A 68,321-nucleotide genomic window follows, 5' to 3' on the forward strand; every position below is an offset into this window, starting at 1 on the left:
AACCAATGAAAACAAGTCCTCTATATATAAATATATATATATATATATAGTTAATTTAGTCCTATATATATATATATATTGCGTTAATTTAGAAGTCGTAGATAATAAAACAAGAAGCTGCAGATGGATCATTATCATTAGGGACCACAATTAGATCATCATTCAAATTTAATTTGCCCATAGGAAAAGTGAGACAGATTGCTGCTGACAGAAAATACGACGCAAAGAAGAGGCAGTCAAATGTTTAATTCCTATACTCTCTGCAGTTCAAGATTCCAAGTTCCTGAATTAGATAATTATCTCCATGCATGTTGTCTTGTAGTAAACTCACATTACGTAATTTGAAGATGATGACTAGTGTCCCTAGAAACAGTCTGTTAACCTATAACATGTCTTTTTTCTTTATTATATGAATAAAGTGAGACTTGACTCTTAATATTGTGTACAAATATGTTTCGCCAAATTAATATATGCTAAAACAGAACAAGAAAATAAATGGCTTGCACAAATTGACGAGGCTATCACTAAAGAGTGAAGAGGCCCAAGCTTCTATCATCTGGTAGCCCAGCCGTTTCGATATTTGACAGACCCTTTTGGTGAGCTTTCGAGAAAATGCCCGTCGTTTGTCGAAAAATGACTATCTGGCTTTATTGCTCTGAAAAAAATGAACGATCTGGTTTGAACCGTTTGATTGAAAATCTGATAATGACATGTCGTTTACCATCTGTAATGGATTTTGGTTTAATAGTTCATAGACTTCTTTAGAAAAATAGTATGAATTTCTTCAATATAGATGACTTGTTGTCGTTCTGTTTACGAGGTAAGGTCGCGACTTACCACTTGAAAATTTGGTTCCACTTTTTCCGGTAATAAAAGGAAATTTCGCATTTTATTGTCGTTTCCTTCAGAAAAAGACATGTAGTTTTATATGTCGTCTTTTTCTAGTCGACTTTAGAGCGAAAATTGCAATCGTTCTTTTATCTTGAATTACAAACTACACGCCGTTTTATCATTGTAACGACAGGTCACTTTAAAAGAGAAACAAACACGTCCTTTTCTGGATATCGTTTCCAAGGTGACGCGTTAATTGTGTTATATAAGGAATAACTGTCCGGGCCGGCTCCAAGATCAATACCTAAGGGTGTACTTGGTTTTTTCACACCTCCGGATAACCGAATCGACGGTTCAGTTTTGGCAAAGCAACCACCCAAGACCGACCGACCATTAAGAGTTAACCGTACCATAACCGGCCATGCACAGCGGTTTCGGTTTAGCCATCGGTTTCGACAAATAAAGTTTAAAACTAATTTTTTTTTTTGAATTTTGTTAACTCAAATTCAAAAGGGCAAGAGCCCAATAACAAAAGCCCATACATAAAGGCCCATTTGAGGCTCAGATTTGAAGAGTTAAACACTACTCGCCTTTTATAGAGAACAAGTAGGCTAAAACTCTACTTTTTTTTTTTTCTCCAATGTGGGACTCCAAAAATTTGGAGTTGTGCAGTTTTAACACACCAACTACGTAATAAATATTAATGGGAATCATAAATGGCAAAGCAAATGCGTGTGGTGCAATGGTTAGCCTACAAATGGATAATTTTTAATTCTGACATTTAAAATTTAAATTTTTATAAGAAAAATATATTATAACATAATAATAACTTTAAATTTAAACGCATGAAACAAACATAAAGGTTTGGAGTTCGACTCCTTACTGTTGCAAAACATTATATATTTTTTTAAATATACAAGAGGTTGGTTCAGTTCGATTGGAACTAAACTGGCAGCATCCAAAACTGAAACCGAACCGACCCAAAATGGTTCAGTTCAATTGAGTTCATTTTTTATGTCAGTTATCTTCAGTTTGGTTAAATGTGTGCGGTTTTAGTCAGTTTTTTAGGTCGAGTCAGTTTATCAATTTTTCTGAACACCCCTGCCAATACAGTCCCTAGAAAACGACCCACTTCCCATTCTTATCCATCCATACCATATGCCAGAAAAGAAATTGGATCATAGAGAAATGAACGACATGTCGTTTTTTAAGAGCAACCAGCGTTTAATAGGATGTCGTTTTGGAATAATTGGATAAAAAGCGACATGCCGTTTTTACACCATTCCTAATTCCCAATCCCCTTATCCATCCAAAAATAAAAGAAAAGAAAAAAATAAAGAAAAAGGATAAAGTCGAAAAGGGCCCACACAAGACTAAAGTGATTGATTATCCTGGCGATCACACACCACACCCAGTCGAAAGTGATCCTTACATCCATGGCAGCCTCATCATCTCCGCTGAGCAATTTCCTTTCCTTCATCTTACCCACAAAGCCCCCTCCCCAGCACAAAGCTCCACCACCCCAGCTCTCCCTCTCCGCCCCCCACAAAGACAACAAACTCACCACCACCACCACCCAATATGGCCAACACGGGTCGGTGGCCCAGGTGGAGCCGGAAAAATCCTCACTGTCATCGGTGATTTGCCCGTCGCTGGCGTACGCGAACACGCTCTTCTTCAAGTCGGCGTACAACGTGCAGGTGGTGGTGGACGACAACGAGCCGGAGGAGAGGCTGCTCAACAGGTTCCGGAGAGAGGTCATGAGGGCCGGCGTCATTCAGGAGTGCAAGCGCCGGAGGTTCCATGAGAACAAACAGGACGAAAAGAAGCGCAAGACCCGCGAGGCCGCCAAGCGCAATCGCAGAAGGTGTCTATAATAAATGTTTTCCATTATTTTTTTATTTTTATTTTTTGTGGAAATTAAGGTTGTTTATGTTTTTGTTATTGTTGTGCTCTTGATTTTAAATAGGCGTCCCCCTCCACCGAGATTTTCGGCGCAGAACAGGCAGGAAACGCCTCCTTCGAGCAAAAAGCAGGATGAAGATGAAGATAACTGGGATTTACCCGAAGGAGACATTCCTTACTGACCTTCTTCACTCTGGATTTTAAGAGACTTTTGGGTCTTCTTTTTAAGTTGCATTAAGTTGAGTGAATTCTCTTTTTTTGGTTAATCATAATTTCTCCCGTGTTTGTATTTAGTACTAAAAGTAGTAATTTTTCATTCCTGGAAATCCATTTTGAGAGCACCCTTTTCATGTTTATCTATCAGATTCATGGGAAGATAGTTTTGTGCCTAAAATATATAGGGCCTTTCCTGTTAAATGATGAGGAAAACTTCGAAATCCTCCCTTGTTTTTTGAGTTGAATTTGATGTTTAATATGGTATTTTCAGAATTTGCATAGGTAACACTTTTCCAATTTTTTTAAAGAGTCCACCCTTGATAACAAATTCCGTCAAAATTGGACACAGGTTGCCTTCAAACTGATAATCTGAAGGAATATTTGTGTCATTTGAAGAACTCAGGAGATTAAAATCTGAATTTCTCCTATATATATTATTATTCCTTTCCACTAGTGAACTAAACGATCACAGCTATCTCTACCTCATATTCATTGTCTGATAAGGACATTAAGAGTAGATATAAAGTATGAAGAAACTCTTATGCTATGCATTTGGTTGGTGCCCTCTTTCCTAAACTGATATTGAATGATTGTGCTCTGAAGTTTATCCAATCCTCAAGAACAAGCTTGAGATCATGGACCTTATCCTCCACATTGTCACAGCAATTTGCTTGCAAGGTATAAACCTGTCGTATTTCCCTACTATCTCCCTGGCAAAACCCACCAAAATAGGTTGCATTCAGGTACTGTATGCGCACACCAAGCATTTCGATCACATCCTGCTGCTCTTTCAATGCCTCGCATAGAGATTTAACATGGGAATTGGGGTAAAGAGTGCCCCAAACTTTCCGGTACTTAAATAGCTCGATCGACACAGCATTTGATTTCACGTAAAAAAGCCCCCTCCCTGGTTTGTTGCTTCGATTCTGTGAATCCTCAGAGTGTAAATTGCACGGGATTGTGATTTCGTATGAAGGGTGAATGTGTACAATTGGAGTCCTCAACCACATAACATCCGCCTCCTGCAACCGAACATTTCTCGTCAACATACTTAGACCAACATGGTAATTTATCCCAACCAACCATGAACTGGAGGAACTTACCGTGAAGATGAAACTGTAACCTAGATCAAGCACTTGCAGCAGCAAATTGTTTGTGTTCCTCTGAATCACGAGGTTGTCTAAAGCCAGAGGTCCCTTTCTTGATCCGAATGGTCTGAGTTGGAAGCAATGGGGATGCAAACAATTGCAATTTTGAAATGCTTGGCTTCCCAAGGTGACAATGACCAGGTGATTTAAGAGCCTTTTGGTCCCTTGGCCAATCTGAAAGCTTTTTAGGAAGAGGCCGAGGACAGAGCCGGGTCTTGTCCATGCTTCGTCAAAAATCGTAGTCAGTATGACCGTCCCGTCTTCCATGGACGCTCTCCTCAACACTTGGACCAACTCGTTGCTTTTAGAATTCTGATAACAAAGAGAAAACCGTTGCACCAGTTAATTTTTTTTCCCTAAGAAATAAAGTAAAAGTTAATAGTTACTTGCTTCGCCTTGACGTAATTCTACACCAAATTCTAAAATCAAAGTATAGAGTTCAAACTCTTACATCCCGAGTTAATATATATATATATATATATATATATATATAACAAGGTAGAATTAGCTATCAATTCTTTTGTTTAGAGAGCATCACAAAACCATTTTGCCATTTTGAATATAAGATTAAAGCAGATCAAAAGAAAAGGATTAAAAATGAAATATAGAAACCGAGTATTGAGAAGCAACGGTCCCATCATTTCCTCCTGTTGGCTTCGAAGATTTCATTAGAAGGATACAACAAGCAATCGAGAAAATTGACAGCGCCATTAAAAGAATATGTGGAGACTTTAACGAACTCGAAGCCTTCATGTTCATTTTTGCTCCAAGATATTGAGCATCTTCGTGCGAATATTGATAGAGCAAGTCAACTTAAAGAGAAACCTCCTTACAGAAGATAGTGAAATGGTAAAATAGTAATAGAAGAGATTCACGACTACCATTTCTTGCTGCAAAAATGGTACGTTTTTAAAAGCATGATCTTTTTCATGGAATTCCGCAAGGAAATTGAAGTTTAGAGGCACGCTAAATAATCAATATGGAACATACCAAAAATAAAAGGGATTTAAATGATGGATTTTGCTTCTTTTTTTTTTTTTTTCTGAGATACTGTTATTATGGTCTTCTTAAACACTATTATTATTTCCTTCTATTTAAATCAATAATAATTAATGATATAAGATGAGTGGTACTGACTACTGTGGTAGGTACGAGGTAGGACATGAAATCAAAATCCAGACGTCGTTCCTTGATAAACCGAAAAAGAAAATTGCATAATATTTGTGGCTGCTGGGATTCGAGCCCAGGTCTCCACGGCCACAACGTGGAATTCTCACCACTAAACTACAGCCACAAGTTGCTGTACAGAAGGAATCATTTTATTATTTATAGAAATTTTACCACCATATTTAACTAGAAATAAAATGTTGTGCTGCTTCCGATTTAAACAAACACTTTCAAAGGATCCTCCGACGGTTGCTCGGTGAAAATTTGAACAGTGAAGGGGTTGACAAAGGTATGATATAATCGAATATGACGACGAGTAATAATGACACTTGCTCAATGACTCTTGTGAGAGTGGCTATTAACAATCACTGAGTTGAAATTTGTTATCGTGCTTGTTGTGTGGAAAAATATGGGTGACATGTGGAACAGTGATAGCGTGACACGTGGCCCTATTTTTCTTCAAAATGCGACAACTCTCGACGCTTGAAGCTCGCTTCCCCTCTACGCTGCAAGAAGGCCTGACTTAGGGCATCGACCCGGCATACCATCGACCAGTCGTGTCGTCGATCTTATGGCAACAAAATTCTCGTCTGGAAAGGGTCGACTGCTAGGAAGGACATGCGGTCTACACAGCGCAGACGACGAGGGGAATACTCTTCAGAAATGAGTCTGACATCACAAGTTGCGTCTAGGGATGGGAGATGTCTGCAGTACAGGCATTAATTGTAAATCCATAAACCGCCCTACAGTGGACAGTGAAGGATTATAGGAATTTACAGAGCTGTAATGAAAGACTAATTGGCTGAGTGAACAGTTCAAAAGGTGATTAGTGGGCTACGGTCTGGGTCTAGAAAGGTAGGCCACTCGAGTACTTCTACCTACAAAGGAGAACCGCCCACGAAGGAACCTTGAGCTATAAAAGGGGCAAAGCTCCATACACGAGAGGAGGAGATTGGCTTCTTTAATATTCAATCAGAGAAAGAATAACGATACATGTAAATTGCAAGAGTCCAAAAAGAAATACAATACACAAGTGGATGTAGCTCTTCATTAACAGAGTGAACCACTATAAATTTCGCGTGTCCTCTCATTCAAGCATTATTCTCATACTTCCAAAAATACAACAAACACTTCATAGCATAATTTCAAATATATAGTTAATGTCCAGCCGGTAACCCAACGAGATACCAGTGGGTAACCCGGCGTACTTCTGTTGACAAAATTTAGCCGTCAACAGTGCTCATCATTGGTCTTTATTACTATTGTAAATTAATGAAAAAAACAAATATTTTGGTTGGAAAGCTTAGGAAATAAACAATAATTTCATTGTATAAAGTATGACTGATAATCCAGGTAGCGACACGACTCGAAATCTGTACGAAGTTAGGGGGTTTAGATTTACTATAAATAAGTTTAGGTCATAATCGAGTTGACACGATTAATAAATGAGTTAGGTTAGGTTTGACCTCTAAACATGAAGTGACACGAATTGACATGACTAATTATATGTGTCATATGCAATCTAATGATATGTGATATAACATGAAAGTTTATATGACATATTAAATACAAATAATGTGAATTTTAATATCTGTAGGTAAAATTCATTTATTTTTCTTAAAGAAAAAGATAAATTGACCAATAAACATGTTAAACTTGTTATGACCATGTTAAATAAGTCATTATTATATTAGTTATTTATTCAATATATTAATTTAAACGAGTTTACAGGTTGACACAATTAACACGATTAATAAATGAGTCGTATTTGGGTTGACATTTTTGACACATTTAGTAAACATATCGTGTTTAAATTGATATTTTTTTAACATGATTAATAAACGGATTGATATGAATACAACTCACTAACACGAATTGTAACTTTTAGTATAAAGGTAGAAAAGGCTGAATAAACATAATATAGGCGCGTTTGGAACTCGTTCCAACATGATTTTATTTTTATATGAAAATAAAAATGAAAACGTTTTCAATCTCAGACATAAATCATTTTTAAAAATACGTTTGGTAATTTTATTAAGAGATTATTTTTAGTATAAAAAACTCATTAATGTCTCTCTCTCCTCGAGAGATGAGAAAATAAAAATAAAAAATAAAAAATGACTAAAATGTGTTTTTCATTTCTCTCTCATTTTACACTAAATCAAAAATCATTTTCATTTCTATTTTTTGTCTTTATTGCGCCAAACGTCATTTTAAAAATGTTTTTATTTTTTCTTTTTCAAAAAATATAAAAATAAAAACGGGATCAATTCTAAACACGACCTATATTTTTGGCTGAAAGGGTAATCATTTTATTTGAGTGAATATGATGTTTCTCAATTGTTTAGTACGTACCATTGACCAATAAGTAGGATTATATCTAGGAAAATAATTACTTTTCAGCTAAATTAAACACGTTCTTGCAATGCAAACGCGCTTTTATTTTTCTGTCACGTTGAAGGTAAACTAATACTTTTTGATATAAATATTGAACGGCATGGTGCATGCTAACCTTAAAAAATAAAACAAAATAAAAAATAAAATTTTCTTGCGCTTCAATAGTCTTTCAGTTAGAGATTTGGGCATTGAACTTTTGACACATGATGCTTAGAGCAAATATTTTTATGCCGCTTTACTCTTGCTAAATGCTGACTCACATTCATATTCAATTGAGCAGTTATAAGAAAAATGCTTAGGTTTATTCAGAAAAAAAAAATATTTAGGGGTACCACCGATATTAATAATCACCGTTAATTAAAAAATGAGCCTCATATGTTAGTCTCTTATTACGGTATTCCTATTATGTTAATGGGTAGTGCTCAACACTACTGGTGCCTAATAATATTGTTTGCGGTTTTATTTACTCCCATGAGAATTTATTTCTATCAAAAATAAAAATAAGCCTCACCTATGGAGTCCCACTATTTTTCTGTTTCGACAGCTGTCATTCTATTAATTTTTTATCATGTTATTTAAATTTGAAATCTGACAACATAAAATGAATAAAATATTAAAAATGCTTAAATAAATTATGATGTATCAAGATTTAATTAAAAAAACAGTCACAAACAAAAAAAAAAAGAAAAAAGAGATCCTGATTGGGTGCAAAAAGAGTTTTTCATATTCAATTCAATCAATCAGACCTACTGAACACTTATAGTGACATAAAAGCGTCCCACAAAAAATAGTCCACGTGGTTGGTCCTGATTGCCGGTGGGGAAAAGCATGGTGGTAGGCCCCACAGAAAGGCGAAACGCGAAAATTCGAGTGGCGGATCGGCAACTGCAGTCGTGGGCGACATCCAAAAACGTGCACATCGCAATGTCTGAGGATCGCTTCACACTCGTATCGCCACATGCCCACCTCCCTCCAATCATGCACGTCACATGTTACTTGCCAAACTGAAATGCGAAGTCCCGGAGCAATTGCTGGTGCTATTTTTGATTGAACGTTTAAGCTAAAAATTAACCCCACAAAAAAAAAAAAAAATAAAAAAAAAAAAAAAAAATCAAAAGAACAAGACAAAATTGACTACCATAAATTATCTAAAAGAATGTTTCTCCATGCTCTGGGACGAGAAATTTGGTCCAAATTCCATTACAATAAGAATATATATACAACTAACATAACTTGAAATAAATCGAGGATTTAATTTAAAGAACTAATAAAAGAAAATCTAGAGAAAAACTTCAATTTTTGGAATAACATAGAATTTCCCACTCTCTCTTTATGTATAAAAAACTCAAGAGCAGCAAAATTTTAGGAGATCTCATAAAAAAAAAAAGAAATCGTAATAATAAGAGAGAGAGAGAGACGTAACTAAATAGGTCTACTAAAAAGGTATATTTTCTATTTTCCTCCCTAAAATACATTTATGACGCCAATCAATTGGCCCATGTTGTTGCCAAATCCAAATATGTCAGAAGATACGTTCAAAAAGTCAATTAGTTTAATCATTTGGATTATAAAAAAAATGTTTAATCGTTTGCAAAATATAAGGTGTCTTTTGGACAACCTGAAAGGGCGTTTAGTTTGAGCCGTTGACCTATACAATAGACGATAGAGGTAATTACACGTGTCGCGGAGCAAAGTGGTTCCGGCATTTTGGTGCTTATCTGGAGGTGGCAGATGGGCATATGTGGGGCAGAGCTGCCAAGTTGTTGAGAGCGGACAAGATAGAGCCAGCGACGTCCAACCAATCAGATTATTTTCCTTGGCAAAAATAATTAAAAATAAAATAAAGAGAGAGATTTTCAGTCTATATGGCATAGTAATGAATAATGCTAGACGGACAGCAAAATTCATTAGATTTTATGGGCCATTATGATCCATTAGGCAATTTAAAAAATATAAAAAGGACAGAGGCAATCTAATGTGGGCGGATGCGTTAATTGATAGTTATTATCTTCCCCTTTTTGTTTTTTTTACTCAATTACTCAATTTGGTCTTATTTTGAGTAATATTTACCTTTATTTTTGCATTGAAATAGTTAAAGGATGCATAATCACGTGAAATAGGTGGTTTATCACATGAAGGAAATGAGTTATGATTTCATGGCCGAAAAAATAAAGTCGTGCCAAACTTTTTTTTTTTATTTTCTTTTTTTAAAGCTATGTTTTCATTTGGGGCCGAATTTCCGCTTCACATTTCTGATAGCAATATCTAGAAAAATCCTCAACTCATTGATATAAACTATAAAGTATAAAGTAAGGTACAATCATGGAAAACATGTCATTTTTTTAAAGCTAAAAAAACTTGATAATATTAGTGTTCACATAATCTACACAATTACTTTCCTATACGTAATATGATTAACAAAAACATATACTTAAAATATAAATATTTTTGGTATTAATATATGCTTGATGCCTTATCTTTTAAGCAAAATATAACACTGAATAATTACTTGTTTAGAATATACCTTTTTGTTCCTTCAAATTTTGATAAACATGATCCCTTGATAGCGATGGTGGATCATAAGAGGAAAAGTAACAAAAAATAAAACCCTCAAATTATTCATTGCAAACCTTCCAATTTTAATGAACCAATTTTAATGAATAATCATATGATAGTCTTTTCCTTCACAAGGACCACAATATTCTTTTTCCTTTTCCGCCCTCGCAATTTATCCACGGATTTGGTTTTTAAGTAATTTTATTGCCCTCTTGTATATCATTGCCAGCCTCATTTTTTAAGTAAAAAAAAAAAAAAAGTCACAAAAATTACAAAAAAGTAAAAAACAAACACAAGCGAGACAAGAAGCTCGTGTCTGTTAGTATAAACACATTCAGAATTCATAATTAACACTTCTCTGCATTTTGAAGCCTTATAAAAAAAAAAGAAAAAAAAAAGAAAAAAATGGAAGTTTTGTTCCCATCCAATAAAGAAGAAGGAGCTCAATTTATATTTGTTGTAATCCAGTTTTAAGAAAGAGACACCAAGAAGAAGAAGAAGAAGAAGAAGAAAAGTTTCACTTTTTTGTGTTTTTATCAGTTCAATGGAAGAAAATTCAAAGCAATATGCAGAAACAGCAATTCCACAAGTGGAGGCAGAAACTGTTGATTTGGAAGAAAGAGACCCAGAAAGCAATTCTCTCACAAGGCCACTTCTCAAGAGAAACAGGACACTCTCTTCCAGTCCACTTGCTATTGTTGGAACCAAAGTTTCCCACATAGAGAGTTTGGATTATGAGTAAATGGCAAATAAAATTCTTCTTCGTTTTGTTTTGTTTTTTTTTTTGTTTTTGTTTTTTTTTTTTGTGAATTTTCGCGCCGAGTTTGAAGTTTTTCTATGATGTTTCAGAATCAACGAGAATGATCTGTTCAAGCATGATTGGAGAAGCAGATCCAGAGCACAAGTTCTTCAATATGTATTCTTGAAATGGACACTGGCATGTCTTGTTGGACTCCTAACTGGTATAATTGCCACTCTCATCAACCTTGCTGTTGAGAATATTGCAGGATACAAGCTTCTCGCTGTGGTTGCTTATATAGAACAAGAAAGGTATTTTGATCATTCCCTTGCTTGTGTTTCTTGTCAACAGTGTTTTCTTTTTCTGTGGCGCGTTCTGTTGACACTGAAAATTGTGGGGAAATTTTGATGTGATGTAGGTACATCACGGGGTTGATCTATTTCACGGCGGTCAATTTTCTTCTGACGTCGGTCGCCGCCGTTCTCTGCGTGTTTTTCGCACCGACTGCCGCTGGGCCTGGTATACCTGAGATCAAGGCTTACCTGAATGGAGTTGATACTCCCGACATGTTTGGTGCTACAACATTGATCGTCAAGGTGTGCCACTGATCATTGCACAAACTCACCCTTAACACAATTTTGGAGAACTACGGGTGATCACATAAAAAAATATAAAAAAAAGAAGAAAAGAAAAAAAAAAGAAAAAAAGAAAGACCACGTTGCCATTTTAAATCATAAAAGAGGTCAATGAACTAGTTTTGCTGTGATCGTGTTAAATACAGCAGTTTGAAATCAATATATAAACTAGTTATAAAATGAAAGGTATACTATCTTCAAGTGAGTTAAAACATAAGGGGTGTGGTTGTAATTCGCTTTAAAATGATTTTGTTTTCAATAAAAAATAAAAATAAGATTGTTTTGAGAATTATTTTAAATTTAATTTTAAAATTGCGTTTGGTTAGTTTTTTAAAAGATTATTTTGAGTATAATAAAAAAATAAAATCTTATTTATTAATTAATATATTATAATATTATTGATAAGTACTAAAAAATAAAAATAACTTTTAACTGTTTTTTAATTCCTTCACAAAAATCATTATCACTGTTTTCATTTTCAAAACATTTGCTAAATAAATGTCGTTTCGTTTTTATTTTCATTTTTTTCTTCTCGAAATATGTGAAAACCGTTTTAAAAAATAATTCCAAACACGCACTAGAATTTACAAATTAAAATTCATACAACATCCATTTGTTAATGCAAATGTCGTGCTGCATTGTCTTTGTTGTAGATTATTGGAAGCATTGGTGCTGTCTCCGCTGGCTTAGATCTTGGAAAAGAAGGGCCCCTTGTGCACATTGGCAGCTGCATAGCTTCCTTACTAGGACAAGGGGGCCCAGATAATCATCGGATTAAATGGCGATGGCTTCGGTACTTTAACAATGACCGTGACCGCAGGGATCTCATCACTTGTGGTGCTTCTTCTGGAGTTTGTGCAGCTTTCCGTGCCCCTGTTGGCGGTGTGCTCTTTGCTCTCGAGGAGGTGGCTACATGGTGGAGAAGCGCCCTCCTATGGAGAACTTTCTTCAGCACAGCGGTTGTGGTGGTGGTGCTCAGGGCCTTCATTGAAATATGCAATAATGGACAGTGTGGGCTCTTTGGAAGAGGAGGGCTGATCATGTTTGATGTAAGCAATGTCTCTGTTAGGTACCGTGCAATGGATATTATCCCTGTTGTTTTGATTGGTATCATTGGTGGACTTCTTGGAAGTCTTTACAACCACGTTCTCCACAAGGTCCTCAGGCTGTACAATCTTATCAATCAGTAAGCGTTTTAGCTAAAACTTCAATCTTTCATTTCGATATTTCATGCATTGTAGGAACAGTGAAACAAGAACTATTTTATTTAGGACAAAGATAACTTAAGTAGAAAGAAACCCAATCCTAAATATTAACAGGTAAGAGCTCTGCATACCGGCTGGGCTCCACCGTTGGGGGCCAAGAACTAGACTAGCTCAACATGTTTCAGATAATCCATGATTGTTATCTTATTTCTCAAACTGACATAAAAAGTTTTTCATTTGATACCTTAGATATGAAGTAGATTATAAAAACCCCAAGTCTCAAAAGCTGTAACAAAATTGAAGGATTCAACAAAGAGTAACTTTCTTCCGTTTCTTTTTTATTTTTTATTTTTTTATTTAATGGAACTATTCTGTCTTCTTGGCAGGAAGGGAAAAATCCACAAGCTCCTCCTCAGTCTCTTTGTATCAATCTTTACCTCCGTGTGCCTCTATGGTCTCCCTTTCCTTGCCTCATGTACACCCTGTGATAACTCTCTTCCAGATTCAGCTTGCCCCACCAATGGACGATCTGGCAACTATAAGCAATTCAACTGTCCCAAAGGATACTACAATGACTTAGCTACTCTACTTCTTACCACCAACGATGACGCAGTTCGGAACATCTTCTCGACCAACACTGCGGGTGAATATAACCCCGTCTCCCTCCTTATCTTCTTTGCAATCTATTGCATCTTAGGACTAATTACCTTTGGGATTGCCGTGCCATCTGGGCTGTTTCTCCCCATCATTCTCATGGGCTCAGCTTATGGCCGCCTGCTTGGTTTGGCCATGAAATCTTATACAAACATCGACCAAGGGCTTTATGCCGTTCTCGGTGCAGCCTCTCTGATGGCTGGTTCAATGAGGATGACTGTTTCACTCTGCGTTATATTTCTTGAACTCACCAACAACCTTCTCTTACTACCCATAACTATGATGGTCCTCTTAATTGCCAAAACTGTGGGAGACAGTTTCAATCCAAGCATCTATGAGATTATACTAGAGTTGAAAGGACTGCCTTTCTTGGATGCAAATCCAGAACCCTGGATGAGGAATCTCACAGTGGCTGAGCTTGCTGATGCAAAGCCGCCAGTAGTAACGCTCCATGGTGTCGAAAAGGTGTCTCGGGTTGTGGAAGTTCTTAAGAACACTACACACAATGGTTTCCCTGTTGTAGATGATGGCGTGGTGCCTCCGGTTGGATTGCCCATTGAGGCAACGGAACTACATGGACTAATCCTCAGAACTCACCTCGTCCAAGTGCTGAAGAAGAAATGGTTTCTGAGTGAGAAACGAAGAACAGAAGAATGGGAAGTGAGAGAAAAATTTACCTCGGTTGATTTGGCTGAAAGAGAAGGAACAATTGAAGAGGTGGTCGTAACAAGGGATGAAATGGACATGTACATAGATCTGCATCCACTGACAAACACAACACCTTATACGGTTGTAGAGAGTATGTCAGTGGCAAAAGCAATGGTCCTCTTCAGAGCAGTGGGACTCCGCCACATGCTCATTGTACCAAAGTATGAAGCAGCAGGGGTAAGTCTATATAACAATTTTCATTCACTTTAACTCTATGCACCTCATCAAGCAGAGTTCATGATGTTCATTCTCAGTCACAGTCGAACACATTTTACTGTTTCTGTCACTCACCTATCAAAACTAAAATAGCATAACACATCGTCATTATGAAAGCAATCATGGTCATTGCACATATACACAATACAACTAACCTGAAGGCTTGTCCATTTCTAGGTGCCTCCGATAGTTGGAATTTTGACAAGGCAGGACTTGCGGGCTCATAACATTTTGTCTGCTTTCCCTCATCTGGCAAGATCCAAGAGCAGAGAGAAGGGGCACTGAGCCTCTAATAAGGGAGGAATGATGATATCGGCTTTCTTGGTGCGGGACAGCTCATTTTTTATTCTTCAAAGTTTTATCAAGCAATGCATTCTTTCTTGAATTTATAAGAGGCAAATAAGATGCCAAAAATGATGTAAACTTCATTAAATTTTAAGAGAGCCAGATAATAAGATGCCACAGCAATGTAAACATGAATTTTCAATTATTATTTCTACACGAACTTTAGTCAGGCACAAAACTTCGTTTCTACAACAAAAGGAACCAACAAAAAGATGGCCGCCGATTATTTGGAACATAGCATTTTTTTTTTCTCATTCTTCTTGCAAGGACCTCTGCTATGAATTTGAATAGATGTTGTTGAACATTACAACTAATCTCGCTTGTCATTCTTCACAGACGCTTCTTCTTCTTCTTTCCTATTTTCTTTTTATTTATGCTTACTTTTCCGCCCCTCTTGAACACAGCCAACACCTCAATGCTGCAGTTATGATTTTAAATAACTTTGTCAGTGATGAATATACAGAGAACTTGACAAACAAAGATGTGTAATAAAAGATGGAACTTCTACTTTCATCTAAGGATCCAAACATCAGACTACTGATAGGGTCTTTGGTGTTTGGAACAAGATCTATGTAAGAATGAATTGAAGAATTGAAAGAATCTAGAAAGAATCAACGTAGGAACTTTATTAATCGACAGAATCTATACAATTATACGCAGATCTTCGAGGGTCTGCTTCCTCCCCTTGCTTAGAATGATTCCAAGTCTTGTCTACTTCCTGATTATTTCTCCCGTGTCCCTTTCCACTCCTCTTCCCTCTCCCCTTTTATACATTCCCCCTAATTCTCCACTCCTCTTCCCTCTCCTTTTATACATTCCACCTCATTTCCCCTCCCTCGGCCAGCTATCAAAGTAAGTATACTACTAATACTACGAGTTCCCACTTAAGGCTAAAAACAACTCTCCCACGATCAGGCCCTGCCCCTTCCTAAGCCCTTGCTCCTCCTAATGTACACTTGCCTGAGTAAGGGCTTATCAACTACCTTAGAGAAAAAGTCATATAAAACACTACGAAGTTTTACATGTTATGCAAGGCCAGAAGTGAAGAAAGAATTAAATGATCAATACCTCTGCGTTCCTGGGAAAAAATTATAACCGTGGGCCTTTTCCAAACACCACACCTTGTTAGACAACAACGACCTGCAATCCTGTTGGATAATCTCTCCATGGTTAGCTAGAAAATAATCAAACAATAGCCGAAAAGGAATCAAATAATTTCGACAGCTTCCAATTCAATCTTAGAAAAGAAGCACCTCTTTGAAGGTTTCCCATCCGCAGCTTATGTAAATGAGGGTTTGTGGCAGTGATTCACTGTCCTCAGAAGTTGTTTTGTTCCCTATCTGAACTGAAGCTTCCCTTGCACGTAAAATCCATGGTCTCTTTTCATCTTTGACTTTTGAGGATGGACTGATGTTGCCACAAATTTTAATTAATTAATAACTTCCCACATGTACAAGGCACAAGATCCTAGAGTTAAGTATATAAGAACTACAAAACAGTCCAACCTTTCAAAGGATGACTCAGCTTTATGCTTTATAGACGATATATTACACAATGCCTCTAGAAGAGATGGATCTAGTCCCTTTCTAGGAGGATCAACAACAACTACGTCTGAGCCCCTTACCCAAGATAGAGGTTCCTGTTCAATTATAAAAAGAGGAAAATAAAAAATAAGATGGCCGCATCATGAAACTCAGATGAAAGTTGCAAGACAATCAATTCAAACCTGCAAGGAAAAAAATCAACCTTCGAAGTGTCTGCATGATGCCAGCTGATGCTGCTATCTATAGAACTCGGTAGGCGGTCAACCGTCTTCACAAAAGATAGCTTTGACTCTTTATTGATCTCCACGCATCTAACAGACCTAGATAAACATACAACATCAAAATAACAATGTTTTCAGTTAAAGCAACATTTTCTGAGTCCATTTGAAAGGCAAGTTTCTTGCCTGCATTTTCTTGTGGCAGCCAAGGACAATCCAATAACACCAGCTCCTGCATACAAATCAGTTACAGATGATCCATATGGGACATACTTTTGCAACTTCTGGAGCAGGGCATCGAAAGCCTGCAAAAATGTAGCACCGAAACAAGGAATCATAAGAAGGGACTTCATAAGATGGGACTTCGTGTTAGCTTTAGAAAAAGCATTGTCTTTTTGATATTTGATCCTACGTACTTTATGATAACTGACAACTTTGTTTCCTGATACAATACACAGGCAAAAATGTGGAGGCAAAAGGAGTGGTATAACACCTTTATAGTTTGTATGCTAAGTAGATGTATACTTACAAAGATTTGATGTTTATTTGGAGATTGGAAATTTTTAATCAAATAATCACAGTTCCCCCCTTCTTTCAGAACAGAAAATTTCTTTACCAGTGTGTTTACTTGGCCAAAACTGGATGGAGCATTTTATTAAACAATACAATTTTTCCCCTTCTTTTAGAACAGGAAATTTCTTTTACCCGTGTGTTTGCCTGGCCAAAACTGGATGGAGCCAAGGAAATATCAATTCCTCCAACGTGCTCCCAAAAGTCTCTTTCTCCTAAAAGATGTCTCCATCTATTACCGAAAATTATCTGCATAAAATCAAGTATAGTTTCAAAATATTAGATAGAGAAAAGGGAGCAAAAACCATGTTATATGCATTTCCGCTTTGTAAAATAACCTCTAATCTTACATTGTTAGTTGATGTCTGAAAGTTGGCCCATATGGAATGAATCAAATGGACATTGTTCCTCCGTCCACCTTTTTTCCATAAAAACTGCACACCAATACAAGTTAAACAGTTGAGTTTCCTTTAAGAAAGAAAGAAAATCCACATAAAATAAATAAATAAGTAAATAAGAAATTGCACGAGCTCACATTGGCTAAGGCTAGTAATTTATCTGAATTCGGAGAATTCTCATTCCTTGAGTTCCAAACTAGAGATACCTGCACTTTGCCTGGAAACACATATCACATTCATACGTAAGTAAAAGAAAAGATGGGATTACATAAAACAAGGAGCTAATACATGAAATGGATTTATGTTAAAACCATTCATATATCTCTTGGAGGCAGGAATAGAGGTATCATATGTCGTCACAGCCATCTGCAAGTGCAATCCACCCACAAATTAATCAGCGTCAATAACAATATCCTTAACGCCTAAGATACTAGTCATGAATAGCTTTGCTCACCTGCACATAACGCAAGTCACCTGTTCCCTCGTCTTCATCATAAGGCTCAATGCTTAGTTCTTTAAAACCTGACATATAACCATAGAATCACTTAAAAAATCCAAAACAAAAACTTGTATATGTAATAATAATGTATATTCCAAGAAAGTACGAATCTTAAACCTTGTTTCAGCAGCTCCACGGCGGCATTAATGTTCGGATGGTGAGCTGACACGAACAAATTAATAATCAATAATCGAAAGATAAAAGAGCCCTTCATTTCGCTAGTTTGAATCACAATTCAAGTTATTTTCTCTCACGAAAATTTAAATTAACTTTTTTTGCTACAATATTTTCTCTCGCATGAATTCATTTTTTATCTCAAGTTCTCGACTCATTTGAGTGAAACAAACAAAAGAAAAATGAATGACAAAAAAAGAAGTTATGATTGGAACCTTTGCAATTAGGTATATCTACGGCGTTATGGGTGCCCTCCTGGTACAATCCTATCAGAGGATTCTCCGACGAACCACGAACCGCTAATTTTGCTCGGCATCTCCATCCCCACTAATAATACACATATACATAAATCAAAACCACAAATTTAATAGAAGAATCATCTTCAAAACCAACCTTTTTCACATTTTTTTTTTCTTCTCTGCGAAATTAAGAGAGCTTCGACTATAACTGAACTCGGAGATTATTGAATTGAACTCGTTTAACTACCAGTTTACAGCTATCGAAGGTGAAGTCGGAGACGCCGAGGTTCTGGAAGAACTCGGAAGCTTCGTCGAGAATGGCCGGCCGGTGAAGATCGAACTCGTGAGTGCACCCGGAGCACCTGAATTTTCACAACAAAAAAGAAGAAAATGACGAAGAAATCACTGTCATTCATAATGTTTTGAAGAAGAAAAGTTTGGAAATTTAGAGAGAGAGAGAGAGAGAGAGAGAGAGAGAGAGAGAGAGAGAGGAGGGGGGGCGCACGATTGGAAGTGGGGGCAGTGAAGGGCGCAGGTTAGCGGGGATGGTGGGGTTGAGTTAGGGTTTAGGGAGACAGAAGGAAGAGGAGGTGAAGTAAGCGAACGGGAGGAAGTGGCGGTGCGGACGGCGGCTGGGGACGCGTGGCAGCTGATAAGTGGAGGAGGCGGCCGAGCTGACGGCACGCACAGATGCATTGTTCCAGCGGTGGTGTACGGACTCTCCTCCTCTCCTCTGTGGCGGGAAGGGATAATATAATGTCTTAATTTTATATAAAAAAAATAGCAAATTAAAAAACATATGCTAAAGTGTTAATACCGGGTCGGGGGCCGATCGGACCCTGAGCTTGGCTGTTGTCGTTTTTATGAGGGTAATTTGCGTTGTGTGTGTGTGTGTCGTTTTTATGAGTCTACCAGCTTTTAACTTTGGACAGTTACAACATTTTTCTTTTCTATATATCTTGATAATTTTTTTTTGATAATTCTATATTGATAATTTTTTTGTAAATATAATTCTATATTGATAATTAAATCTTTAAAAATTTAGTTAAACTGATAATGTCGGTTTAAATTCAGAGAGGAATAATACATACGCCCCACGTGTGCTTCACACTAAATTTAGGTATATTTACATTAACATAAAGGAAAACAATAATAAAAAAAGAGAGAATATATTTTCAAAAAAGAGAAATTTGCACTATAAATAAATCCCCAAAAGTTTCAACTTATGATGCTCAAATATAAATTTAAAATCTCGTCATTTGGATCCTCAAACATGCATTTCCTTTGCAGCCGTTAGTCCCCATTTAGTTTTTCTGTTAAATGCCTTAAAATTCAATGTTATTTTAACCAGGTCCCCAAATTTTTCGACGTTTAACACTTAAGTTCCCATTTCGAAGATCTTGATTTATGGATCACCAAACTCATATTTTGACGCTTCTGTAAATTTTCAAACATAAATACAGACATGTAACTGACATGCCCTCTTTTTGAAGGTTTAAGTCATTAAAATACTAAATTATTTTGAAAAAAAAAAAATTCCTAAACATAAAGTACTGATTTTTTTTTTTTGAAGTGTAAAAATTATAATTTACATGTATAGATATAGATTATAGAGAATTCAAGAATAAAAAACTTTTTTTTTTTATATATGACAACAAACAACAATTTTAAAACACTAGATTAGCACAACAAAACCGTTGCTTTATTTCATATATATGGATCGAAATCCTAGTTTTAGTACACATGCTTGCAGATGTTCTCTGCCTTCTTAATAATTCCAAGGTGCTTTCTCTTTGACAAACATAAAAACCACAGCCACTCTGTTCTTCACTCTCTCAACAAACCCAAAATAGGCCTCTCTCCAAGACTGCTTGACAATCAAAGTTCCACAAACTCCCCAAAATCCCACAAAGAAACCAATCACCACGCTGATAATCAAGCCTAGCTTTTCCATGGCACCTCCATCACCACCATCCTTGTCTTCTTCATCTTCTCCAGGACTATCAGACTTTTGGTCACTACCATCACATTTTTTTGGTAAAGGGTCCCCACAGAGACCTGCATTTCCTTGATATATGGAGGGGTCACCAAGGGTCTGAAACTGAGTGGTGCTTGGGATTTTTCCTGACAAGTTGTTGTATGAGAGGTTCAAATGATTCAAAAATGTTAAAGAAGACATGGTCTGTGGAATAGGGCCGGAGAGGTTGTTCATGGAGAGATCAAGAGTTTCAAGCCTTTTAAGGTTTCCGATCTTGGGTGGTATCGTGCCTGTCAAACGATTCATAGACAAATTGAGTGTGCCTACTTGTATTAGGCTTGTTAACTCCGTAGGAATCTCTCCTGATAAGTTGTTGTATGAGAGATCAAAACTGTTGACAAGGTATAGAGTGGAGTAATATTCTAGCACTCTTCCTTTGGCCACTATTTCCAAGCGTCCTTGGTATTGTGCTGTATCTGCCTCTGTTAATCTAGACTTCAAGCCACTCAGATTGCCAATGCAATGGGGTATATGACCAGAGAGATTGTTGTGTGAGAGGTCCAATATATGAAGATTGGAAAGGCCACACAGTTGTGGAGGAATGCCTCCGGTGAAGAAGTTGGAACGCAACCGTAAAATCATCAAAGAGGCCGTGCTTTCTCCCATCCAAGTTAGAAGATTGCTAGAAAGCTTATTCTCTCCGAGATCGAGACTAACCATGTGGGTGCAGTTCAAGGAAGGAAGTTCACCTGAGAGATTGTTCTTCGACAATATCAAGAACTCGATGAACTGAAGAGAGCCCATTGATCTTGGAATAGTACCGGAAAGACTGTTATTTGACATGTCAACTATGTACAAGAATGGCATGTTGTCCCAGAAACAAGGAATTTCACCAGTTAATTGGTTGTTTGAGATTACCAAGGTGTTCAAGTTAGTCAGCTTACCAATTGACAAGGGAATTCTACCACTTAGAGAGTTCCTAGAGATGTCTAAATCTGTAAGCATGGGCATTACTTCACCAATGTTGGGAGGAATTGGACCAGAAAAATGATTGTCCCTCAAATAGAGTTTGGTAAGGTTTGGTGACCAGAGGGGTAGAGGACCCTCATAGCGGTTGGAACTCAAGTCGACAGTGGAAATGTCGCTAAACCTTAATGAGTTTGGCACCCTACCGCTTATTTGATTATAAGAAACATCTAGTTTGTTTAGCTCCAAATTCAGTTGCCAAAACCAGTTTGGTATGGCCTCTGAAATCCTAGCATTATTGAGTATCACCGTGGTCAAATGACTTTGATTTTTAAGCCACTGAGGAAATTTGGGACCCAGTTGGCAAGATCTAATTTCAATGTATGTGAGTCTAAATGGAGGTACCCAATTAGAACTAATGTCGAAAACCAAGGAAATATTTGGGGAGTCTTTATAGATTTTTACCTCCTCCAAGCTTGAAAGATTCACCAAACGGTCTTCAGTTATGACACCTTCCCAATTGTTCTCACTCATTTCTAACACACGCAGTGTTTTGAGCTGCCCCAGACTTTTAGGAATCCCGCCACTCATTTGATTATATGACAAGAAAAGTTCTTGAATGGATGATAAGTTTCCGATGGACTCCGGGATCGAACCTTGAAAAGAGTTCTTCCATAGCTGAAGATATTTCAGGCTTTCAAAAAATCCTAAAGAATCAGACAGATTTCCCGTGAATCGATTGTATCCCAAATCTAATGTCTCCAAGCTGTTGTTGGAGCACCTGGAAAAATTGTTGGTGAAATCGGTTATTTCACCGACGAATTGGTTTCCAGAAAGCTTCAAACTCTGCAAAGTGCATAGCTTTCCCAAGTTCCTTGGCAACTGACCTCCTATGTTGTTCTCTGACAAGTCAAGCTTCTGCAGCGAAGCCAAATTAGCAATCGCTTCGGGAAGTGCTTCTTGGAAGTTGTTGGAGCTGAGATCAAGATGAGTCAGACTTCTGAGATTGAATAGCCATTGAGGTATTTTGGTTTTGAAGCCATTGTTTGAGAGATCAAGCACCAAAAGAGATGTGAAATTGATGAAAGGAAGAGTGAAAGGAGCGTTTGAAAGATCGCAACCGGACAAGTGCAGCTCCAAAAGTTGAGGGAGCATATTAACAGTTTGAAGCCAATTTGTTGCAGCCTTTGCCAGGTTCCAACCTCCCAAATCAAGATACTTTAGAGAAGAAAGACCAGAAAGCCAGTTGAGGTCACTTTCCTCCGACGAAAAGTAGACATTTTTGAGATCAAGATAGTTCAATCTTGATAGGTTGCCAAGGCTTGGAGGAATAGTTCCTCCAAAGGATGCGCCAGAAAGATTGAGGTACCTCAGATTCTCTAGTGATCCAATGAAGTATGGAATCGGGTAACCATTGAAGTTGTTCATGCTCAAGTCTAAGTGATTCAAGTCCTTCAAAGCGAGCAAAGCCGAGTTGACCTCACCACTTAATGCATTCTCTGGTTGATGAGGATTGCCAAGTTTGATTTCCACCACTCGTCCCGTCGCGTTGTTGCACCTTATTCCTCTCCATTGGCAACAATCTTCTCCTACATCCCAAGATGAGAGCCGGCCTGAAGGGCCTGTTACGCGTTGTTTGAACTTGAGAAGCGCTTTTTTCTCGATATCTATGCAGCCAACATGATGGTGATCAAGATGGCCAAGGCAGGACACCGGCTTAATGGTTTCAATGGACAAAGTTCCACATAGAACTGTAAGAACTAATAAAAGAAATTTAATGAAAGCAGTGGTGCTTTTTCCCATTTTCTATTGCGAGAGAGCATGCAAATGGGATTTTCAGTTATTTCTTTTGGAGACCCATTCATGGCCATTTTGTAGGGGGGAAAAATTTCCCGCAACGACTTGCAGTCAATGCGTGTATATGCTTTTTACTATTGGATTTCAAAGCGTTTTGGAAGTGTTAAAGTACTTGAAATAACTTTGGACTTTGGTTGTGTGGGGTGGAAACTAGCCTAAAATTTTATGTTAAAAAAAAACACTAGATATTCCACATGTTTCCGAGGACTATGAAGCCACTAACTTCTCACTGCATTTTTTTTTGGCAATAGTAAAAAATAAAAAATAAAAATCATATACTCCGGAGTATACGTTTGGCATCTTTTGCGGATATGAATTGAAAAGTCAGCCACTCAATAGAAGTCGAGCATTTTAGAATCTAATTCACGGTATGAATGATGAACAATTTCCGTCCCAATTCACTTTTTGCGTTTTTTCTTTCTATTTTTCCACGGAGGACTTGACCGGACAATTTAAGGTATGATGAAAGCTCAAAACGCTTGACTTTTAGTAGTTGCAACGTGAACCAGAAGGGAACAAACTTTTTTACCTGCACTCGTGCTTCTAGTACGAGGATAACTTGAGGTCAATGACCCAAAGGTCCAGTTGTTTTTGCGTTAAAAATTTAAATTAAAAAGTAAATTTATGTTAAAAAAATATTACAATAAAAGAATTAAATTTAAATTTTTATTAAAAAAAACGCCGTAATTAAAACTCTTATCTTGTATATTCCAATGTGAAGGCCATTTGGAAGTCCCATAGCATTCATGCTCTGGAAATTTATGGATTTCGTACTCATTGGGACATCCCTCAACCACGCCACCCCTAGTAGGGGTTACTATGCAGTTAAAAAACAGCTTGGAGTGCCATATCGAGTAAGACAGCAGTATATCGCATCTTTTCTAGACGTATATGCTTTTCAGTTTTCTAACAGTTTAACGAAACTTGAAAACGATTCTTTCTTGGTTAAGATTTTTGTTAACTTTTATCAAGAGATGGCTGACAATTTTTATAACAAAGTTACAAAATTGCTAGTCTTGAAGTCCGGGATCTGACGTCATTGCATCTTAAACTTCATAATCTTAAATGAATTCTGTTAAATAAAAGGAAAAATCAAGCGTTTACAATTGGTTTTAAACTAATTTTATTTTTAATAAAAAGTAAAAATGAGATTATTTTGAGAATTATTTTAAAATCAATTTTAAAATTACGTTTAGTTAGTTTTTTAAAAGATTATTTTAAGTATAATAAAAAAATAAAATTATAATTATTAATTAATATATTATAATATTATTGATAAGTACTAATAAAATCGTTTTATTTTTATTTTCATTTTTTGCTTCTCAAAATACGTGAAAACCGTTTTATAAACTATTCTCACAAAGTCTCAGTAATAACCCTTTCCTTTCAAGTGTTGTCGTTGCTAAATTACCTCTGTTGCAACACTAGACCTCTTCCAAACGATCCGTCTATAGGAAATATGACTTCTAGAAATTGATTGGGAATACACATATGTTATTCATTAGGCAGATCACAACTTGATAGTTGACACAACTCATGCATGGTGAAACTATAATATTTAGTCACCATGTCAATTCTCTGAACAATGTAGGATATGAAAAAATAAAAGAAGAAAAAAAAAAAGGCCAAGCTTATTGGATAGTCTGATCAGTCGCAATATTTTTCTTTGTGCTTTTCATTGGTCATCTGTACCAAAGTAGCGATCACCAAACTCGCCCAACCCCGGAATCACACGGAACTCTTCATTTAATGCAACATCTATCTCTGAAGTAACAATCTTTAAGGATGGGAATCGCTTGCAACAACAATGGATTCCTTCAGGAGCCTGAGGGTGAAAGAACCGCAATAAGATAATAAAATCAGTCTTTTGAGAGTAAAAACAGAAGTATGCAATATGCATTTGAAACCAGAACCAAGAATACAACTCACAGAAATTAAGTTGAGGAATATAATGTGAGATTCTGGAACTCCTTTCTGTATCAGTAACTCAATTGCTTGGTTAGCAGAATTACCTGCAAGGAAAACACTGAGGTGAGTTTTCGATCATCAAATATGCAACGATAATTTAGCCAAGAATATAGGCAACAACAATGTAGAGCCACCTAATAAATTAAAAATTTACGGAACAAAACCAACCGAGGAAAACGACACATAAAGTTACAAAAAATGACAGCAATGACGACCAGAATAAACGACACATAAAGTTAAAAACGACAACAATGAAGACAAGCATAAAACATAATACGGCAAAAACCAACAAAGGAAAAACGACAATAAACAGAGACTGACCAACTATAGAAACCAGCAATTTGAAGACGACATCAAAACAGAATACGAAACCAATACAAAATGACATCCGAATAAAAATGACACATAAAGTTAAAAACGACAACAATGAAGACAAGCATAAAACATAATACGGCAAAAACCAACAAAGGAAAAACGACAATAAACAGAGACTGACCAACTATAGAAACCAGCAATTTGAAGACGACATCAAAACAGAATACGAAACCAATACAAAATGACATCCGAATAAAAATGACAATAACCCTACAAAACATGAATCAAAAAACGACACTAAAAAACTATAGAAAAGACCACATGACATCTATCTGAAAACGAAATTAAAAACAGCAACATAGAAACCGAGTAATATGCAAGAATAGTTTAGCTAAAACTATAAGTTGCAATGGAACCGCTAATAATTTAAGTTTTTAGAGAAATGGGTAACCCAACATTTCACTAGAGTAAGTAGTTGAAGAGTTGGAATCTCTTTAAACAAGTTTCCCAGAGAGCTATGTGGCAAAAATGCCAAGTAAATAACAAATCATCGTTCACTAACCCTTTTCCAGGAAAGAAAAAGTAAAATTAACAAAAATCATTCACTGGCATTTCATTTTGTTCGTTTCTTCTTTTTCTCTTAAACACTATATTTAGTTTCTTGCTTGCACTTCTTTTCCAGAAAAGTGACTTTGGCCTACGGTTATGAGCAATGATGAAATGACAAGGTGACACACATATGAGAAATTTGAAAAGTATTAACAGCTACTCAGCTTGATTAAAAGTAACTTTTCCATAAAAACTAGCATTAAGAAAAAAATAACAAAGGAAACATCAGTGCATAAGTAGCCAAAAATAAATATTATAAAAGGAAATTGAAAATGTTACCTGTAGCAAGAACAGGATCTAGAAGCAAGACATGACGTTCTGAAATGTCCTTGGGAAGTTTCTCATATATAAGCTGCTTAAGTTGGAGTAACTTTAGTTACTAAAAACGTCGGAAAATTTTCATAAAGACAAGTTAGCCCCAGCACATATTATCTTGGTAAAAAAGCAGTCAAAACTCTACCTGTTTCCCATTGTCTCCATCCCGATGAATTAGGATTTTTCCAATTTTTATTCCTTTGCAACATGCACGTAATGCATTTTCCATGCTCTCACCACTGACACAATGAGCAACGAGAGCTTTCAAAGCAATACAATTGAAGGCATTGAAATTGCAATAAAAAATAAATAAATTCTGAATTGAACTGCAGACAGCATATGAGGGTTTTCACGTTTTTACAGCATAAGACCGGAACAGGCACTAGCACTGTGCATAATTCAAACGAAAAGGTCTTATTGCCAGTTAGCAAGAACTGACAAATCAGTACCTGGCATAAAGCTCACCTTCGAACAATGGAAACCCCACATAATTTTTTGCAGAAATCAACCCCAGTATATACTGATCCTGAGATAATTAAGAGTACATATTAAAGACAGGCAGAATAATTCCCATTTTTGGATCTAAAGACTCTAGACAAGATAATTTAAGATGACACGCAAAATATCCTGGCACAAATTCATGCCTCACACAAACAAGCACATCAACATAGTAGCGCACATGCACATAGGGATCCAACCCACAAAATTTTTATTTGCATTGACAAGTTTTTCTAGCCAAAAAAAAAAAGGAAAAAGAAAAATGCATGATCACGTAAACAAAAAATGTTAGTAAGACAAGCAAATAGTGAGCATAGGAAAGAAGGATCGTTAGAAGAAAAAAATTGAAAACCTGTTGGAGTTACGATTTGCTTCTCAGTGAATGGGAAATGCCCAAGTCCATGCTCCACAACCTGAGGGTTCAACGCAAAACCTTCATTGGACTTGATTAAATAATTAACAGTTGAAATTTGGCAGAGCCAAATCAAATCAGGGAAGTACCAGGCGAATAAGTCGATCCGAATAAAATACAAAATCATGCTTTGATATATCTCGATCTCGAATCAGTGTATGCATTCCTCTAATCTGTAGCATCAGATAACCAAAGGGATCATTAACAGCTCAATGTGAATCCATAAAGTGTATCAGACGGCAGCGTGTGAGGGAAAAATTAAATGCTACAAGCTCAACGAGAAAGTGCAAGAAAACTATTTTCAAAAATGTTTGAAGACTTCTACAGTTGATGTGAAACTGAAAAGATTAGCAGCACTGTATTGCTCCAAAATCTGCAGCTAAATTCTGTAACTATTCAATGCTGATTATAAGGGGAAGAAGGTGATATTTCCATCAGATCCACAATCTAGAAATAGAAATAAAGATGCATTACTCCTTTTAATCTCTCACTACCAGATTCATAGAATTTTGTTCTCCAAGATGAAAGAAGATAAAGGTTGATTTTATGATACCAAATTGAAAGCAGAATATGTACCTGAAATGTTGATTGAATAACATAAACATTGGGATATATCTTGCAAAGGTCGTGTTGGCCAAGCTTTGTGTGAATATGTTGCACAATCAAATCAATAGCAACATGATTATCACCTCCACGGGGAATGATCACATCAGCATACTTCTTGGATGGGAGAACGAAATCATCAAAAGCAGGCTTGACAAACTTAGCATACTGCACAATAAATAGAAAGATGCTGTTAGGAGATCTATGATGATAAAGACATGCCAGTAACACTCTTTCTAACTTGAATCTACATAACCTTATTTTTTCCCTCTTATGTGGTGAACTGAGAGCCAGTTGCTGCTTTTAAGATGTTGGAAGGCTCCAGATAACCCACAAAAAACCCTAGTATTTGTAAGATATCAGGACATCTCTCTACTCAGCTATTGCATTTGTCTATACCACAATTCCGCAAGATAAGCAGCATTTGCAGTAGATCCTATTCTTAATATAGATATTCACAGCTCCTTTGAATGAAGTATCCATCCAAAACTCCTAGAAGGTTTTAGCTATATCCAAAGAAATATAAAAATCATGTAAAGGGGATTACCTGTTCAAGGACAGAGTTTACGTCCCTACCCCTCTCAACTGTGTCTCGCCTTATTCTACGAGCAAGCCTTACATCAGCATCTATATACATGATATAAAAAATACAGAAGTCAAATATTGGGCAGAACACAATGCAGGCAAGCATGAGGACAGGGATCACTTTCATATATTATACAGGTAACTTCAAATATGAATATCATAACGTCACAGTTTTCATTTCTTTCCTTACGGACTCGGTACTCCACTGCATTCAAGTATCATAATCAATTAAGTAATCAACTAAAGAGACTACTCCAGCAACTATTATGAAAAGTTGGAAAAAAATGTTAATACAACAAGAAGATCGTGGTGGCCATGCCAAGTATAGCACGGTAGCAATGAAAAAACTAAAAGAAGCGAAAGCCACAAGTAAGAACGCCGCATTATAAATTGCATGGTAAGTAACCATAGAGAAGGAACTAAAACCTGTATCAACAAAAATTTTCATGTCCATCAGATTGCGGACGCGTTGGTCATGGAAAACTAGAATCCCCTCCAATATAATAACATCAGAAGCATTAACCTGAAAAGAATTCAGTCAAAATGTGTTAAGACTATGGGAAGGAAAATTTCCACGGATCAAAAGGAAAAATAATTTTGAGTACCTGCCGAAAGCTATCCAAAGAGCGTCGATGCTCCTTAAAATCATAGATAGGAACGTGGACAGATTGTCCACACTTGAGCTTTATAATACAGTCTAGAAGTTGTTCAGTGTCGAACGCATCTATGAAATGGAAAAAATAAAAATAAAAAAAAAATATTGCACAAAACGTTCTCTACAGAAAAACCAACAAAACAGAAAAAATACACTTTCCATAGCTAATTCCTAATCCGGATAATTCAAATAAAATTATGAACAGTAACTACAATCTATAAGTTGTTCAGTAATCAGTATTGTCAAAAGCATCTATGATAAAAGACCATACAAATTAACAAAATTCCCAAAGTTTAAACAAAACCCAACAAAACAGAAAAATTGCGTTTAGCACCTAAATCCACATAATTACATAGGAATCATAAAGGTGAATATTACCAGGATGATCAAAATTATACTCGTGTACGCGTTCGGATTCTTCAGGAGTCAAACCACGGTAAAACGAATCCTGAAAAAAATAGCGCAAACTAATCTATCAGAAAATAAAAAAATGTACAAGCTAACAGTAAAGAGAAAGGAAGTAAAGTAAGCAGAAAAAGTCGAAGAAGCTGTGAAAACCACAATCACCTGATTGACGAGCACGACGCGGTGATCATGAAGCTGTTGGATTATCATGTCGCAGACCGTGGTCTTACCGGAGGCCGTACCTCCCGAAACACCTACTCAGCTCAAATTCACCAAAAACAACAACAATTACGACCAAATCAGGAAGCAGAAAACGAAATTGATGAAACGAGAAGCGAATTGAAGCCAAATTTGAGGTTGAGGAAGCAAAAGGGAGATGAACTTTGCGAAGTTACCGATGACGAAGGGCTGCCGTGGGGCGTTGGAGTCGGCGAAAGCGGAAGAGGCGGAGGCGGAGGAGCGGTGCGAGGGGGAGAAGGAGGACGACGACGGCGGCGGAGAAGAGAGGAGACCGTCGAGGCGGAGGCCGGAGAAGTGGGGCCCAGACGCCGCCTCCATCACGTAGTCAATTGCTTTCGTCTCTTCCGGCATGGCCTTTTTTTTTCCCTCCCCTTTTTATAAATGTTTTTGGGAGCAGTAGGGGAAGAACAGGCGTCGTCTGGTTCAATGAAGTTCAGCGGAGGGCAACTGAGACCGTGCGTTTTGGACGATCCACAAATGTCACGCGACTAATGTTTTTTTTCGATTCCATTTTTATATTTTACAGCCTCCTTAATTTTACTCATTTAAATTTTTAATTCTAATTTTATTACAGTTAAAAATTTATATAAAAAATTATATTTAATTTTTTTTATAATAAAAAATATTTATATAAAATTATATCTCAATTTAAATTCACCAATTGAATAAAGCCTATATTTATATGTTTTATTATATACATACATTTTAGCCTTAAGGTTGGTGTGCCAAGCAATATGCATTAATTTGATTTCTATTTGGATAATCTCCTCTTCTTGGGAAAATAATAAAAAATGAAAGAAAAAAGAGGAGAGAGATTTTTGATGTCTTTGCTCACTCAATACTCACGTGCGGCTGCACACGGTGTTCAAACGCTTCTCTTTTGCCTTAGATTGATTGGTCTTTTGGTCGGTTATATTCTTTCTTGAGAACACCTGTCTGCACCAAAGAATGATTGGGCTCTGGAGTTAGGGGACACTGATGTGGTGTTTACCATAGGCACTTTGACGTCTAAATCAGAGTTCTATCGAGTGTGAATGAGTAGGAAGAGTTAGCATACGTTTAGTTTATATATTTAGAATCATGATTCATGACTATTCTCGTTTTACGTGTTTTTTTTAGCAAAAATCACTGTAGAAAACTATGAATTATGATTTAGAATCAAAGACGAATACATGAAACAAACATCGCATGAGATGACCCCAGCTAAGCAACTGTGTACGGAGCACCTCCTTTCTAAGTGTCAGCTGCTGCGTTAGGCCGGTTTAAGGCTATTGAGTGTCAATAGTAACAGCCTCTTAGATTAGACTAATCCGGAACTTGAATATTTTGGATTTTCAGTAACGGTTTTTCAGCCTATATTCGTCAACAATCATTTCTAGACAAACGTATGAATCATAGTTCAATTTATTAAAATAAATTTGCATCAATGATAGGTTATCCTTTTGGTGGCATTTCTGCACAATTCCCATATCATGTATATAAACTCCTTTGGTGGTGCAAAATTCCTTCTTAGCAAAGAAGTAAAACAAATTCCACCATTTTAGCCTCAAAAGTGAATAAGCTCAAAAGTCTGTGTCCATTATAAAATCAACGGTTTGGCATAGCTCTATAGAAGATTAGGCCGATACAACTCTCAGCAACTTTATTAATTTTTCCCTCTTCAACAACACTAATCAAAACAATAATGAATACTCAACCTCACAGTCTCAACAAATTACACAGTAAGCAACAAGACACCCGAAAATATTGTAAGCAACAAGAGAAAAAACCCCAGTAAGTGCTTCAAAGATGCAAAAGGGAAGCCAAGAGTAAAGCCGCAAGAACAAAAATTGCACCAAAAGAATGATAAGTGCTAGAAGCCACAGAAGTGTGATTATCACTGGTTGTTGGAGAAGAAGAAGGCGAAGACGAAGATGAAGACGAGGGTGATGCTGGAGTAGAAGGCGCACTTCCGGAGACGGTTGTGATCTTTACCTTCATTCCTCCTTGACAATGGCCCGAGGTACCACAAGCAAAGTATCTAGTTCCAGGCTTATTCAATTTCACCACATCATTGCCACTGCTCTTGGAGTCAAGTGCACTGCTAATTTCACAGTTCTTGTAGGCGTTCTCGTTAGCCAATTCGGCGACACTGTGCAGTGCCGAATACTTAAAAACTGCCCAGAGACCAATAACAATAATATAGGTTATGAATATTAAAAAAGTAAAACGAATAGAATATGAATACTCGATCTAACAAATTGTCTTAAATTAGTCATTTTTATCCGACTGTTAAAATCTTAACTGAAAAGCACATGACTTCCTTCTAAACACTAGCTCACTAACAATATAAAGTTACAAACTCTACTTTTTTTCTAAATCACATAAGGTACTTATCTCGCGTTGTTTTAAAAGTCAAAGACTAAAACGAGAATTTGGTCTATATTCCGAGACTGAAAATGACATTAACCCTATCAGACAATTGGGTGATTTGATTATCAAAGTGCAGCAACAAGAGGAAATACATACCGAGGTGATCTCCAACCTTGAATGTTTTATCAGAAACCCACGAGTTGAAATCCGTGGATGCATCCCAACCTTGGCTTCCACCAACAACATGTTGTGCTGATTGAGCTTGCTTTGTCATCCAAACTACCAAAACTAATACAAAGAAGAATGTGTTCTTAGGCCCCATTTTTTCTTCCTTTTCTCTGCTTCCTTTCAGGTTATTAGATTTGAGCTTCTTTTCTTATTGCTGTAATTAGTGCAATTATTTGTAGATGTCACGTGTAAACACCCAAAGCATTTATAGTGGCTTCCTTTAAAATCATAGGATGGAAGCATAGTCATAAATGCTAACAACCCAAGTTTGATGGATTTCGTAGGATCTACATTAAGGGCCGTTTTATTTTACCGTATTGCCATAGTGGACAAAATTTTGGGTAAGCCAAGCTTGGGCATCTTTGTAATTTAGTTACGAATAAGGGGTTCAAGTTTATGAAGTGAAAAAAAAAAATTTAAAAATACGTTTCATGATTTTGGATTGTCCGAAAAGCAAAAGTTAGTTAGTTAAAGGTCGTGCAAGCTTGGAGTTCAAACAAAGATACGAAGAGTACTTCTCATGTTTCTCTTAACGACTAACCAGGAAGCTCAATTGTTTTTTAATATTTTGTTTATATAGAAATAGAAAGAAACGTCATAACTATTAAACAGCTGGGTATCTTTGCTTTCAAGAATATTATTAATTTATGATATGGTTTGGAAGTCATAGAATATACACCTTGACCTCATCTCTACTATATATTACATATTATTTCCTCTTTTTTTTTCCTAGTTTCTCTCATCTTGCCAGCGAAGCCGTCATGCTTCGAGAATGTTCTAGATTTGGTTGGCGACATCGTTCGTCATTTTGTTTTGGGGTTGGCAGGATTTGCAAACCATTCAGCTGTTTCAACTTTCTCCCTTGGTGTTGTAGAGAAATGGCCATGATCAATTTTGTTTAACCTGAAAACTAAACGCATTGGAGTCTAGTGGCGAAGAAACACACTCTCCGTTGCCACCATTTCCGTCATTGAGGTGGCGGCTGTGGTGCCAAAGCGGAGGCCGGAGAGGTTTGAGGCACAAGAACACAGGGGAGATAGAAGATAATAGGGCGTAAGGGAAACGACAACGAAAGTGGAAACGACATGAAAGAAAACGACAATAAATCTAACAAACGACAACAACCTGATAAAGATGGCAAGTACAAAGGGAAATAAATAAACCACACGTGCTAGTAGCTAAGACAAAACTAAAAAATGAATCCTTTCCCGGCAAAAAAAACTAAACTAAAAAAAATGACGAGTGTAAAAATACAATTAAATAAGAAACAATGCGACAAAAGGTAAAAACGACAATAAGAAATAAAAGGCGACCTAAAAAATTGACAGAAACTAAGAAAGGAAAAGAAAAATGTGAACGACATAAACATTAAACATTCGACGGCAATAACTAAAACTAAATTAAACGTAAGAACGACAAACTTGAAAAACGACCTTCTTTGTAGGACACCAAAGCAAGAAAAGGTAACAAAAGAAACCAACAAAAAACTAAAATCGACAACAACTAAAACAAAACGGCAATAATACATAAACGACGTAATAAGAAATACGAGAATTAAGAGGGGGAAAAATTGCAATGCCATTCTAAAACGGAAAATAAAAAAAGAAAGAAAAAAATTGCTCACATGGTTAAACGACAATGACCTTTAAACACGTTGAATGAGATAAACAACAATAACATTTAAACGACAACAACATTCAAAATCAAGAGACTACAAAAACGACATTCACAACATAAACGGCAATTAAATGAAAAACGACATCACATGGTGGAACAACAGCAAGCAACATCAGAAGACAACGACAATAACTTGAGGAAACAATATAAAGGAGAGAGATGACAGGCTAAATGACATGATATTGAAAACATCGACAATATACAATCGAGGTTACCATTAAACAACAATTTGTAAACGACATCAAAACAAAGAGATGACAAATTTAGAAATTTATAAAACGACATGAACTTGGAATGGGAAAGTCATGAATGAACAAGACAATAGAACTTTTATTTGCCTACTTAAATTGGTATTTCTTTTCTCTTTATGACAAGTCTTTTCCTCGATTGATTCATACGATAAAAGAGTAAACAAAACATGCACAATTCTCTGATCCACTTCCTATGAACTGTCCTTGCAAAAACAAATGTTCAACATTTTTCAAAATAAATTTAGATTTCTCATTAAGCACGTAGTTCTTTTGCTTAAAACTTAGTAGTAGTTTCATTATCATATAATTGATCTTATAATGAGTTTTTTTTTTTTTTTTTTTTTTTCCTTATCATAAACTGACCCTCCCTCGCTGAGGTTCAGTGTTGGTGCTTGAAAAACGACACTACAGCATTATAGACAATGTCCTTGGCGTCCACTCCCATTATGAAATCCGCGTGAGCATAATCCTTAATAAACTGAACAGTCATCTTGTCCACATCATGGTGCTTGAGACTATCAAGTAAAAGCCCTACGTCTCGAATATCGGAAAGCGCGTCCCGGCCGCCATAGCTAATGAAAAGCGGAAGGTTGTGAGGGATGTTGGAGAGGTTATAAACAGGAGGACTGGCTTCCCCGTAGTGCAACACATTGTAGTCGGGTCTCCCGTAGTTGAACTTTGCCAAAATCCCATGTCTCACAGCTGCATTATATAATCAATTTCATAAATGTATTTTGTCGTTGTCATCTACATGTTGCAATTACGGTTAGGTTGTACGCTTGCAACCACTAAATTTCTTTTATTATAAAATGTATATGGACTTGTTTGATAATATCATTTTTAGGAAGGTCTAATTTCTTTTGTTATAAAATGTACATGGCCTTGTTTGAGAAGTTATTATATTTTGAATTTTGGACCTCTGTTTCTAATTTTGCTTTATTCACAAGTAACTATTTGTGTAAAAGCAACAATATCCCAAACTAAGCTACACAGATCTTCTTTTCGTTCCAACTAACTTATTGTTAATTAGTACAACTCATTTTGCTTTCAAGTAACATTTTCATACAAAATTAAGTAAAGGTTTTTTTTTTTTTTTTTTTTTTTTTTTTTTTTTTTTTTTTTGTAGTACTGGTACATGAAACAGTTTGAGATGGGATTGGACAAAGGAACTTACTCTGAGCCAAGTGAACCATGTTCTTAGTGGATGTTGATTGGGGCTCGTTCTTCAGGAAGAGGTCAACAGTTGAAGAATTGAGACAACAATTGTGACCTTAAACCAATCAATTAAGGAAAATACTTAGTATTAGAATTTCTCTCAAGAGTGGTCAGCAAAATGTGAAGATATTGCTTAAGTAAAGAGATTAGCTATTAGTACCAGTAATTGCACTAAGTAAGTCATAGCAGTCAACTCCTGGATAAGCACAAAGGCCTTTGAGAAAGTTGGCCACAGGCTCCCTGAAATTAATCATAAACCTCACAGATTAGTAAAAATTCCAGAGCTTGAAAAGGGCTTAAATTAATCTGTACGGGGTCTTTTAGTTTTTGATCGTACCCTTTTGGATTAAACTCCGCAAGGCCGAATAATGTGGTGATCTGTAGGCAAAACCAGATAGTACTTTAGTGTTATGTTCTTAGATTGAGTTAATCATCAAAGGATTCAGCTCATGTGTCTGACGTTCATATTCGTCCTATAGTATTATGTCACGTCGATTAAAATTTCATATATCAATTAAAAGCTCAGTTAAAAATATTTTAATTGACGCGACGAATATGATTAGGGGAATAGGAAAGGAAATGGGACATAGAAAATTGGACACGTTTCAAAGGGCCACAAAAAAAAGCTGACATACCTCTCCAACAAAGGCTTTGGCAGCAACAACTCCAAGAGCAGTGTTCATGTGGCTCAAATAAGCAATTGGGCTCAACAAGGCTGCTGATTTCAGCTGGTTCACTAGCCTCCCTTCTGAGAAGGATGCCAGAGCTATCAATGTCCCCTGACAATTAAACACGTGTTAAACATTTTTGAGAAAAATAAATCTGCTAAGATCAATCTGATTATAATGCATGCTCAACACTCACCAGTGAATGGCCCACATAATCAATCTTCTGCCCTGTTTCTTTATACACGAAATCGAAAACAGCCGGTAGGTCAAAGGTCACCAGTTCATCCCATGACCAGTTCCAAAACCTCTGTCACATATAACACATTCACAACCTATTATGCTATTGCCACGAACGGTTCTAAAGCGCATTTATATAAAAAACTATTATGCTCTTGTGGCGTGTGTGTGTGTGTATGTGTGTGTATAGCATTTTTTGCTTACGTATAAACTATAATTAATGCTATTATATATGTTGCAGTTTTAGCTAATGATTGAAAAAAGCACAGGAAAGAGGAAGACAAGGAGAGATAAATAGAGTAAAAAGGAAATAGAGAAATAGGGAGTAGAAGAAGAACCGGTCTGCTAGGGTCCAATGCTTTGTGCTTGCGGCTAAACCTGGTTCCTCTGGTGTTGGCAATCCACACATCAAAGCCATTATCAGCCAAAATCATTGGTAGATTTTCTTCTGGTGAATTTAAAAGCCATGTCATTCCATCCTGCATATCCAAATATGATATTGACATTACCCCTTCAGCAGTCAAAACGACACAGGAACTCAACAAGCATGCAACTCCTAATTTTTCCCAAGTTATTATACTTGATCAAAAAAAAAAAACCCTACTTTTGAGCATAGTTACGTAATTATCATGCAGCATAATAAGTTTCAGTTAACGGTTATTAGCATCTTACTAATACTAGGAAGAATTTTGTTGATACTTTATCAGTAACAAATAATCATTCAGTTAATTATATTAAATTTATATATTAGAGAACTTTTGTGGATATATGTCGGTTAAATAATATACGTTAATGGGATTTTTTTTTTCTTAGTGTTTAGATAAGTGAATAGCGACAAGAGAGAGCAGGAGGTGCAGATCTCGAATTTGGGAACGATGGAATTATGCCAGAATCGGTGCATGATTTTGCGAAACTGTTAAAGCATTCAGGCTCATCTAAGACTCTGATCCTTCTCTTCTGTCCTTTCTAAGAGTAAAAAACTTAAAGCAGAGACCTTGGAAATTTAAACACCAACTTTTCTCATTCCGATGAGTCACTAGCGAAAAAGTTTGAACAAAACATGAACACCCGAATACCCTTAAACGTGGCAAACTTAGGAGCTTCTCATGTGCACTTGTCAACTATATGCTGTGGTATATCCATTATATTACGTTTGTGTGTTAATTAGGATTAGTCCAAGAAGTCCTTATTAGCTCTATTCCTTCTATAAATATGTATAAATAAACGTATATATATTTTTAATAGCCTGTGAATCAATACAAATACAATGATTTTAGATAAGGCTGTGTTATGGGCTTTTGAATAAACTACTAACTGTTATTTCCCAGCCAAAAAAATTAAATGCTTTGCTAGATGAACGTTACTACTAATATTAAAACAAATATTTTTTTACCCTAATTAAAAAAAAAAATATTTATTTATTTTTTGCTTCAAAATATATATATATATATATATGCATACGCAGTCATAGATACTGTTCAACTTTGGGTAGTAACGGCAGACAAATGCTGTATATATTATAAAGTTTGCCCGCAGAACCATTTCCACTAGCGTAAATCAAGCAATAACTTTTAAAGTAACTGCATTCATTGTTGGCTTTTTCGATAACTTTATCTCAAGTCAACTGCTTTAACTGAATGATTCAAACACCTATAACCAAAATGTGCTTTAACGTCGTAACTGTTAATGACCCCATTTATATAGTACTCCTTCCACTTTTCACTAGAATGGCCAAAAAGATTTAGTACTGGCATGCCAAAAATTATGAGGCTTCAAAAAGCCATGTTTAACGCCATAATATATATAGATACATATATATATATATATATGCAACAAAACGCGGTTATAAACAACCTTTTATAACAACATTATTGTCAAACATGGAGTAAGATTTAAGCCTTGACATCTGATAATCCCTTTTCCCTCAACAAATTAAACTGATCAAATGCATGGAATATGAACAATATTTGTAACGTAACAAAGCTTCAAAATAAAATGAGATTCATGTTTTAGCTTATGCATAAGTAGAACTTACCACAAGGACTCCATGTTGGATCAAGACAGGCGGCTTCTTTTGGCCGCTTCCCCGGCCAGTTCGCCCTCCTGAGATTCTTTGCGCATTCAGAATATAGCCATCTTGAGTTGTCACCTGGTCATCCAAAAATTAAATTACCATGCAAACACATTTTACTTCATCACAAATATATAAACATTTTACAAAACTCGTTTAGTACTACAAATATTTAAGAAAAACACAAAAAAGTATAACTTAATAATAATTGTGTAAGCTGAAAGGACTTACTTCAATCTCTTGGCATTTGTAGCCATAAGGAAGAACCGATGCCGCGCATATACCGGCCTCCGGTGGAGCCACGACGCCTTTTCTCGGACCAAACCAGCCACGGCCAAAGCTGTGCACGCCATGAGGTTCGACCACCAAGACCAAGGCCAAAAGTCCCCAAGCAGCCATACTGAAAAGGACTCGGAAAGCCATATAATAAAACTATGGTTTTTTATATGGTTTTCTTTTATGTGCAATGAATTGGGTTTTGAGATTTTTGAGAGAGAAGCCTTTATATGTATGTGTATATATATATAGGAGTGAAAGAAAAGACATAGAGATATATATTATCATAGTGGGAACGCAATGGCTGATCATGACCATCATCATTGTTCTCTGCTTACTTTCTAGCTGCTTTGTTTTTGTTCTCTTTCTTGGCTTAACTTTTTCTGTTTTCTGTTCTCTTTCTTTAGTTTTCTGCTTTTCCTTTTGCTTGGGCTTTTTCTTGCCTTAACTGACTACTAAGACAACAACATTTGTTGTAAGAAAGTGCGAGGCTTTTCACGTTCTCCCGCAATGGGAAGGGGGTTAGAGAACGCAGGACGTGGGTCCCACAAGGGTCATATTCTTCCTTATCATCTATCATCAATCAATCCACTTGATCTTTGAAATTTTTCATGGAATGATCTGCAAATTTCTGGAACTGCAAAATTCAAAGATTAGCTGGGCTGTGGACCGTCCTGGACTACCACTAAGATTAAGATGATTTTATTACGTGTTGTTGCGTATCTAACCAAAATAAAATGGGGTCCACATTACGATTGCCTTAATTCAGCTTGGTCCCACAGGAAACGACAACAACGTATAGAGAAAGCATTAATGCACCGTTTTGTTTTGTTTTTTGTTTTTATTATTATTTTTCTTTTTTTAGAATTAGACATTGATTCTAGTAGATTTGAAGCACAATGGTGAGAGTGCAATATTTTTAGAATTACAGAAGGAATTTGAAATCGAATTTAATACTAATAATCTATATCAAATAATTTAAATTAAGACTTATCTACTAATAACTAATAATTCAAACTTTAAAATAAAAGATAACTACTAATTAATATCTTAATATTAAGGATAAACTAAACACAAACTAATTTAAGTTTAAATAATCAATCATCTTTATGATGCCCCCGCAAGATGGAGCTCTGATTGGATAATCTAACTAATCTTGAATAGTGATAGAAGAAATTGACATGAGTGACGGAACGTAAATTGGCGACAAAAAAATAAAAAATAAAAAAAAATAGATTTTGTACTATCAATAATAATAATAAAAAAGACATACAATATTTTTAAAGGTTCACCCTTGCTATTGAAATAAGTCCATTTTCAATTGTGGCAGAACTTCATTATAAAAAATAAAAATAAAAAAAAATAAAAATAAAAGAGTTTATGAACAGAAAATTACACACCTTAATAATGACCCTAAATCAGCGGCCCCTTCCCGTTATAAATAACATATGATAATTGAATTTACAAATGTAAAATTCCCACAATGACCTTACAACAAAAGTCAGTCAATTCATTGTCTTCGTACCAGGACAAGAACTACACTCCACGTCGACGTCGTAACAAAACAAGCGAAAGAAATAGTTTCCCCGTAAGCAACCCAAATATTCAATTTGTCAATTTGATTCACATCTGGACTCGCCATTCGCCAAAAGGATGGTCTCTAAGCCCCTCCTTTTTGCCACTTTATATTGGCTGAATCCTCCTTTTTGCCACTTGCAATATCCAAATATATGTGTTGCAACACGTTTTCTCAGCCTTCAAGTAGCTAATCAAAACAAAAATTATGGGTCCAAAACGGAATTGCATTTTCCTCGGCTCAAATCACCTTTGTATATCAAAGAAATGACGTTAATGGCTACAATCTATATGTAGCATTCTGAGTGTCGTAAAAGAAAAACGTGCAAAGTTTCCTAAAACTGTAAATACCAAAATTTAGCATAAAATTTAAAAAGTATCGTTGTTGGATATAGTAACCTATAAATGTAAGTCTACAAGTATCCATTTGGAATGAGCACTCATTTCTATCTATAGTGCACACCTCAATTCTGAACTTTAACAGCAATACAAAAAAAAAATGTACATCACATATGTGTTGTATTTGTCTTTAATAGTGGATTTACTAAATGGTCCGGGTCAAATTCTCTTATAACTTAAGTTGTTTGCCACTTGTGTTTGTATTTCTTTTTTAGTGAATGAAATTTTCCACTTTGTCAAAAAAAAAAAAAAAAATCACATAAGGGAAACGGAATCATTGCATATGTACCCTCGTTTGTGCGGACCAAAAGGTCGCCTATTTTCTTTGTGGAGCTTTGGTCTTTTTGGTGAACTTGTATGCCTTTCACATTGGTAGGAATATGGTTTGCCTTAAGAAGCATATCTAGATACTAGATGAGTGGGTCTTAAAAATAAAAGGAGACAAAACTAAGTGTGTGTCATGTTGTGCATGTTCTTTCAATCATTTAATAGGGTTGATATCTCTTTGTCCGAACTTTTAAGATTTAGTCTTTTTTTAAACTCAACATGTATGGTAGGATATGAAAAAAAAAAAAAAAAAAAATCTACGAGCTCTATTTTGAATTATTAGATTTGTATATGTCAGTTTTGTCTATATTTTTTTTATTTAGTGTGATTTTATAACTTGATTTAACGTTTAAAAAAATGCATTAATACTCTATTGTAAAAAACTTATTCTTAAACATTATACCATTTCTGCCCTGAGTTTCTTTTATCATATATCAACATAAGAAGGATGGAATTCTAAGGAGAATGATACAAAACTAAAGAAGTAAGAGACAGATTATCTAATTTTCTGACAAAAATATCTTTCAGCACTCTTTTCTGCAAGCCCCGACCAAAATAAAAGAAATAAGTAGCCATGAGAGACATACATAAGGGTAATCTTAACAAATATTCTTTAAAAATACATGAATTAGTGTTTTACCTTTTACTTTTGATTTATAACTTTTTTAATTAAATAATTACACTAATAAAATAGTTTTTATTAAAAGTAAAGAGTAAAAATCTAAATTGATATACTTATTAGGGGTCAATTTTCAATTTTCTCCGTACCCTACATTGGTTGAAACTAGAAGCCCATCAACTCCTTCAAGCCCATCTCTTATTTGAGTTTGTATTGGTTTGGGCCTTATATCATGAAATTATCCAGACAAGGGGGTTTCTGAGTTTTCAAAATCGAGGTTGAAATGCATATTTATTGGAAAATCTATAGGAATGCCACTCTAATTACAGAGCATAAAGATTTATGTTTGTTTTAAATATTAGAAAATGTCTCCTTTACTATTTCCTTTATGTTTTTAGAAATTAACATAAGAGTGACATAATTTCAAGAGAATGATATAAAACTAACAAGGTAAATTAAATAGCAAATATTTTTATTTATTTTTTTCTATATTATTAGTACGAAAAGAAGCCATGTCAGGAGGGAATCAATAAACATATAGACTATATCAAGTAAAGAATCCAAAGTATGTTTGCTAAGAGAGAAAGGAAATAGAAAGGAAAAAAGACATTTAATTTAGGTGAGGAAAAATAAAGAGGAGGTCCTCTAGGGTTCCTTTAGAATTGATTTTTGTTTGTTTTTAAAAACTTTTTGCACATTTTTTGAGGCATAAAAAAGAAAAGGATTTGTAAACCGTATTTATTTAGCAAATGTTTTGAAAATAAGAATGAAAATAAAAAACAACGAGAATGATTTTTGCGAAGGAATTAGAAAATGATTGAAAGTTATTTTCTCTTTTCTGTTTTCATTTTCTAGTACTTATCAACAATGTTATTAATTAATAATTATAACCAAACACGATTTCACTTTTTTATTATATTCAAAACAATCTCTTAAAAAATCAACTAAATGCAATTTCAGAATCAGTCCCATAATGATTCTCAAAACAATCTCATTTTTAAAAACAAAATCATTTTGAAAACGTTATCAAACGGGCCCCTAGTTTCTTCATATTTGAGATATGGGCTTGTTCTTTTGAAGTTTAACTTGAGTATAATTCTTGAATTGAGTTGAATTTGAGTTATAACTTGAGTTGAACTTGTAACTTGAGTTTGTGTTTGGTTGTGTACATTTGAGTTATGGTTTGAGATACGAATCTTTTTGAGTTTGTGTTTGAGTGAGTCAAAACTTGAATTTGTATTTAAATAGTATTTTAATAAAAACTCAATGCTGATGAAAAATTTTAATAGGGTATATGGGTCGGGTTTTATTCGTCTTTTCGTTGTCAACGCATAGAAAAAAAATCATCTCAATCAGAATTAAAACGAAAAAGTTATAGCATTTTTAAGAATAGAAAAAATATTGTTCATTAATTTGAGTTCGAGTTTCTGAACTCGAGTTGAAGGGGAAACTTGAACTCGAGTTTTAGTCATAAACTCGAGTTTGAACTCGAGTTTAAATTTAAAAGAACATGAACTCGAATAAAATTGTAACTCAAGTTGTTTTTTTTGTTTTGGTTGAGTTTTTTACTTAAAAGAACAAGCCCTAAAATTGGAGTTATTTGAAGGATTTAAAATCTCCCACTAAATACATTCCTTAATTCTTTTTCTCTTCTACCAAATAACCACGGGATCCAGAATCCTTCCACTAACTATGGATCTAAATGCCAAAATTTAAAGAGTTTAGATTCTAAGTTGCGAAACAACAACAAAATATTTAGATAATTTTTGTTTAAACAATTAGATCATTCACGACCATTAACTGACATCCATTAGTTATTGGACCACAATCATAACAGATTTTTAAATTTAAAGTCTCATTTATCAAAATTAAAAGTTCAAGATCGAAGGTGCCAGCACAATGAATTCAAGGTGTACCATGCAATTAACCCATAAAGAGATGAGCATTCTTATTCAATTTAATAACAGACCTTGTCGTTTAAACCGATCCTCATGATCATATTCAATCATGATTTTGAAAGACGGTACTAATTAGTAAACTTTTTGCATGTATAGGCACGTGAGAGATCCCAACGAGTATTGTGGAATAATGGAACATACCAAGCACTCTTCAGAAGAGATTTCAAATATTGAAACTTCAACTTTAGATGAAAAAAGATGGTATTATTACACGTAAACCATCTCCTCCCATCACTTCTTGCATGCATAAGAACGCCAAAATTTTCACAAACAGTGTTTTATCCTTGGCAAAGAGATCTTAAGACTTTACATGATCCGGTAGAGGTAATATGAAGTTTGATGAGTATTGAAGAACTAGTTTATACTCTTATGAGAACCAAGATTCTGTGACCCCTGGCTTTTTCCATCTACATTGTATATGCTAGAGGGTTCAGAATCAAGGTCCTCCATTTACAGCAATGGCAGGGCTCATTTTCTTCTTCCGGTCGCTAAAGCTACGGCAAGCAACCAAGCTTGGAAGACAGCATTGTACAGACCTCATTGGTCTGTGAACATCATTTACAGCATCTCCATTATTAGGTGTCCTTTCACTGCTGCACATGGAATTAGCTCCCGAGATAAAAGGGGTATCGCGAGCGGATTTTGGAGGGACGTCTAGAGCGGCTTGCTTTACCTCAGGTCTCCCACTGGCCATGGCATTGTTGTTAGCTTCTTCTTCGTCATCGTCTCTGATGCTCTCTTTGAAAAGATCAAGCAGACTCCTTTTCTTTTCTGTTGGAAATGGCGCAGGTACGGGCCGTACGGTGCCAGGAGTCCTGGCTTCAAAAGGGGCCGCGCTGACCTTAGAAGACCCCATGGGGACGCCTTGATGGACCGGAGTGTTACCACGAGACGGGGTAAAATCTGCATGAGACATACAGAGTTAAATGGTAAAAGGGGTCCAACAAAAAATGGTTTTAGGTATAGTGGAGAAGAATATTAAGTTTTTATTTTCCTTTTCAACTTAAAAGACCAATGTTCTAGCAAAAACTTAAGAGACTAATGAGACGGTCCATAAGCCTTATTGTTGAAAAAGACCAAAGATCTTTATTGTGTCTTGAACTCAGGGTCAGGCTATACAAAAATTGGCGGGGGAAATGTAGCTCAATGGTTTTATTAGGAATTGACCTTTCTCCTTTATTTGCCACCACATATACCAAGGGTCCATTCGGAACATACATTCAAGTTAGTGAATCTGATTCATTGGTGGGAACCCTTGTGAGAGAGGAAATTTTTTAATTCAAATTCTTCGTGAGATAAAAAAACAATGTAGCAAAACCAAATCATGGGTTTAAAAATATATCCTCCAAACAACCCCCAAGTTTCCAAATTTTTCTTACCGTTACTGTTTGTTAGATCATCAAATCGGATTCTGTTTCAAACTATTGTAAGAAAGCCAATACTAGAATTTTGAGAAAATAGTGGAAAACAGTAGCAATGCTGTATTGCAAGACAAGATGGAACAAGGCATTCGAATATGTGCTTACCACCATTGACACTATAAAAATCATCTTCACAGTCTGATTCCAACCAAGGCTGGGAATCAAAGAAGGCTTCCTCTTTACTATCTGTAAAGGAACAAGGCACACGTGTTTACATTTCCATAATTTCAATTAAAAGTGTAAATTAGAGAAAAAAAAAAGGCTACTTCCGAAAATCACAAACAAGAAGAACCAGCAAGTGTCAATGTAATTTAATTCCAAATTGAGGTAGACATAGCCGGGGAAACCTAACTTTCAATAATTCCTGATGTTCATATCTACTTCTTTTCTTCCCATAAATCATAAAAATCTGCGGACCCTACAATACATGAATACACAATAATGTGGTCCATCCATCACCAAGCCTTTACCATGATCCTGAATAGTCAAAACCATCCACCACAAGATGAGCTTTGCCCCAACCATAATGCAAGCAAAACTAGTACTGGCCCCACAAAAAGATACATCTTTTCCAAGTTAAAAGCAATGGCAAGGGCGAGGACCATACTAAACAAAATAAGCCGTCCATATTCAATAATGGGTCATCTTTATCTATTTCTAAGCATGATAAAAGGCTAAGAAAATTGCATTCACCAATATTTTGGCCATATCCCTTATCAACTCCTAGGAAACTCTAGGATACCAAACTTCATAAACTGCCAAGAGGGAATAAAAAGTTATATTCCAAGACGTTTTTCTACAATGATATGCTCATAGTGTACAGGATGGGTTTTCATGGTGGTTCACCCACAATGACCTACTTTTTCAGAAAAATCACACTAGAGAAAATAATAGTAAAAGAGACTTTTCTTATTTACTATTGGGGTCCATTTTCAGAAGTGACATGTACCAACTTCCCTTCAAACTCATAAATCACATATATCACTCCAAAGAATTTCAGAAAATCTAACTTATTTCAATTCCAAAAAACAGCCAGATAGATTTATTATTTATATTTGGTACAACAAACCAAATACACAATATCTTCTCCCTCAAACCAAATATACTTTATAAAATAGAAAAAAGTTTAATAATTTGTAATTGTAAAAGGCATTAAAAATAAAGATTTCAGTAGCAGCATGTTTACCAGAAAATAATAAAAAGGCCTTACAAATTCCCCAAAAGAAAAGGGAAAAAAAACAGAATAAGTATATCGAATTTAAGAAAGTGATCATCTCATCTCATAACAATAAAGAGAGAATTTTTGGCGCATAAACGACAAGAAAACCACCCCTCCAATAACAAACTCCGGAAATCAGTCATCAGAAGTTGAAATGGAGAAGGATCTTCAATGTCTCTCTAAACTAGTAACCACTATATATCAATAAATACTATCCAAACAACTTTTATTTCTTTTCTTTTTTTTTTTTAATTTTAGTAAAGGATCTAGAGAAGAAGAAAAAGCCATTCCATTTCTACAACAAACTCAGATACATAATACAAAAAGGAAACTTTTTCTTTTTCCTTCTCTTTTCTGTCTTGCAAGATCAAAATCATGAACGGAGTTCGGAGCAGTTTCATACCATAATCTCGAAAAGTCTTGGCGGAGGGAGATGGCGACCAAGAGCTGAGAGCAACGTCCTTGATCCGACCGGCGGGTTTTTCCTTGACTGGCGAAGGTGGAATCTCGAGCTTGTCGTTTTTGGATCCAAACGACAGTCTGAGCTTCATGGGTGAATCAGAGCTTCTATTATGAAGAGAAGAAACACACGAACCCATATATACAATATAAATATATATATATATATATCTATCTAAACCAATGAGACTACTCTGATCATCACTCACAGGGCGAGAGGAAAAAGGAAAGAGCTTTTCTTTCTTTCTTTTTTTTTACAGAGAAGGCGAGAGCATTGTAGCTAATTGCTATGGAACAAGGAGGAAGGAAACAGAGTTTTCTTGGCGTTTTGCGAAAGCAGTAAGAACAAAAATATGAGAGAGAGAGAGAGAGAGAGAGAGAGAGAGAGAGAGAGAGAGAGAGAGAGAGAGGGAGGGAGAGGGGGAGAGAGAGTGGGTGATAGAGAGAGTGGTCTTCAGAGAGAGAGGTTATAACTTATAAATATCACAGACCCAATGACCAATCTGCTGGTGTATAGAATTGTGGATTTACGGAGATGGGTCCCACTCCAAAATGTTAAAAAAAAAACCCAGATATTTGTTTTTGGGGGGAAGTGGGGCCTACCGATCATTCGACTTTTTTGTCTGTGAATTTCGTGCAAAGCCTGTCTTTTTGGACTTCTCTCTCTCTCTCTCTCCCTCTTTCTTACTTTATTTTGTCGTCATCATGGGACTGTGTCGCTTTATTATTTACTTCCCGCTGGGTGAAACTGTAGACCGTTTTGGTTTTCTCCAGAAATTGATTAAATTTATTTATTACCAAATGGAAAATACCATTACGCAACTTGTTGGTTTGTTAAGGATTTTGGGGAAATTGTTTTATGGCCCTACTAGTCTAGACTCCGTCCATTTTACTGATTTGAGTTTAGAATTTGAGTTTAGCTACAGTAAAAAGCTCTCAAAAATAGTCACATCTAACTTTTTTATTACAGTAAAAAGCTCTCACACAAAATCACATCTCAACTCGAATTATAAACTCGAATCAGCGAAGTGAACGGACCCTAATTCTTCCTGACAAAGAGCACAAGTTTGCTGATGACCGGAGTTCAGTAGTTGCAACTTGCAACTACAATTCAAGGTTTTGATATGGGTCGTTCATTTTGTTGATTCGAGTTTATAATTTGAGTTGAGATGTGATTTTATGTGAGAGTTTTTTACTGTAGTAAAAAAATTAGATGTGATTATTTATGAGAATTTTTTACTGTAATAAAACTCAAATTCTAAACTCAAATCAATAAAATAAATTGGGTAATAATTAATTATAAATACGACGATAAGAATTCTTATGGTACTGAATTCAATTAGTAAAATAATTATAAAAAGACCGGGAATTTACAATGAGGAAAAAAGGAAAGGAAATGGTAAAGTCAAAGCCTAACGTGGTCATAAGTTGACCACAAATACGAGCATGAAAGTTCACAAAATAAATACAATTAAAGATTACATATTATAATCAATCATGCGCAAATTATGCGATGTCCACCGCACAATAAACAAAAATTCCAATAACCAATATCTCATGACAAGATTTTCTTCATTGCTTTGAATCCATTCCATATTCCATCACTTTGAACAAACTTTTTTTTTTTTTTTGCCCCTTTTAAGTTTTTACCTTTTTGTCACCTCACAAGGAAATCTTTTATATACATACGCCTTGTTTTGCTTCACTTAAATGACAAGGCTTTGAATCTATGCTCCTTTTTTTTCGTTTCTTTTTATTTTTCCTTTTTGTTAACAAGAAAAACTAGGAAAAGCTGATAAAAACGTGGCAGGAAAAAGAAAATAGGAAAAAAAATGAAATTCATAAAAACATAATTAAAAAGGAAAAAAAAAAAACTGCATGATGATGAATATCCGAGAAAAAACGGCATGGCCACGTTCAACATTGAACATTAAGTATAAAACAAAGGTCGCTGTCGTTTCAGCTTTGGAATTGTCTCCCACTAATCGTGATTACATTACTAAAGACAAATTTGAAAAAGCAATAACTAATAAGGTGTGGCTGTGATTATCGGTTCGGTAAATCTGAAAGTGGTGGGCATAATTAACCATATCTTCGCTGACGTATTAGTATGTAGATATTCCAAATTTAATTTCCGCAAATAAAAAAAAATGACCAATTCATTGGTCATTTAATAGGATGATAACACCACCTTGTTTTTTCAATTGGATTTTGAGTGTGAGTAATTTAGTTCCACCAAAATGCGTGAAGTATAGGGCAGTTGACTTCGAGAGCAATTTATATGATACGGGACTCCGTTTATTTTACTGATTTGAGTTTAAATTTAAATTTTATTATACTAAAAAAACTCTCAAAAATAATCACATTTAACTTTTTTATTATAGTAAAAAAGTCTCACATAAAGTCACATCTCAACTCGAATCAACGAACTAAACTGGCCCAAATTGTCTGTCTGAGTTCTTTGATATTAGAGTACATTGCAAGGTACAACCATGGTGGACGAATTTGTTAGCCCGAGCCGAAATTGACGGGTGAGAATTTTGTGAGCCACAACACACTGCCAACTCTCAAAATCAGTAGTATTTTGGCTATAGATCAGCTCAACTCAGATAAATTCATATAAGAATGATAATAGGATGAGATAATTTTAAGTCGGCTTAACTCAAATAAAAATGGCAATGGAACGAGATGGAAACTAGTATGATTCCGCCAATTCCATACAACTAACCCTTACTTTCATTTTGTCCCCTATACCCTTATCCACTTAATTTGAGGTAGATTGATCATTGATCATTGGGTCTGAATATACACAGAGTCAATTGATACTATCAATTCTGACGAGACTATAAAAAAAAGTACTCTTTGATAAATTATCTAATTAACTTTGCTCATTGAATGAACATGTTATCATGTGAAAATATAAGCACATACACATTGAAAATGTTTTTACTTTTTGTCTCTTCTCCACTTACTTTGATGACCTTTTAGTTGTTGGTTTTTCTTTTTTTCTTTTTTCAAGTGGGAGAAACAGAATCGACCTTGAAGTTACATGCAAATCGTGACCCGTGCTTCTTATGGAAAGTTATGTACATATTAGAACTCTAACCAACCCCACTTTACCGACGTTGAATTTAATTAATTTGTTTATATCTTACATCCTTTTGCTTTTGTAGGTCTTGTTTTCAGTGGAGTGAGATTATACGACTCAAAATGAATTGTATAATAATTAGTATGAAGTGCTAGGATCTATGGACAGAGCTACATGGGCCTATAAGTCAGTGCTCTCACTTACTTTTTTATCCATTTAATTTTCACATCTAATTTTATACAATTTTATAAATATAATGACTAAAAAAATCTCATATTTTAAATAATACAATTTATGTATTTAAGTTAAGAATTTTTTTAAAAAATATTATGCTATATTTTGTGACTGAAAGATTTATGAAATTAATATCAGTATTTCTAAATTTTGTAGCAGATTTCATGGTAAGTTCATGTTTTACGATCAAGTAAATTCGATCGATAAATTCTCATCGTACTTTAAGGCGGAAGAATTTTCAGTACGCATATAATTTGAGAATCTTAATTTCAAGAATTTCCAAGCACAACACGATGTTAGAGCGTATAAAAAACGCTTTGACATTTTAAAAGAAAAAAAATCATTAATTGCCGGACAGCTAGGTTAAAGTCACAAGAAAAATACTTATAGTAGAAGGATACAATGTGAGCTCGGGAGTTGACACCGTCGGAAACAATGTCATTCACGAGATATAATGCTGAAAATTTAAGTTTAGAATTTGTTTAGTCTAGAATAAATTTCAAGACTTGAAACAGTTCGAACTATTGCGCGAGTAAAAATTTAATGTGATATCAAAATAGTCAGGGATTAATATTGAACTATAAATAAACAGTAGAAAAGGAACCGTTAAAAACTAAAATTTCCTGTTAGCTAAGTATTTCCTTACAGTCGATATAATTTTATCAGTTTCAACCAAAACTTAAGAGATGAGACAAAAGTACAAGAGTGAGTTAAGTTTTTATTGGATGAGATGTGATGTAATGGTGGTAGGTGAAGATAAATTATGGCATACTTACCCATTTCTTTTCAGCCACCTAGACCGGCCATGTAAGGAGGCTTTAAGCAAATTTTGCTTGATGAAGTTGTACTAAAAGATTAAATAAAGAGATGAATCAAATCACTTATTTATTAGAAGTCTCACTTGTACTTCCCTTCTAAAAACACCAACCGGCCATTTCACTTTAGGGCCCGTTCGGTTCGCTAATTCGAGTTTTTAATTCGAGTTGAGATGTGATGTTGTGTGAGAGCTTTTTACTGTAGCAAAAAAGTTAAATGTGATTGTTTCTGAGAACTTTTTACTGTAGCAAAACTCGAATTCTAAACTCGAATCAACGAAAAGAATGAGGTTTTCTCAAGTCTCTTTCTTCCATTCTCCTCACCAAAACCGAGCCTTCCCCTTACCTCACACACACTCAAAAGTTTCCATATATCTCACCACAAATCCTAGTTTAAGTTAAAGAAGAAGAGGAGAATTTCAGAGGTATTCAAGAGAGTTCTTCAAGGGTAATTTCTTAAACTCTCCTCCATTATTTTTCTAGCTAACCTTAAGCTTAAAATTATAGATGTAATTTGTGGTTCCTTTGAGGCTATGATTGTAATAAGGGTGTGTGAGTTTTATGTTAGTTTTGTTTGTTTTGAGGTTAGTTTGATTAGTATTATGTGGTAGGAGTATGCTTGATTTAAGTTTGCTTATTTTGGGTTAGAGGTAAAATTTTCCGGTTACTTTGAACTCGAAAATGAGGATCCTAGAGCGAGATTTTTCAGTTATTCTAAATTTAAATTATAGTTCTCGATGTTTTGAACGTTTTTTTGTAACTGTGAATAAACTTAGTTTTAACTCTAAATGCAAGTTTTAAGCCATTTTAAAAAATGACGCAATGCTGTCCAAAACAACTTAAAAAAAAAAAAAAAAACTAGCAGCCAAATGAGGCCTTTAGAGGCCGAATCTCATCTTTCTCAAAAATCATGATTTTAGATCCCGACGAGATGAAGAATTCCCGTAAAGAACCGATTTTTAAAATCCGACTCTATGATATAGTAAAATGTATATTTAAGAAACGACACAGTTTTAACCAAATAAAACTAACACAGTTTTGGTTTTAACAAAAGTTTATCAAAGAACCCAAGATGTGATTTTAGTAAAATACTATGATTTTAGACCTCGCTTTAACGAAGAACAGTCATGACGAAAGATTTAAAAAAAAAAAAGGGGTTTCTACAATATAGTTTCACGGTGGTTTACAAACTAACCGTAAAATGACTTGCGGAATAGTTTCAAAAGTCGGTATTCAAAAAGAGATTTTATAATGAGATTTTAGTACTTGTAACTAGATAAATGAGTCATCGGTTTTATAAAAATCGAATGATAGTTTCTTTTAAAAAACTTAATAGTTTTCGAGCAAAACATCTCGACGGGTACTTACGAGCCCAATATGTTAGGCCCTTAGAATTTTGAAGTTAAATGCTGGTCTAATGCCCGTATTAGTTCAACAACCCCGCTTAAGTCTAAATTTCAACGGTCTAAGAGTTAGAATGCCGTTACTAAGTCTCTAGGCCAAATTGGGCCTTAGTGATAGAACAAGTCCAATAAGGTAAATTATGGAAAATAAGTTACTAGATTGGATAATTGATTTCAATCTAGACATGTGTATGTTAAGGGCAATTAAGGAAAATAAGATTTTGAGGATTTAATAAATTGATCCTTATAGTAAATTATCCTTCAGTAAAAGAAATGAATACATGCCTTAAGTAAAAGGTTAGATTTTCTTCATAAGTTGCTAAAATAGAATAACAAACGACAGATAATCTCACATTCTCAATAGGTGTTCATTTTTAGAAGTAAGCAAGTAAGAGAATAGGTTGTTTGGCGAAAAGTTGATTCCAGCTCTGTAAATCAGGTAAGTAGGAATCTCGCCTACAGTATGAATAGATTTTAAATAAAAAGTTACACATGTTATATATGCATGATTATGTTTTATGTTATAGTATGCGATGACATGCCATATTGCATACACCTTAATAAGTCAAGTGGAACTTATAAGAACAAACTCAGTTGAGTGCCGTACCAGCCTCTGAGAGAGAGGTAACTCAGGCTCTGCAAGGGAGAAGAAAAAAAAATAAAGTCCTATGAGAGGGAGTCATTTAGTTCAGTTTATAATCACGGTATCATTGGGGACCTTACAAACCCTCACGTCCCGATGATTACGCGTAAATGGTACGAGCACACGGGCCCATCAGTAAGATAAGATCATATAATAAGAAGTTAATAAGACATTATCATAATTAAGCATAATTGACTTATGCATATTTATTCACGTGAACTTACAGCTATTTTGTGAGAGATAGTTTTTACTTGCTGAGTGAAAGCTCATCATGGAATATTTATACTATAGGTAAGCAACCTACACCTAATGTTTGATGGACTGAGGGCGAGACAGTGGACGGACGATGTGGAGATCGGGGAATGGATACCGCTCGCAATTATTTCCGCAATCAGTTTTACGTTATACCTAATTTTGCTAATTATGATTCTAAAACTATATGTTAAATGGTTTTGTGGATTATGACTGTAAGCAAGCAACACTTAAGGATTAAGTATATACATATAGATATATTTATATGCTTTTAAAAAAATAACATATATGTTAAGGTATGAATATTTTAATCAAGAAAGTAATTCGAAACTTATATCTACTATAAGACTTTAAAAAAAATATTCCGTAAATTTTAATAAATTCTAACAAGTATAAATTAATTTCAGCTACAGTGATAGCCACCTAGGAGGGTCGTCACAACAAATGTACTCTTATCAAAATATATTTTCTATAAAAAGTGATATTGTTTTTTTTTTTTTTTTCATGAACCTATTCCACTATTTTAATATTTTAAGTTATTAAATTGATTTTTTTAACTTAATCTTTTAGAAAGCCACTATTCTTTTAGTTGAATAATCTTATTATCTGATATTTTTTTTATTATCCACTCTTTTCTTCCACGTTTTTAGGAAAAACTTTATTTAATTTTTAAATAATACTATTTTAACATAATAAATTTGTATTAATTAATTATGTATGAATTTTACTTCTTAATTTTGAAGATTAGCTTTGATTTTCGTATTTATAATTTATTTCTTAAAGAAAATTATTAGTAACTATAAGAAAAAAAATAAAAATAATGAGAAATAAAAAAAATTCTTATGAGTGCCCGAAATAAAATCCTAGCTCCGACTTGCTAGATCTATCATATAAAGTCATGCGGGTAACCAAGCTTTTCATGTACTTGGAACAAAAAACCACGTCTGCTTCGTTAATTTGCTTCATTGGGCAATTAATAGAGAAAGGGATAATTATTAGTGTAGATGATTTTTTGTCGTATCCTCAAATAGTTAGATTTACTTTGGTCATTGAAAAAAAAAAAAAGTTAGATTGACTTAACATCTCTTATAGTTATGAAGATTCCGCAAAATCAAACGTCATTTGTGTAGCGGATAAAAGTTTATTACTCTTGTAAAATAAATATTTTATTTTAGAAGAAATACCGAAAAAATAAAGGGTTATTAATTCTCGTTTTTCACCACCTAAAACATATCTAAGTTAAGACCAATGTTTTCACCAACTATATATACCAATAATTCCCAAAGATATGCAAAAGGAGTCTAATAACGCGTGAAACGTGTCAATAAATACTAACAACTAAAACTTATTCTAATATAAATTCAACACGCGTTATAAAATTCAGCTCATCAGATCGTTTATCTCTTTTTTCATCGGTGACTCATGATAGATATTTATGCCTTCTCATATGTTCTTCGCAATCCTTTCCCAAAAAAAAAAAAAAAAAAAAAAAATGATCAGAAAAAATGGGGGGAAAAAAAGAAAAAATGGGTGGAAAATAATCAGTCTATAATATAGGAAGGAAATTGTCTATTTCCTATATTAGGTCGGTGGAATGGAGCGACGCGTGCACCTATAATAATTGCACGTAAAACAAATTAAAAGGGCATAACGGCGAAAGCATTTGAACGTCAAAAGAACACAAGTGCGTTCGGGAACAAGACGATTGAATTTGTCCCATTAAATTCCAAGAGAATGCTTAATGCCAATATGCCAAAACTTAAGGTCCACAACAATAACAAGTGATGATTTTTCCCTCACGTTCTTTTCTCACCAAAAAAAAAAAAAATACTAGTGTCATTATTTCGGTTATTTTTTATTCATTATTTGCTATATAAATTCAAATGTCTTATTTTTTTTTATAAATAATAATATATCATGTTAATTGCGTCCACATAACTATCAATTATTGTTAATTTCATCGCGTCGTGACTTTGTATGGATAGCCCCTCATTAGTCGCTCTTCTTCCATGCATGTACTTCCTTATCTTTTTCAACCATTAGTGTGCGTTTGATTGGTAGATTCGTACCATGATTTGTATCAAAGTTCGTGATTTATTTCAGTATTTTATTTCATAAAAAATACACGTAAATCGAGAATAATTCTGAATTCATGAACTAAACGTCCACTAAGTCTCAAATTAGACCAAAATAAAACAATGAGTCACTTATATAAATGCCAATAATGAGTGCCTTGTTTTAAAAAATACTTACTTTCTTGTTTATTTAAAAAAGCTCTATTATCGTGTATATAAATACCATTATATCCTCATATAATGAGAAAAAAAAATATTGATTAAAGAACAAAATTGGTAAGAAAACGAATCTTGATATAGAGAAAATCATTCTTTGAATTTTATTATTTACAAAGTCAACACCTAGTATTAAATTATATTAGCATTTAATGAGAATATAGTCGTTTTAAACAAAGGAAGTTTCCTTTAATGAAAAATGAAAAGGAACTCTGACGAATGAAAAAAAGGAAATGATACCACTATCCTCCGCTATTGATCTAAAAGAATAATAATACAAACTCTGACGAATGAAAATCAATAATAATTGTGAAAATGAATGCCAAATTTAAATTACACATGAAGAACGAAATATACAAAGCCACACATTTGTTTCTTTAGAAATATTTATCATTATGACACATAATATGTCTATACATAAATATACAAAATCCAATATTATTTTCATTAGTTTAATGAAAAAATTATTTGAAAAGCCAAACACAAAGCTAAACGTAATTTTCATTAGACTATTGATAGAATTATTATGATAGGGAATATATGACTAAGATACAAAATATATGACTAAAATAAATAAAATACAAACCCAAGCACAATTTTCTTTAGACTAATGCTAAAATCACTAAGATATAAAATATTTGACTAATTCACATGAATATAAAAAACCATAAATTAATTTCATTAGCATAATGTTAAAACCACAAATTAATTTCATTAGCATAATGTAAAAGGAAAAAAACAAAACAAAACAAAACGGAGAAAAATAGAAAGTAAATATATAAATTTTAATAAAAAAACCAGAATTAAAAAAGTAAAAATTAACCATAAAAGTAATAATGCCTAAAATACTTAATGAGGGCAAAACGGAGAAAAAATAAGCCTTAATCAGCGTTTTTATAATATTATACAATAGTCGACGTTTGTAAAAATACAACTTCTAAAGTCGGTATTTTATATAATTACTTCTAAAACAAATTACATAGAGAGATGGGAGAAAAGAAAGGGCAAAAAAAAAAAAAAAAAAAATTCTGCTAAGCATTAGGAATAGACAATAATAATCAATTCGGTCCATCAATTAAACACCTGTTTGAGTAAAGAGTTTCATATGGGGCTGCGCTTTCCACGTTGCGCTCCTTCCTCTTAGATTCGATGTTCTTTTTTTCTTCTTTATAAATTCTACGATGAAGTACCAAAAAAAAAAAAAAAGAGGCTATTTTCAAGTCGATTAATTCAATAAGAATATGTTAAATTGTATAGATATTTATATTGTAACTGTTTTATCATAATACAATGTAACATTCAGAAATGTGTACTTTTAATTTTAACATGTAAAATTTTTGATGCCATTTGTTGTAAAATGAAGGATTGTGATTTTATGAGCCTAAATGTTGTACTTTTATAGTTACATTTATGCATTGTTCCTTTTATAACTCAAGTCATAATTTAAGTTTTATTATTATAGTATTTTTTCTTATAAAAATTTAAATTTAACTTTTTATTAATATTTTTCTCTTACATACACAAGTGAAGTTAAATACTTGAATTGTAAAACAAACCTAATTTAGGAAGAAATTGCCAATTATAATTATTACTGAAATATTGTTATTGTAGTATCTTGATTGCCTTGATTCAGCAGCTTGACAAATTTAACTATTGCGCCATTAGATCAGCAAACCTTTTTTTTGGGGCATAAATAACAGAATAGGGAATTTTGGAACCATACAAACGACTACTGTCATAGGTCGTTTGCCATTTCAATCCCACACCAGGGCACCTCTTTTTGGGTGCAAATAAAACAAGAGTAATCTTGACAAATACATTTTAAAAGTGTATACATCAGAATTTTTATTTTTTATTATTAATTCATAACTTTTTAAGTCAAATAATTATAATAATAAAAGGGTATTTATCAATAATAAAAGGTAAAAGTCTAGACTCATGTACTTTTAAGGGTAAATTTTCTATTTTTTCATAAAAACAAAGTGGACTTTGAAGTCTAAATCTTACCTACCAGTTTACTACCATTTACTCAAGAGTAATTTTGACAAATACCTTTTAAAAGTGTATGAGTCAAAAATTTTTTTTTTTTTTTCCTGATTCATATTCTTTTTAGTTAAATAATTATATTAATAAAAAAATATTTATTAAAAATAAAAGATAAAAGTCTATACTCCTAGAAATTCTCCATTTTTTCCGGATAAACACACCACCGTTAGTGGGGCCCATTGAGGAGTAACACGCAAATGGCGTTAGTGAGGCCCATTCAGGAGTAACACACAAAAAAGGGGCCTATACGGGCTTTGAGTTGAGTTGGATCATCTCCTTTCTCCCGTTAGTGAGGCCCATTTAGGAGTAACCAAATTGTAGTTAGGCTAAAAAAAAGACAAAATTAAAGAATTTATGTTTGAGAGTACGCGAGTCAAAATTTTTATTTTTTATTCTTGATAAATATTTTTTATTAATATAATTATTTAATTATAAAGGTTATGAATTAAAACTAAAAAGTAAAAACTCTAACCCATACACTTTTTTTTAAAAGTATTTGTCAAGTTATCTAAAAAAACCATTAATAGCTATTTATCACCTTTTTTTAAATCATTTAAAACACATAGATAAAAAGCCTATATTACCCCTCAAAAGAAAATATATTAAAAGAAAAATAAGTAAATTTTTGTATTTTGACCATCATTTTTAATAAATGGTCCAAATTTTATTTTTTAAGCAAATGGTTGAATTTTTTATTTAAAAAAATGAGCATTTTTAGCGCAATCAAAAATTGACTGATTCGTTATTATAAATTTATTAGATTTATCATTAATAAACATGTAATATGTTTATTAAAATTGATTAATTAATAATGAATTTTATTTAATTATAAATTTATATTAATTAATAATAAAAAATTATCAGTATAGTACTATTATTTAAGTCAATCAATGATAAATGAATTAATTACTATTACTTAAGTCAATCAGTGATAAATTAATCAATTACTGATTAACTATTAGATTAATGTGTAATTAACCATTGAATTAATAAGGGTCTGTTTAATTCGTTGATTCGAATTTTTAATTCGAGTTGAGATGTGACTTTATGTGAGAATTTTTTACTGTAATAAAAAAATTAAATGTGATTATTTTTAAGAATTTTTTACTGTAATAAAACTCAAATTCTAAACTCAAATCAATAAAATAAACGGAACCTAAATTAACATCTCATTGACCGAACAAAATTGTAACTTAAAAAAGAAAAAAAAAAGGGATTCGATGTAAGATGATATATTTTAGAGGTCAAATTTAAAATTAATCCGTATACCAGCCCATTTTCCATTCCTGAAAAAAAAAAAAAAAAGAAGCTCACCCCCACACAGTCGGCGCCATTTTCAACAAACCCACCAACCCAAGCCAAAAGCATCCATTACGCGATTACCAAACACCCGAAAAAAGGTGTAAATTTCGTTCGGCGGCGGAGAATGGGGGTGGCGGCGAAAATAGCACCGTCGATGCTGTCGTCGGACTTCGCCAATTTGGCGTCGGAGGCCCAACGCATGCTCGATTTCGGCGCCGATTGGCTCCACATGGACATCATGGTACTCTTTTCTTCGTAAATTTCGTTGTTTTTTTTCCGTAAATTTTAATAAAGCCGACTAATTTATGTCTTTCGTTTGGTGGTGCAGGATGGGTAGGTTTTGATGTTTTGCTTATGTTGTAATGTTCCTGTTTATGTTTTAGCTCCACGGAATTCGGGTTTGATCATTTCTGTTTATTTGGTTTTTGCCGAAGTTGGGTTTGGTAACATGTGTTCTTATGATCTTATTATTTAATCCTGATTATGATAATAATGGCTTTTCATTCTTGTTTAATGCGCTGTTTGGAGCTGTCCAGTGGATGTCATGATTTTCAGCTTCCAATTCCTTGTGGTTTTATTCGTTGATTTTGCATTGTGTTCGTTTGATTTTTTTTTTTTTAAATACAATTCATTCATAAGAAAATGAGTTTATGGGTCCATTTCGTTGCCAATATTGCTGATTAGTGTGTGATTTGTGGTTTTATACATTCGACTGTAAAGGGTCTTATGGTCATCGTTTTGTACCTGAATAGGCACTTTGTCCCAAATCTTACAATTGGAGCACCAGTCATTGAGAGTTTGCGAAAGCACTCCAAGTAAGATCTTCTTTTTATGTTCCTTCGTTTGAGAATTTGTGGTGGTGGCATTTTAACAATTTCTGGACTATATATGAAAATTTTATTCTTATTACATACAGAGCATATTTGGATTGTCATCTTATGGTTACAAATCCTCTTGATTATGTTGAGCCTTTGGGAAAAGCTGGTGCTTCTGGTTTCACTTTCCATGTTGAGGTTTCTAAAGGTATGTTGTTGTTGGTCACTTGGTTGAAATGTTTTATATATATATATATATATATATTTGGGCTATTGATTTTACCTGTTTCCTTGTGATTTGGTTAGAGAATTGGCAAGAACTTGTCCAAAGGATAAAGTCAAAGGGCATGAAGCCTGGTGTGGCTTTAAAGCCTGGGACACCAATTGAAGAAGTTTATCCTCTGGTACGCCTTTTTGTTGTTGTTGTTGTTGTTTCCTTCTCGATTTCTACCTTTGTCTGCAATATTGGTTTAAGACACACTTTTATTGCTAACTTTATCCAGATTCAGGATAAATCAAGGTTTATTAGTAATGTGCGTATCTGTTTACTATTTGTAATGCTACCAAAAAGACACCTCCTTTTTGCAAGTAACCAGATAATTTTTATCATCATACAGATTGAAGCAGAAAATCCCGTGGAAATGGTCCTTGTTATGACTGTCGAACCTGGATTTGGCGGGCAGAAGTTCATGCTGGAGATGATGGATAAGGTGCCATTTCTTCCTTCTATGTTATTTCCTTTATTTTCTATCTTTTAGTTTCCATGACAAGGTTCCCTTTTTCTTACTGTCATAATTATGTTCTTTTCCCTTCTTCTATGAAGGTGCGCACATTGAGAAAGAAGTACCCTGCTCTTGATATTGAGGTAAGTCCATCCATGTCAGTCATCGATGCCTTTGATGACGAGAGCTGTATGCTAATAGGGAGTGAGGATGTTATTGTACTCCAAAATGTTTTTGGGTGACATTTGGGATCTTCTCAAATCATTTAGGGAGATTTTGGATATAACAATTTAAACATATTTTCCTCTAGTAAAATCTTCACAAGTATTGTGCAAAAGTTTCCTTCTTGGTTCATTTATTGGAATTAAAACCCTTGAAAGAAACTTAGCTTGCCCTTCGGTTTGTTTATTAGAATTAAAAGCTTTGATGTTTTCCTTGCCCTTGTTTTCCGAATTCCGATACTAACTACTAGCTTCCTTTCCTTTTTTTGCAACTTCAGATTCTCCTGGTCAGCCTTTAAATCAGTTTCCCCTTTTCCTTTCAGTCTTCCTTCTCACCTCCTCCTTTCTGTCATATATGCAGAGAATAATTTGTTAAGACAATAAAAGGAACATATTAAGAAGCACGCAATCTCTATATATTTCTAGTCTTTTATACCTATGTACCGGCGGTGCTACCTAGCTCAACATGTAAAGTTCTCTCCATTTGCAAAATTTCATGGATCAATGCCATTGATATAAGGTCAACCTCATTTTGCAGGTAGATGGCGGTTTAGGGCCCTCAACCATCGAAGCGGCTGCATCAGCAGGAGCAAACTGCATTGTAGCAGGGAGTTCAGTGTTTGGAGCTGCTGAGCCAGCACATGTAATATCCCTCTTGAGAAATAGCGTTGAGGAGGCCCAAAGAAACAGTTGAATGTTCGTATAGGCTCAAGGCCATTGATGAATTATATTTGATACTCTAGACTATACATACATGCATCGAGAGTGTACTTTACTTTTAACGATTGTTTTTGATTTACGATTTTTGAGTGTTGTATCTCTCTAAATGCAATAAAAGCTAATTCAGCTTTTAAGTGATATATGTAAAGGCGTTGGAATACAATTTTCATTTTGATGCAGGAGCAGGAGCATATTTGAACTAGGGAGGCGGCTTACGTGGCCTAGGCCTCGAAGAAGTGTTTGGGCCAATTTGTTGGGTGTGCTCATAGATTCGTAAGGGACTCCTCGAAGTAAGGGCCCAAACGAGTAGTGTTTGGGGTGGATTCCCGAGTCTGGTCCTGGGTGATGTTTAAAGGATTTGGTTGCGCCTCTCCAATCAATTTGCAACTCTTTTTGGGAAGAATGGTTGCGTCAATCCTACATCACATTTAATCGGTGCATATGCTTATTTTCAGCTTTCTTTTAAAGTAGCCAGTCATCTATTTTGAGTGTTGTTCTCTTTTTCTTGAAAGATCATCTCACCTTTCAGGTCATGTTTAGAACCTATATTTTTAGGTGGAAAGAACATAAAATTTGAGGGATTAATGTTTCTTAGTTGGAAATTGGAACCCAAAAATTGGGGCTGAAAAAAATTATTAAAGAAAATTCAGCGAAAAATTAAATAGAGCAGGTCGATTTTATTTTTCATGAAATTAAGAGAGGAAAATTTAAATATGCAAAATTTATATTTATGTTGTGCCTTTTCTCTCACTTTCTTTGACCTCGATTCTGACTCAATACTAACACAACCCTAGCCCCGAATCTCGATCTGGCCTTCACATCGGTCCCAACCTTGACGCAACATCGGTCCAAACCCCTGACATCGGTCTTGACCTCCGACTGGATAACAATAGGTGAAATATACTCAAGTGTTATATATGAATGTTTTACAGATGTTTTTTGAAGTTTTTATTCTAAATTGCAAAAATAATTAAATGTGCAAGGGGTATAAGCATGAATACAGGCAGCTGCATTTTCATGAAAAGGTCGTAAATATATGGGCCATTTTGATTTTTGACAAATCAAAGTGGTTAAGAGGTAGAAAAGGTACACTTTATAGTTTTTTTTCCCCCTAGTGAAGTAGGGGCAAATTAAAACTAAAACTAGTGCTATAGTTAAGTGAAAAATACGTTTTATCCTTTTATTTTATTTTTTTAAAAAAATATGTGCGATTATTTAAGCTCGATCGTTAGAATTAGCTGATCAATTCCCACGTCCAATTGTAGTAGCATTAACATAGTAACAACGTGGTAATAAGAACATATTTGTTTGCACTAGAACCAATGTCAAAATCCGAGAAGCCCACATCTTGCTCAAACACTTGAAACACGATAAAAGATTTTCATGTCTGCATTTTTGAACCAATAAATTAAGCGAATCCCGCAGATTGAAAAGATTTTTCGTTTTGGACACAGAAATTCCTTACGTAAAAAGCTTGTACTAAACACACCCAGTTTTGCTGATCGTTAAGCCTGCAGTGCATTGTATATATACAATGTCTTAATCCTGCTGCTCTCTTCCGCATCAGATTCGTTTCGCATTTCCATGCATATATATATATATATGTATATGTATATATTTGCATTTATATATGCAGTGAATGCGATTATACGAAGCCTGAGAATATCATGATACGTCGTATCAACCAATATATTCATTCATTCGTATTCCTCTACCACACACATATCGTCAACACAATATTTCTTGAGACTTGAGAGCAATGCACTGCCCATCTTTGGTGCACGTGACCAGGATTTCCTCGACAAAATAAGACTGTTTGATACGAGGAAAAGGAAATAAAATAGTTCAATTCACATATTATTATTATTATTTTTTGAATAACCGTGGTGTTCGAGTCTTTATCCCGACTCAGTCACTGGATCCCTGTAAAGTGCACTCTTCGCCTGGATTTGGTACATCTCGGGCTTTTGGCCCCGGGCATATCCTAAGGAATTGACAATATTAAGGCCCTATTCATTTCACCGATTTGAGTTTAGAATTCGAGTTTTGTTATAGTAGAAAACTCTTAGAAACAGTCACATCTAACTTTTTTATTACAGTAAAAAATTCTCACATAAAGTCACATCTCAACTCAAATTAAAAACTCAAATCAGCGAACTAAACTGACCCTAAATGGAAATTGAACCTTAGACCTAATGCTTCCTGAGGCACAAAGTCCAAGCACCATTGAGCCAACCTCTTACGATTCAATGCATATATTAAATTAATGTGATTAAAATTGTTTGATGCTTTACCGTAGATTTAGGATCCGTTTAGATAGTTATGCTTTTACTCTAATCAGTAGTAGAGAAATATAAGTCAGAGCCTTTTAGTAATTACTGTTTGGATAGTGCATTTCAAAAGAACTTTTGAATTTGTTTAGTTAAATAAGTCAAAAGTTTTTATTGTTATAAAACTTAATATACTGTAAGGCTATCATATGCATGAATTTTTTTAATTTGTTATTCACAAATAAAAAGTCAAAAATGTAGATAGAAAATTTTTTCATAAGTACGAAAGAGACGATTTTCAAAAGAAAAAAAAAGCTTATAAAAGTAAAAAATCCAATCAATTTGTTTGTTGATCCAACGCCTCTCTAAAAATAACTTTTGGACTAAATAAACTGAAAGTTACTTATTTTAAGCCATTCCAAACTGACTTAAGATGATTAATACTATAAATTTATAATGGCTAATTCAGATTGATTTTTAGCAAAATTTTCTTACAAAATTTTAAGACTATTTTACAATTGACATGATCCTTATCTTCATATAATAATAATGTGACGAGGTAATTGGTCTTTGCCATGAGCATATCAGGCAAGCTGATCTAGACTCCCAGTCAAATTTGTGTCCCTAAGTTTCCTTTTAATGAGGTGATTAGTGGTTGTCATGTGCCATCACGTGCGCGTTGTCAAGCTCAACATTAGACTTTCGGTGAAATCGGTTCATTGGTAATTGGATTTTTTTTTACTTTATTAAGAGAAAAGTACAAAACATTTTTTCTGTCTAGTCTTTAGCGTCAAAAGGAAAAGACATTCATATGTTTCATTCAAATGAATCAGCCAACCAAAAAGCAAAGAAATCGATTACTTTGTAGAGTTCTTTGTAATCTCACAGAATAATATTATATATCACATAAATCTTTTATAGCTTCGAGAGAATTAAATTGGTATTTCTGCTAAAAGTGGACAAATGGTGAATTTCTAGTAAATCCTTTTTTTTTTGGGGGGGCCAGGAAATGGGAAGCTTCACTGAACTGGATTTCAACAAATAATTAAGGACAGTCCAATGTAGCTGTGCAATTAATTATTCATCACAATATACAAAAAAGAAAAACGTTGGAAAACATTAGACGATGAAGAATGTAAGCTTTATGAGTCTACTTTCAAGTTGGATTTCCTACAAAAACATTGGGAGACCTCTCTTTGCACAGATCTCAAGGATCTTCCTATTAAGAGAGGTTAGGATGTTTCCTTGCCTCTCAATGTCTTCCACTTAAAGGTGGTTGCCTTGTGTCTTAATCCTTTATTATTTTCTTTACAATTGCCATAATTTATTCATATTGTTAATCCACTATATATATATATATTTCATTTTTGAACTACAAAAAAAATAATCATATTTACAAGGTAAATCTTACTGATACCTTTAAATTTTAAGATTATTTTCAGTTTATCACTTAAACTTTTGAGAATTCTAATTTTGTCTTTTGAAGTTTAAATTGATCCCATTTAATTTTTTTCGTTGGAATTTTTATTAAAAATAGATTGAAAAAAGAGATAACATAGTAAGTGCAATCACGTGAGTTTTTTTTTTTTTTTTTTTTTTTTTTTTTTTTTTTTTTTTGTTGTCAAAAATAAATGAAGAAGTGATCATACTTAACTCTCTCATTTTTCGTTTGACTTTAACAAAAATTCTAACAACAGAGATAAAGTGAGAGAGAGTAAAAATTCAAGGGACCAAGCAGTAGTTTTAAAAAGTTGGTCAAGTAAATTGGAAATGAATCCAAAATTTAAAGGGTCATAAGCTATTGCCTTTTTGTATGATTTAACAACGTGTAGTACGTGAAGAGAGAAAGGGATTGGCTACTCTTGCGATATTGGTGCTTGTCAACTTAGGCTATTCATGCCCTATTTGACCTATCAATTCTGACTAAGGCCATAGGCTTTGCTTTCATGCCCGTGCTTTACCGAGCATCAATATTGGTGTCTCTTCGACTATATTTGGACAATGATGCTTTCTTTTCTGCATGCAAATTCTACACCTTCCAAATCCACATCATTATTTTTATACAAAACTGGCCCTTAATAAAATGATTTCACTTTCAATTATTGTCTCCTTCCAAAATGATTACATGCGTTCCGTATAGGCAATAATGGTACACATGTTTGCTCAAAATTTCTCATAACGATGTATATATATATTTTTTTTCTGCTATGCATTAATAATAAATCTGCTATGCATTTTTCTCAAGCATGCTTCTTTCTTCAAAATATTTGTGCACAAGATCAGCCTGAAAAGATTTTTTTGGGTGTTTGGATTGCACACCATATCTTCATCGACAACCTCCTACAGATTCAAGTACAAAATTTGGACCATCATCCCAAACTCAATAAGTTCGTAGTAGCTTACATAATCCGCTTGACCCCATTTCATATTTCTAGACATGAAATTTTTAATGTGCATTTTTCTTTTCCTAAAAACATCATAAAACAAAACAAAATAAAAAAGTGTCATTCAAGAAGTACTAGTACAAATGGGGTACGTGTCTATATATACATATACACATGTATAATCTGCTTTGAAGCCCAAGGAGGTTCTCAAAGTCTCACAACCAGTTAGAAGAGTGGTGACTATCTATATATAATCACTGGCAAGTGCATCCAGAGCTAAAAACAAATAAATATACACACCCCACATATAAATACAGAAAACCCTTTGTCATCCCCAAGAATCCTGTCCAGAACCAGCTTTGCTAAAATATTCTTAAAATTTTTTATTTGACATCATATTCTTCTACATGGATTCAAAATCCCCACCGTCCAAAATCCAATAACAAAACTTTCTCCATATATATATATATTTTAATCAATAGAGAGAGATTTTGATTTTCTATGTGGAAGTGATCAGTACTAGTGGTGGTGGCTTATGGGAATGGCTGCTCATCAGATCAGTAATCAGCTCTTCTTGAAAGCTTTTGTCCTTTTAATGTCTTTACTTGTCCTTATAATAAGCTGCAAATCCTCATCTCCAGATCAATATTATTCCTCCTCTGCCTTTCACTGCAATACTACTACTACTAGTAATGGATCAATTTTGAGTCACTGTGAGACCTTTGCAATTCTCCGGACAAATTCATTCTTCTCGTCTCTCTCCAACTTGAGCTCCTACCTCGGCATCAACCGCTTCGCCATCGCCGATGCCAACGGCTTCTCTGCAGTGACGGAGTTTCTCCCCAGAGACCAGCCTTTGCTGATTCCGATCGGCTGTAAATGTGACTCCGCCGGATTGTTTGTGGCACAGTTGGCGAAAACTACTGTCAAGGGGGAGAGCTTTTCCGGGATTGCTGAATCTCTTGAGGGCTTAACTTCCAGCGAAGCCATCAAGGAAAAGAATCCCGGTGTATCACCTTGGAATCTTAGTGATAAACTTGGGTTAGTAATTCCACTTCCATGTGCTTGTCCTTCAACTGAACCATTCAGATTCTTCCTCACCTATCCGGTTACTCAAGGTGATACAATCTCTAACTTGGCGATTAAGTTCAATACCACTAGAGAGGCAATTATCTCTGCCAATAACAGATCTTTAACAGGAGCCTTTAGACCTGATCAAGAAAGCTTGACACCTTTTACATCTCTACTTGTCCCGGTTAGTACTAAGCCTCTTCTCAGTTCCCTCGCGATACCCCGCCAGCCGAGTTTGGGGTTTCCGGCGACCCGCATCCCGGTGATTAGTCCACGAAAGAAGAAATCGAAGATGAGGAGAATCGGGCTGTATATTGCGCTAAGTGGGATCTTAGTTGGGGTCAGCATCGCCGTGGCGGCGGCTTTCTTGGTGATCCAAATGAAGAAGAAGCAGAATCTTTGCAAGGGAGGGGACTTGGAGCTTCAACAGCTTAGCCTAAGCGTGAGAACAACAAGCGACAAGAAGGCTTCCTTTGAGGGATCTAATCAGGACACTCTCGACGCTCAAGTCAGCACGACAGCGCCCCGAAAGGCGCTCACTGAGACCTACACTTTTGAGGAGCTTAGCAAAGCAACAGAGGGTTTCAGCTCTAGTAACCACATTGAGGGCTCTGTTTACCACGGCCGTCTCAATGGAAAAAACTTGGCAATAAAACGGATAAGACCGGATATCGTCCCCAAGATAGAATTCGGGCTCTCCAACGGCGCGATTCACCATCACCCCAACATAATAAGGCTGTCAGGAACATGTTTGAATGAAGAAGGTAGTCATGATTCATTTCTGGTTTTCGAGTATGCCAAAAATGGATCCTTGAAAGATTGGCTTCACGGCGGATTAGCCATCAAAAACCAGTTTATCGCCTCCTGCTATTGTTTCCTAACATGGAGCCAAAGACTTAAGATCTGCCTTGACGTGGCCATGGCGTTGAAGTACATGCACCACATAATGGACCCTTGTTATGTCCACAGAAACATCAAGAGCAGGAACATTTTCTTAGACGAGGAATTTAACGCGAAGATCGGGAATTTCGGCATGGCAAAGTGCGTAGAAAACGACGCGATTTCAGAGCCTCTAAATTGCACCACAAATCCTTCATCTTGGAGCCGAGGCTATTTGGCTCCGGAGGGAGTAATCTCCACAGGAACAGACATATTCGCATATGGGGTTGTCTTGCTCGAGGTTTTATCGGGCCAAACGCCTATAATAAGGCCTAATGAGAAAGGAGAACGCGGGATTCGGCTCTCGGAGAAGATCAAGTTCATACTGGAGTCGGAAAATGCAGAGGAGTTACGGGAGTGGATGGACAGTGCATTGGGAGAAA

At 34.9% G+C, this 68,321-nt stretch overlaps 11 protein-coding genes and 1 non-coding gene across 14 annotated transcripts in view; 4 read left to right on the top strand and 8 right to left on the bottom strand.

Moving 5' to 3' along the window:
* Positions 1 to 2,200: 2,200 nt before the first annotated feature.
* Positions 2,201 to 3,219, top strand: LOC21400598 (30S ribosomal protein S21, chloroplastic). The gene is made up of 2 exons (XM_010113281.2): positions 2,201 to 2,698; positions 2,801 to 3,219. Exons 1-2 carry the CDS (start codon positions 2,268 to 2,270, stop codon positions 2,916 to 2,918), a joined length of 549 nt encoding a protein of 182 aa, XP_010111583.1. The 5' UTR covers positions 2,201 to 2,267; the 3' UTR covers positions 2,919 to 3,219.
* Positions 3,220 to 3,491: 272 nt separating this feature from the next.
* LOC21400599 (uncharacterized protein At4g15970) lies at positions 3,492 to 4,367 on the bottom strand. Its single transcript, XM_024175577.1, has 2 exons — positions 4,056 to 4,367; positions 3,492 to 3,974 (listed from the first exon to the last, which is right to left on the bottom strand). The coding sequence occupies exons 1-2, from the start codon at positions 4,365 to 4,367 to the stop codon at positions 3,492 to 3,494; spliced, it is 795 nt and encodes a 264-aa protein (XP_024031345.1).
* A 955-nt stretch (positions 4,368 to 5,322) lies between these two features.
* Positions 5,323 to 5,394, bottom strand: TRNAH-GUG. Its single transcript has one exon. It is a non-coding gene; the product is annotated as a tRNA-His (tRNA).
* Positions 5,395 to 10,505: 5,111 nt separating this feature from the next.
* On the top strand, positions 10,506 to 14,675 carry LOC21400600 (chloride channel protein CLC-a). 2 transcript variants are annotated; one of them, XM_010113283.2, is made up of 6 exons: positions 10,506 to 10,958; positions 11,070 to 11,270; positions 11,378 to 11,555; positions 12,248 to 12,780; positions 13,186 to 14,338; positions 14,555 to 14,675. In XM_010113283.2, exons 1-6 carry the CDS (start codon positions 10,765 to 10,767, stop codon positions 14,660 to 14,662), a joined length of 2,367 nt encoding a protein of 788 aa, XP_010111585.1. In that variant the 5' UTR covers positions 10,506 to 10,764; the 3' UTR covers positions 14,663 to 14,675. The 2 variants fall into 2 exon arrangements, with proteins under 2 accessions (XP_010111585.1, XP_024031310.1); XM_024175542.1 differs by having other exon boundaries at positions 14,539 to 14,659.
* Positions 14,676 to 15,035: 360 nt separating this feature from the next.
* On the bottom strand, positions 15,036 to 19,109 carry LOC21400601 (uncharacterized RNA methyltransferase pc1998). Its single transcript, XM_024175543.1, has 15 exons — positions 18,870 to 19,109; positions 18,612 to 18,726; positions 18,341 to 18,452; positions 18,069 to 18,113; positions 17,907 to 17,974; positions 17,764 to 17,818; positions 17,590 to 17,669; positions 17,405 to 17,488; positions 17,190 to 17,303; positions 16,671 to 16,789; positions 16,469 to 16,586; positions 16,228 to 16,361; positions 15,976 to 16,129; positions 15,791 to 15,870; positions 15,036 to 15,140 (listed from the first exon to the last, which is right to left on the bottom strand). The coding sequence occupies exons 1-15, from the start codon at positions 19,058 to 19,060 to the stop codon at positions 15,053 to 15,055; spliced, it is 1,557 nt and encodes a 518-aa protein (XP_024031311.1). The 5' UTR covers positions 19,061 to 19,109; the 3' UTR covers positions 15,036 to 15,052.
* A 958-nt stretch (positions 19,110 to 20,067) lies between these two features.
* Positions 20,068 to 23,133, bottom strand: LOC21400602 (receptor-like protein EIX2). The gene has a single exon (XM_010113285.2). The coding sequence runs from the start codon at positions 23,109 to 23,111 to the stop codon at positions 20,133 to 20,135; it is 2,979 nt and encodes a 992-aa protein (XP_010111587.1). The 5' UTR covers positions 23,112 to 23,133; the 3' UTR covers positions 20,068 to 20,132.
* A 1,474-nt stretch (positions 23,134 to 24,607) lies between these two features.
* LOC21400603 (uridine kinase-like protein 1, chloroplastic) lies at positions 24,608 to 30,243 on the bottom strand. The gene is made up of 14 exons (XM_010113286.2): positions 29,926 to 30,243; positions 29,693 to 29,784; positions 29,504 to 29,573; positions 29,076 to 29,194; positions 28,897 to 28,993; positions 28,433 to 28,512; positions 27,859 to 28,053; positions 27,372 to 27,455; positions 27,223 to 27,283; positions 26,838 to 26,898; positions 26,518 to 26,611; positions 26,337 to 26,409; positions 25,095 to 25,177; positions 24,608 to 24,990 (listed from the first exon to the last, which is right to left on the bottom strand). Exons 1-14 carry the CDS (start codon positions 30,119 to 30,121, stop codon positions 24,841 to 24,843), a joined length of 1,455 nt encoding a protein of 484 aa, XP_010111588.1. The 5' UTR covers positions 30,122 to 30,243; the 3' UTR covers positions 24,608 to 24,840.
* Positions 30,244 to 31,347: 1,104 nt separating this feature from the next.
* LOC21400604 (mavicyanin) lies at positions 31,348 to 32,492 on the bottom strand. Its single transcript, XM_010113287.2, has 2 exons — positions 32,279 to 32,492; positions 31,348 to 31,926 (listed from the first exon to the last, which is right to left on the bottom strand). The coding sequence occupies exons 1-2, from the start codon at positions 32,442 to 32,444 to the stop codon at positions 31,553 to 31,555; spliced, it is 540 nt and encodes a 179-aa protein (XP_010111589.1). The 5' UTR covers positions 32,445 to 32,492; the 3' UTR covers positions 31,348 to 31,552.
* Positions 32,493 to 34,594: 2,102 nt separating this feature from the next.
* LOC21400605 (triacylglycerol lipase 2) lies at positions 34,595 to 38,966 on the bottom strand. Its single transcript, XM_010113288.2, has 9 exons — positions 38,701 to 38,966; positions 38,434 to 38,547; positions 36,737 to 36,877; positions 36,358 to 36,468; positions 36,129 to 36,272; positions 35,831 to 35,871; positions 35,654 to 35,733; positions 35,453 to 35,548; positions 34,595 to 34,980 (listed from the first exon to the last, which is right to left on the bottom strand). Exons 1-9 carry the CDS (start codon positions 38,890 to 38,892, stop codon positions 34,658 to 34,660), a joined length of 1,242 nt encoding a protein of 413 aa, XP_010111590.1. The 5' UTR covers positions 38,893 to 38,966; the 3' UTR covers positions 34,595 to 34,657.
* A 4,814-nt stretch (positions 38,967 to 43,780) lies between these two features.
* Positions 43,781 to 47,102, bottom strand: LOC21400606 (uncharacterized protein At3g27210). Its single transcript, XM_010113289.2, has 3 exons — positions 46,667 to 47,102; positions 45,150 to 45,230; positions 43,781 to 44,526 (listed from the first exon to the last, which is right to left on the bottom strand). The coding sequence occupies exons 1-3, from the start codon at positions 46,860 to 46,862 to the stop codon at positions 44,060 to 44,062; spliced, it is 744 nt and encodes a 247-aa protein (XP_010111591.2). The 5' UTR covers positions 46,863 to 47,102; the 3' UTR covers positions 43,781 to 44,059.
* An 11,646-nt stretch (positions 47,103 to 58,748) lies between these two features.
* On the top strand, positions 58,749 to 61,482 carry LOC21400607 (ribulose-phosphate 3-epimerase, cytoplasmic isoform). Of its 2 annotated transcripts, XM_024175572.1 has the most exons (9): positions 58,749 to 59,037; positions 59,125 to 59,129; positions 59,549 to 59,611; positions 59,713 to 59,819; positions 59,918 to 60,015; positions 60,229 to 60,321; positions 60,435 to 60,476; positions 61,093 to 61,250; positions 61,455 to 61,482. In XM_024175572.1, exons 1-8 carry the CDS (start codon positions 58,921 to 58,923, stop codon positions 61,246 to 61,248), a joined length of 681 nt encoding a protein of 226 aa, XP_024031340.1. In that variant the 5' UTR covers positions 58,749 to 58,920; the 3' UTR covers positions 61,249 to 61,250; positions 61,455 to 61,482. The 2 variants fall into 2 exon arrangements, with proteins under 2 accessions (XP_024031340.1, XP_024031339.1); XM_024175571.1 differs by lacking the exon at positions 61,455 to 61,482 and having other exon boundaries at positions 61,093 to 61,414.
* Positions 61,483 to 66,469: 4,987 nt separating this feature from the next.
* Positions 66,470 to 68,321, top strand: part of LOC21400608 (protein LYK2) — a 2,052-nt gene continuing 200 nt past the window's right edge. Inside the window, exon 1 of the mRNA XM_010113291.1 lies at positions 66,470 to 68,321. This exon is cut by the window's right edge and continues 200 nt beyond it. Coding sequence (XP_010111593.1) covers positions 66,470 to 68,321 — 1,852 coding nt within the window.

This window comes from Morus notabilis, unplaced genomic scaffold (genome assembly GCF_000414095.1).
Source record: "Morus notabilis unplaced genomic scaffold, ASM41409v2 Scaffold168, whole genome shotgun sequence".
Lineage (NCBI taxonomy): Eukaryota > Viridiplantae > Streptophyta > Magnoliopsida > Rosales > Moraceae > Morus > Morus notabilis.

Bases quoted from the DNA above. Each gene is read 5' to 3' on its own strand.
- LOC21400606 (XM_010113289.2), bottom strand. From the start codon at position 46,862: ATGGGTTCGTGTGTTTCTTCTCTTCATAATAGAAGCTCTGATTCACCC. The intron at 45,231-46,666 runs GTATGAAACTGC...GTTCCTTTACAG, and splicing joins CAAGACTTTTCGAGATTATG to ATAGTAAAGAGGAAGCCTTC. The intron at 44,527-45,149 runs GTAAGCACATAT...TGTCTCATGCAG, and splicing joins TTTTTATAGTGTCAATGGTG to ATTTTACCCCGTCTCGTGGT.
- LOC21400603 (XM_010113286.2), bottom strand. From the start codon at position 30,121: ATGCCGGAAGAGACGAAAGCAATTGACTACGTGATGGAGGCGGCGTCT. The intron at 28,513-28,896 runs GTTTTAGTTCCT...TCATGTATATAG, and splicing joins GAAAATTTTTGTTGATACAG to ATGCTGATGTAAGGCTTGCT. The intron at 26,410-26,517 runs GTAGAGTTTTGA...CAACTTAAGCAG, and splicing joins ATGGAGACAATGGGAAACAG to CTTATATATGAGAAACTTCC.
- LOC21400605 (XM_010113288.2), bottom strand. From the start codon at position 38,892: ATGGCTTTCCGAGTCCTTTTCAGTATGGCTGCTTGGGGACTTTTGGCC. The intron at 35,734-35,830 runs GTACGATCAAAA...GATTAATTTCAG, and splicing joins GCGGAGTTTAATCCAAAAGG to GGAGCCTGTGGCCAACTTTC. The intron at 34,981-35,452 runs GTAAGTTCCTTT...TATATAATGCAG, and splicing joins CATGGTTCACTTGGCTCAGA to CTGTGAGACATGGGATTTTG.
- LOC21400601 (XM_024175543.1), bottom strand. From the start codon at position 19,060: ATGCATCTGTGCGTGCCGTCAGCTCGGCCGCCTCCTCCACTTATCAGC. The intron at 17,489-17,589 runs GTGAGCTCGTGC...ATTGGTGTGCAG, and splicing joins AATTACTAGCCTTAGCCAAT to TTTTTATGGAAAAAAGGTGG. The intron at 15,871-15,975 runs GTGCTTCTTTTC...ATTATCCAACAG, and splicing joins GATGGGAAACCTTCAAAGAG to GATTGCAGGTCGTTGTTGTC.
- LOC21400602 (XM_010113285.2), bottom strand. From the start codon at position 23,111: ATGGGAAAAAGCACCACTGCTTTCATTAAATTTCTTTTATTAGTTCTT.
- LOC21400604 (XM_010113287.2), bottom strand. From the start codon at position 32,444: ATGGGGCCTAAGAACACATTCTTCTTTGTATTAGTTTTGGTAGTTTGG. The intron at 31,927-32,278 runs GTATGTATTTCC...GTCTCTGGGCAG, and splicing joins CAAGGTTGGAGATCACCTCG to TTTTTAAGTATTCGGCACTG.
- LOC21400607 (XM_024175572.1), top strand. From the start codon at position 58,921: ATGGGGGTGGCGGCGAAAATAGCACCGTCGATGCTGTCGTCGGACTTC. The intron at 59,820-59,917 runs GTATGTTGTTGT...TGATTTGGTTAG, and splicing joins CCATGTTGAGGTTTCTAAAG to AGAATTGGCAAGAACTTGTC. The intron at 60,322-60,434 runs GTGCCATTTCTT...TCTTCTATGAAG, and splicing joins TGCTGGAGATGATGGATAAG to GTGCGCACATTGAGAAAGAA.
- LOC21400598 (XM_010113281.2), top strand. From the start codon at position 2,268: ATGGCAGCCTCATCATCTCCGCTGAGCAATTTCCTTTCCTTCATCTTA. The intron at 2,699-2,800 runs GTGTCTATAATA...GATTTTAAATAG, and splicing joins GCCAAGCGCAATCGCAGAAG to GCGTCCCCCTCCACCGAGAT.
- LOC21400600 (XM_010113283.2), top strand. From the start codon at position 10,765: ATGGAAGAAAATTCAAAGCAATATGCAGAAACAGCAATTCCACAAGTG. The intron at 10,959-11,069 runs GTAAATGGCAAA...ATGATGTTTCAG, and splicing joins ATAGAGAGTTTGGATTATGA to AATCAACGAGAATGATCTGT. The intron at 12,781-13,185 runs GTAAGCGTTTTA...TCTTCTTGGCAG, and splicing joins CTGTACAATCTTATCAATCA to GAAGGGAAAAATCCACAAGC.
- LOC21400599 (XM_024175577.1), bottom strand. From the start codon at position 4,367: ATGGAAGACGGGACGGTCATACTGACTACGATTTTTGACGAAGCATGG. The intron at 3,975-4,055 runs GTAAGTTCCTCC...GTTCGGTTGCAG, and splicing joins GTTACAGTTTCATCTTCACG to GAGGCGGATGTTATGTGGTT.